The sequence below is a fragment of the Lactuca virosa genome, chromosome 2, assembly GCF_052849685.1.
Source record: "Lactuca virosa cultivar CGN04683 chromosome 2, Lactuca_virosa_CGN04683_v6, whole genome shotgun sequence".
In the NCBI taxonomy this organism is placed as follows: Eukaryota; Viridiplantae; Streptophyta; class Magnoliopsida; order Asterales; family Asteraceae; genus Lactuca; species Lactuca virosa.
In genome coordinates, this window is record NC_136427.1 from 152,273,008 (window position 1) to 152,345,096 (window position 72,089).

General features: G+C 38.7%; 3 protein-coding genes, 1 long non-coding RNA gene and 1 pseudogene across 5 annotated transcripts in view; 3 read left to right on the top strand and 2 right to left on the bottom strand.

Moving 5' to 3' along the window:
* The first annotated feature begins 8,799 nt into the window (after positions 1-8,799).
* LOC145159616 (uncharacterized) lies at positions 8,800-10,628 on the top strand. Its single transcript, XR_013737807.1, has 4 exons — positions 8,800-9,325; positions 9,497-9,582; positions 9,911-10,050; positions 10,279-10,628. It is a non-coding gene; the product is annotated as an uncharacterized LOC145159616 (long non-coding RNA).
* Positions 10,629-13,849: 3,221 nt separating this feature from the next.
* Positions 13,850-15,804, top strand: LOC145159617 (UDP-glycosyltransferase 74G1-like). Its single transcript, XM_079078637.1, has 2 exons — positions 13,850-14,529; positions 14,971-15,804. Exons 1-2 carry the CDS (start codon positions 13,873-13,875, stop codon positions 15,679-15,681), a joined length of 1,368 nt encoding a protein of 455 aa, XP_078934763.1. The 5' UTR covers positions 13,850-13,872; the 3' UTR covers positions 15,682-15,804.
* A 29,554-nt stretch (positions 15,805-45,358) lies between these two features.
* Positions 45,359-48,217, top strand: LOC145159618 (uncharacterized). The gene is made up of 5 exons (XM_079078638.1): positions 45,359-45,756; positions 45,991-46,184; positions 46,260-46,584; positions 46,663-46,752; positions 47,865-48,217. Exons 1-5 carry the CDS (start codon positions 45,661-45,663, stop codon positions 47,898-47,900), a joined length of 741 nt encoding a protein of 246 aa, XP_078934764.1. The 5' UTR covers positions 45,359-45,660; the 3' UTR covers positions 47,901-48,217.
* A 21,495-nt stretch (positions 48,218-69,712) lies between these two features.
* The window catches only part of LOC145159619 (disease resistance protein RPS5-like), an 8,761-nt pseudogene continuing 6,384 nt past the window's right edge, over positions 69,713-72,089 (bottom strand). Inside the window, exons 5-7 of the transcript XR_013737808.1 lie at positions 71,485-72,089; positions 70,121-70,879; positions 69,713-70,016 (exon numbers count right to left, since the gene is read on the bottom strand). The exon at positions 71,485-72,089 is cut by the window's right edge and continues 49 nt beyond it. The product of XR_013737808.1 is annotated as a disease resistance protein RPS5-like (transcript). The remainder of the gene's footprint in view (positions 70,017-70,120; positions 70,880-71,484) is intronic.
* The window catches only part of LOC145157888 (uncharacterized), a 2,439-nt gene continuing 311 nt past the window's right edge, over positions 69,962-72,089 (bottom strand). The window contains exons 3-4 of the mRNA XM_079076866.1: positions 71,485-72,089; positions 69,962-70,879 (exon numbers count right to left, since the gene is read on the bottom strand). The exon at positions 71,485-72,089 is cut by the window's right edge and continues 49 nt beyond it. Coding sequence (XP_078932992.1) covers positions 69,962-70,879; positions 71,485-72,089 — 1,523 coding nt within the window. The remainder of the gene's footprint in view (positions 70,880-71,484) is intronic.

The window sequence follows — 72,089 nt, forward strand, 5'->3', positions numbered from 1 at the left end:
GGGCGGTGTTCACGCGTAAATACCCCCTCCACGTCACCTCTTACGCGTAAAAAACCATGCCATACCCTATGGCCTAAGGCGCGCATTCATCCAACTAAACTACTCTAAATTTAAACAAAATCTCAAATAACATATTATATAATATACTTATTTTGAACTCCTTGGTGAAAAGTATCAGTCTCTCATTGGTGTTTTTTTTAATTTTCTGTTTTGGTTTTGTTATTTATCCATTTTTATATTCTATATTGGATTACATGTGTAAGCAACTGTGGCGATGCTACGTCTTATGTTGTATGCTACAGATCTTGGTACGTGTTATGGCGATGCTACATGTTATGTTGTATGTGTAACATCCCAAATTTCAATTGTTCAATGAAGGGTCAAAAGTGTAAATTTGGGAAAGGGACTCGACGAGTAGGTCCTCTTACTCGTCGAGTCGGAGCGGGAATCTGTCGAGGGTTAAGTGGCCAACTCGCCGAGTCGGCGGCTTGGACTCGACGAGTTGGTGCTGGAATGAGAAAACCCTAATCCCGAGGGTTGCACCCTATTTAAAGGACTTTATGTCCTCTTCCCAGCCTCCTAATCCCCCAGAGAGTTCCAGAAAACCCTAAGTTCGTGTGAGACTTCATTGTTGAAGAGATTGGAGCTTGGAAGAGGAATTTGGTGGAAGGAGCTTGAGAAATTAGAGGCTAGCATCAAGGGGCTTGTGAAGATTTGGAATCCACATCAGTTTGGGCACATCTCAGAGGTAAGGAGCCATTATCTTAAGCTATTTCCTTTTTGGGTTCATCTTTGGTGGTTGATTTGGAGTTCCTTAGCTTGTTTGAGACCTATTTCGGGTTTGGAGTTTAGATCTGAGGTTGCTACTCCAGATCTAAGCTTGTGATGGTCCTTAATGTCATAAAGCTCCTGTTTAAGAGTTAGTTGTGAAGCCCCTTTGTCATAAACCCTAGCCCTATAGTGTTTTGGGCTTATATCTCCTTGGTTTCACGTAAAGTTTGCAACTTTATGTGAGGGTTAGGCTGTAGAAGAGTGGATCTATGGATTGGAGCCCCTGCATGGCTCGAAAAGCCTCTGAATGGATTGAGAACTGAAGGGACTCGGCGAGTCACATGGGTGTACTCGACGAGTTGTATGAACATGTGCATGGACTCGGCGAGTTGAAGAACAACTCGGCGAGTCTGTTGAAGATTGCCTTGGACTCGGCGAGTCAGGTCGCAGAACCCCTAACCTCTTATGGTTAAGACGCAGATCGGTGAGTCGAGGGGTGACTCAGTGAGTTGGTCAGGATGGGACTCGGAGATCGTTGGACTCGACGAGTCTTGGGGCGACTCGGCGAGTTGAGTCGGTTATGGGAGTTTTCTATGTATGAGGACTCGACGAGTCGACGGGTTGACTCGGGGAGTAGAGTCAACCAGGAGGGTTGACTTTGACTGAGGACTTTGACTTTGACCAAGAGTTGACCAGTTTGACTTCCAAGGGTATTTTGGTAATTTTGGTATTTATGGAATTGGTTCTTTGGTAGTGTTCTGTGGTGAAGTTCGTGTCGGTGGTCGGAGCAGCTTGGTCTTATCTCTTCAGTCGGCAATTGGAGATGAGTTATCCTCACTATATCGACAGGGTCTACGGCACCAAGGCCGGCCCTTTATCGGATGGAAATCCGGGTATTGTTTGTTATGTTATTGCTTTGCTAGATCTGCATCCTGGTATTTAGGATGGTGTTATGTTAGTGACCTGGTTAAGGTCGGTACCCGGTATATAGGGTAATGTTATGCTAGTGACTGGTTAGGTCAGAATCCTGGTTAGGATGTTGATATGCTATGTGATCTGTTAGACGGTTTGTCTGGTTAAGGATTGTTATGTGATTAATTGTTATGTGCACATGGTTGTTTGACGGGGGTTGGGTTGAGGCGGGTCCTGCTTTGTGCTGTAGGCCAACATACCCAGGGCGGACCGGATATTCCGAAGGCCCAGCGAGCGGTCCGGATAGGCTGAAGGCCCCAAGAGGGCGGACCAGACGTACCGAGGCTCGGAGAGTGGACCAGACCGACTGAAGGCCCGGTGTGGGCGGACCAGTCATACTGTAGACTCAGAGAGTGGACCAGGTGGATTGAAGGCCCGGTGCGGGCGGACCAATCACATTGTAGACTCGATGTACATGGCTAGACTCGGAGGGTGGACCAGGTGGACTGAAGGCCCGGGGCGAGCGGACCAGTCACATAGTAGACCCGATGTGCATGGTTGTTCTGTATTATGATATGTTATGAGTATGTTTATGTGTGGTTGGTATTTTGGGGGTAACTCACTAAGCTTTCGGGCTTACAGTTTCAGTGTATTGTTTCAGGTACTTCAGGAGATCGTGGCAAGGCGAAGACGTGATCGTACCGCTCCTCATGTTTTATGATTTATGTGATATGGTTCTGGGGGATACTCTGATATTTAAACTATTTTGAAAACGAAATGTATGAACGTAATGGTTTTTGAATGAATTAAAATGTTTTAAATTGGCTCAAATTTTATGGGTGTTACAAGTTGGTATCAAAGCCTGGTTTGAGTGAATTGGAGGAACATTCGTGTGAATCCAGTCTCAAATCAAGGAGGGATTTTCAAAATGGTTTTCAAAAGGTTTTCGAAATAAGTAATGGAGGATGCAAAGGGTACGATGAGCCAGAGCCAGTAAGTAGACCCCAAAATACCATGCAAGTTATTTGATTATGTGATATGTTAGAACAACATGCTAGTACTAGGCTAGGGATCTTCAGGAATTGCATGATAGAATTGCCTGATTTATGATGCCTGCTAGCCTAGGGTTTTCCTTATATGAGATATTCAGTATTCCTCTAGGGGTGAGGATGGAGTGCTTTTTATGTATGTTTGTGCTTAGGGCGTTGTGGTGATACTTGAGACAAATATGGGTAGGTGTGGAAGGTAGTATGGGCCCGTACTACCGAAAGCACAGGACCCATACGCGTATCAAGGAAGTCACAACTCTCTAGGGTATAGGTTATGAGATAGTTCCCCGGGTGGATATGTGATGTGTCTAAGGGTCTCGTTGGTGTATTGCAGTATGGCGATTACGAGACGTGTCGGGGCAGGATCCGGTTCGGGATCGGGATCAGGAGAGGGTGGTCAGGATGGACCAGTACCACCCGAGGTCATTGGTCAGATGAGTACGGACGAGTTGGACGCCAGGATTCGTGAGATCCTGCATGATGAGGTTGCTGCCATGTTCTGGGCTGAGTTGCCAGAGATGTTTGGGTTGATCAAGACTGCCATGGTTGAGTACTTTGATGAGCGCTATGCAGCTCTTGCGGAGACGGCTGCCGCGGCAGCTACAACGGCTGTAGCAGCGGCAGGGAGAGGAACCGGTCGAGGTTTTCAATATCGGGACTTTGATAATACGAAGCCCCCTACCTTTGATGGAGTTCAGGATCCTATCATTGCTATGAGATGGTTGTTAGACGTGGAGGGTTGCTTCTTCACGTGTTCATGCCCTGCGGATCAGAGGGTGAGGTGTGCTCTGAACCTTTTGAGGCTCGGGGCGAAGGATTGGTGGAGGTTGACTACGGGATCTTATTCTGATGCGCAGCGGGCTGCGGTTACTTGGGATCAGTTCCGGGAGATGTTCAGTACTCGTTACGTTCTGCAGGTTGAGAGAGAGGTTGGCTCAGGAGTTCCTGGAGCTGAAGCAGGATTCAGAGTCGGTGACGGAGATCACCGGGATGTTTACTGAGAGGGTGATGTTTTGCCCGGAGTTTGCTTCGGAGCAGGCTCAGATGTCCCGATATCTGAGTATGCTCAAGAGGGATATCTGACAGTTTGTGTCCACGCAGAGATGTGATACCTTGTTAGAGTTGCAGGAGGCCGCCAGGCGGCGGGAGTTAGAGATGGAGTTGCAGTTGCGAGAGCAGAGGCAGGCCCCGGTGCAGTCGCAGCCGGCGCCGAAACGGTCCAAAACCGTTGACTTTTGGGTTGGAGGTCAGAGTAACCACACTTGTGAGAAGTGTGGGAAGGGTCATGCCGGAGTTTGTAGGTCCGGTGGTACGTGTCGCAAGTGTGGGAAAGAGGGGCATTATGCGAGGGACTGCCGTCAGTCGGTCCCGGCTCAGGATATGAGGATCTGTTATCATTGTCATCAGGTGGGACACTTGAGGGTCAACTGTCCACAGCTTGCTACAAGACCGGTGCAGGCTCCAGCACCGGCCACTTTGAGGATTATGGGTGGAGGTCAGGGTGGAGCGGAGCCTCCGAGGGCTCAGGAACGCACTTTCCAGCTTACAGCAGAGGAGGTCAGGGCAGAGCCGGATGCAGCTGCGGGTATGTTTCTTTTTTTGATATCTTGTTATTTGCTGATTATGTGGTATCGTAAATTTGTTCGCCTTTTTCGCATGTTTCGTAGTATGATTGAGGATCTTAGTAGTTAGGAGTTGTAGTTGGTTAGCGTTCAGGAGGATTCTTGGTCGAAAGATAAGGCATATGATCTCGTTGCTTGGAATAGCAACTGCGTTGCGAGAAGTGTTCAGTTGGGATTTGAACTTCCTTGGAGTTCGGGATGTGCGATGTCGGGAGAGTGACCTGTGGAGGTTGCTCACTCCGGAGAGAATTAGTTCCTGGTGAAGGGGGAACTTTATCAAGTAAAGTCGATCGAGTTATGCCGGTTTGTCAGCGGAAGTTAGTAGTTGGTACACTGAGTGGGGGAGAATTGGAAAATTCTCCGGTGAAAGCAACAAGTATTCAGGGTTGGTTAGCTGTTTAGATTCATCAGTGTTGTTAGCTGAGAGTGTGGCATGATTGGAGCAAGTGATAGACAAGTGGGGCAGGGAACAGACCATGATTTCAGGTAAGATAGTTGGTCGATGTGAGGCCTGGGTTTAGGCCATGGAAAGGATTCCGGGAACGGAACTGGAGTTCAGAACCCCTAAGAGGGCTAGAACAGATTGCATGGGAGAGATTCCCGGAAAGGATGGTTCAGGATGGCGTACGACAGTTTTGGGCGGTCCGGATAGACTGAAGGCCGGAAGGCGTACCAGTCAGACCGAAGGCTCGGGGAATGGTCCAGACAGGCTGAAGGCCCAGGAGGGCGGTCCATACATGCTGAAGGTTCTGAGAGTGGTCTAGATAGGCTGAAGGCCTGGTAAGGCGGTCCAGTCATGCTGAAGACTCTGGATGTGTTAGTAGATCTGTATGCGGAGAATGAGTGAATATGTCGCCATGAAATAGTAATCGATATGGTCTAGCCCCAAGTATTGATCATGACGATGGAGTTGGCTGGAGGCCGTGCGTGGGCCTTGTTAGTTAGGTGATCGGATTCGGAGTATATGGGAGTTCGAGAATAGCGGTTGCTCTACATGGATAGTGTAGAGTGGAGTTTAGCTCAGTGACACGTATAGGTGCAGTAAGGGTTGTTGAGTAGACTTCCTGGAAAGGAAATGTATGTAACTCCGGAAGGAGTGTGGGTCCTCTGAGAGGGAGGCAGCAGAGTAAAAGGATGATCGAAAGTGCTTCGGTTATTGGTAGTAAGCACTGGGATTGTACCAGATATATGGAAGCACATACGGGTTGGATGCCCGTTGAGGTTATGGCAATGTTGGATGATGCGCAGGCATGTTTTCAGTCTCCTTGGAAGAGGAGGAGGAAAGTAGTTCCAGATTGGAGATTGGGACAGAGGAAGGTGAGACAGCAGGTTAACAGATTCGGGAGTAGTCTGGACCGGTGCTGAGGACTGTATAAGGATATTACAGTCGGAGGTCAGGACCTAGAGATCGTGATAGGGAGGTGTGAGTGGGTTGCACTCCGTTGTGTAGAACCAAAGGGTTCGAGGGTGACGCAAGGACAAGGTCCTTAGTTCCGAGTATGGTTGTAGGCTTTAGTTATGTATGTGGAGGTATTCCAATCTGGGGTATTCCATCATGAGGATTCGTTCCAGGTTGCAAATTATCAGGGTTATCGCCAATTTTGGGCGAAGGAAGATGGATTAGTGTTTTGGCAGAGCGCAGTGGGTGTTTGTGGAATCTAGCGTTGCAGGGCGCGGAAGCGTGTCCCTGATATGAAGGGTTAGTATTATCGGGTGATTCGTGGTTAATTCGTGGTGCTATTGAGTTGAAAGGCCGATGATCGGTTTGGAGTAGTGGCAAGGATGCCACGTGAGAATAAGCCATTTTAAGAGAGATGCAGAAGTAGGGTTTGTAAGAGTATGAGTTGATTGGGAAGTCGGAGTCTGCAGTGCAAGGGGTTCGTTCTGAGGCGTATACTGCAGTAGGCTTCGAGGACGAAGCCTAAATTAAGTGGGGGAGAGTTGTAACATCCCAAATTTCAATTGTTCAATGAAGGGCCAAAAGTGTAAATTTGGGAAAGGGACTCGACGAGTAGGTCCGCTTACTCGCCGAGTCGGAGCGGGAATCTGTCGAGGGTTAAGTGGCCAACTCGCCGAGTCGGCGGCTTGGACTCGATGAGTTGGTGCTGGAATGAGAAAACCCTAATCCCGAGGGTTGCACCCTATTTAAAGGACTTTATGCCCTCTTCCCAGCCTCCTAATCCCCCAGAGAGTTCCAGAAAACCCTAAGTTCGTGTGAGACTTCATTGTTGAAGAGATTGAAGCTTGGAAGAGGAATTTGGTGGAAGTAGCTTGAGAAATTAGAGGCTAGCATCAAGGGGCTTGTGAAGATTTGGAATCGACATCAGTTTGGGCACTTCTCAGAGGTAAAGAGCCATTATCTTAAGCTATTTCCTTTTTGGGTTCATCTTTGGTGGTTGATTTGGAGTTCCTTAGCTTGTTTGAGACTTATTTCGGGTTTGGAGTTTAGATCTAAGGTTGCTACTACAGATCTAAGCTTGTGATGGTCCTTAATGTCATAAAGCTCCTGTTTAAGAGTTAGTGGTGAAGCCTCTTTGTCATAAGCCCTAACCCTAGAGTGTTTTGGGCTTATATCTCCTTGGTTTCACGTAAAGTTTGCAACTTTATGTGAAGGTTAGGCTGTAGAAGAGTGGATCTATGGATTGGAGCCCCTGCATGGCTCGAAAAGCCTCTGAATGGATTGAGAACTGAAGGGACTCGGCGAGTCACATGGGTGTACTCGACGAGTTGTATGAACATGTGCATGGACTCGGCGAGTTGAAGAACAACTCGGCGAGTCTGTTGAAGATTGCCTTGGACTCGGCGAGTCTGTTGAAGATTGCCTTTGACTCGGCGAGTCTGTTCTTAGACTCGGCGAGTCAGATCGCAGAACCCCTAACCTCTTCTGTTCTTGGACTCGGCGAGTCAGATCGCAAAACCCCTAACCTTCTTTGACTCGGCGAGTAGAGTCAACCAGGAGGGTTGACTTTGACTGAGGACTTTGACTTTGACCAAGAGTTGACCAGTTTGACTTCCAAGGGTATTTTGGTAATTTTGGTATTTATGGAATTGGTTCTTTGGTAGTGTTCTGTGGTGAAGTTCGTGTCGGTGGTCGGAGCAGCTTGGTCTTATCTCTTCAGTCGGCAATTGGAGATGAGTTATCCTCACTATATCGACAGGGTCTACGACACCAAGGCCGGCCCTTTATCGGATGGAAATCCGGGTATTGTTTGTTATGTTATTGCTTTGCTAGATCTGCATCCTGGTATTTAGGATGGTGTTATGTTAGTGACCTGGTTAAGGTCGGTACCCGGTATATAGGGTAATGTTATGCTAGTGACCGGTTAGGTCGGAATCCTGGTTAGGATGTTGATATGCTATGTGATCTGTTAGACGGTTTGTCTGGTTAAGGATTGTTATGTGATTAATTGTTATGTGCACATGGTTGTTTGACGGGGGTTGGGTTGAGGCGGGTCCTGCTTTGTGCTGTAGGCCAACATACCCAGGGCGGACCGGATATTCCGAAGGCCCAGCGAGCGGTCCGGATAGGCTGAAGGCCCCAAGAGGGCGGACCAGACGTGCCGAGGCTCGGAGAGTGGACCAGACCGACTGAAGGCCCGGTGTGGGCGGACCAGTCATACTGTAGACTCAGAGAGTGGACCAGGTGGATTGAAGGCCCGGTGCGGGCGGACCAATCACACTGTAGACTCGATGTACATGGCTAGACTCGGAGGGTGGACCAGGTGGACTGAAGGCCCGGGGCGGGCGGACCAGTCACATAGTAGACCCGATGTGCATGGTTGTTCTGTATTGTGATATGTTATGAGTATGTTTATGTGTGGTTGGTATTTTGGGGGTAACTCACTAAGCTTTCGGGCTTACAGTTTCAGTGTATTGTTTCAGGTACTTCAGGAGATCGTGGCAAGGCGAAGGCGTGATCGTACCGCTCCTCATGTTTTATGATTTATGTGATATGGTTCTGGGGGATACTATGATGTTTAAACTATTTTGAAAACGAAATGTATGAACGTAATGGTTTTTGAATGAATTAAAATGTTTTAAATTGACTCAAATTTTATGGGTGTTACAGTATGATACAGATCTTGGTACGTGTTAGGCTGTGGGGAGTGGTGCGGTTCTTTACCGCACTTTTTGCCACATAGGCATGGGAACACCGCCCCCTGACTGCGGTTAGGTGCGGTAGATTTTTGCTGCACTTTCACTCTATTTCTCCTCTTTTATTTGTTCTCTCTTTCATCTTTCAACCAATCACCTTCTTCTATTTTTTTTCTTTTCTCTCTCTTTTCCATAATCCCACTCCTTTGGTGTGGCATGAAACCGACGTGGCGCATATGTGGCGGTGAAGGAAGTGCGGTTTCGGTGGCGCATATGTGGCGGTGAAGGAAGTGCGGTTTCGGTGGCACCTCTCCCTCGAGCCTTATGTTCTTATGTTCTGCTTTCGACCTCCTATTGCTTCCAATTACAAACTGACAACATATACCACCCCTGATTACGCTTCTTTCCTCCACCGGCTCATCTAGATTAATCCTTACCCTACGGAAGCTCCCTTCATACCAGAAGCCGATTCTCCACCTCAAAGCGAAGCTGAAGATTAGGGCTTTCTCTCACTAATTCCGAAGTCTCTTACACTGATTTGCCCCAAAGCTAGCACTACTCAGTCGCCTCCATTTCTTCATGTTCTTGAGTAGGGGTGCTCCAGATTCGAATCGACCTTCTACTTCTTCTCTGTTTGGTCTTCTCTGCTCGGTGGGTGGATTGTATTAGCAATATCCGCTATTGCTTTTCTTTTCCACAAAAATCGTCTTCCCCCCTTCGCATACAACGTCGACTGATAATAGCAGACCAATGGAGTTTTGGTTTTTAGAAAGTTGTTCCATTTCTTGTCTCACCTTCATTTTGTGTTTGTGGTTGGTATATCCACAGAAGAGAATAAATGGAGTTTCTAAGTTTCTTGACTTTAGTACCCACCAGGTATTTGATGAAATTTCACAGCCAAATCTACCTTTTCTTGCTTAGTTTGCTTTCTTAATCCAATTTTTGTGTTTCAAAAATATGTGGATCCATGAAAAAGTGATGATGGTGGTTGTAATATTGAATATGGTGGTGCTAGAACTGATGATGATTCTTGGTTGTAACTTTCAGGTGTGGAGCCATAGACATTTGAACAATACGTTTATGAAGTTGTTTTCATCTCTGCAGGTTGTCCACATGAAGTTAGAAATAGACAGGTTAGATTAGATCACGCTCGATTCTTTTTTTTTTTTTTTTTACTTAATTTAGAAAGCTATACAGTTATATTATTGGTTCATATATGAATTATGGTATACAGTCATGCATTAAAGTGGCTCTTGACATTGTGTCTACGGATAATGTTCAAGAGTGCATATGTTTAACATAATAGTTTTCTTTTATTTGTTGATTTATTTATCATTTTTCTTATCATTAAACTACAATTGCTTTCTTATTCTACAAAATTCTCATTAAAGTTTCTTACTGCGTTATTTATGGGATATTATTATATTAATATCTCTTTCTTCTTTTATTATGATTTTGCAGCTACCGTTTGAAGGTCAAAGACCAAATATCAACTGTGTAAGTAATGCTTGGACGCAACTTATTCTATCAACCTCAAAACTAAAAAAATGGAGGAAAATCTCGGGCATGTATAGATGCTGCAATGAAGGCTGCAGAGTTAGGTATATATTTTAATTTTAATTTAAATTATGATATAATCTTATGGTTCTAAATTGAGCCCATATGTTTGTATTTCCCTTTTATTATTATTTGTTGATAAGTGAATAGAAACCTGATTGGAACGGTCATCATGTCAACTGACCAAAAGAAGAAGTTGTTATTTCTTTTTCCGTTTTTAGGTTTACAATTACAACTAACTTCACATCATTCCATAATTGGAATTGGTGCAGGTTTTTCTTCAAAATCAGGAACTGTTTATGCTATTAAAGGGCAATTTAGTCAATCTTAAAGATTGCAAGTTATTACATAGTTTTTTGATCATGAAAGGGCGAGATTGGAATACAAAAAGGAAAAAGGGAAAGAACTAAAGAAGTAAAAGCTTTTTACACAGTTTTAGGCAGGTTTGGTTAAGGCTGTAAGGGCATTTTTCTTTCTTTTTTACCATTCTGTTGACTGTGAAATTGATCTGCGTAATAAGGAGACTCCTCAAGTTTTTTCTGAGTTTATCATTGGTCTGTTTCATTTCTCTCAATTATCATTTAATGGATCAGGGGCATTTTGGTCAAAGTGCTATTTTTCAGCTTACTGTTGTTTATCACTTTTGGCTAGCTAGCAATTGGTTTGAAGTTAATTTTTTTTAAAGCCCGGCTTAATGCATTCAGACGCAAACCATCTGATAGACGTATCCAAATAATTTACAAAATCTTAGAACTTTTTTTTAAAAGAACCCTTAGAAAGGGAACGTTCTTTTTATAAAAAAATTAGTTTAACTTTAGTTTTAGTAAGGAAGTGGGACTCTAAAGAAGTCGTACCATCAATTATTTTAATATTCATTTATTAAAAGATAATATTAAAATATCTTTATATTGATACATATCTTTCATAAATATCTTTATCATTAATTATTTTAACATTAAAATATCTTTATAAACTATATATATATATATATATATATATATATATATATATATATATATATATATATATATACACGACTCGTCTATTAAGCTATAGGGTATCCTCACATGGAACGCAATCCACCTCATCATCAAACCATTTTACAAGGTAATTGAAATGGAAGATGTGTGTGTATATCTGTTTTGGTTAATTTTTTTGCTGATAAAAGAGTGATAAAATGTTTGGTTGTTTCTTAAATGTGTCCGAAGTAGAAGGTCTTTGGTTCAAAAATTCAAAGACATATGGGTTGAACCCGGTTATATTGTATGATGGTTATGTTGTCATGGATTGAAATAATTGAATTCGGAAGAGTTTATGTTTAATTTGATTATATTGTATGATGTTATGTTTCAATGGATTGAAAGAAGTGAATTTGAATGAATTTATGTTTCAATTGGTTATTGTATGATCACTTGTAATTTTTATGTTATGTATTTATCATTTAGCATAACACATAACTATAGAAAAGTAAAATAGTCATTTTTATCTTTCAGATTACAATTTAGAGGTTCCAACCAAACGACATGTTAAAAGTTCAGATCTTAAAAATTCAGACTCTCTTAAAAATTAAGATTTTAAAATTCAGATCCTGCTAAATAGCGTTTCTAACCAAACTTGATTTAATAATAACAATCCACATGTTTTTCGAATGGTTGTAATTACAAAAAATAATTAAATAATCACAACGGTCAATTTCTCCATAGGTTGGAAAGAAATCATAAGAAAAAAAAGCATATAAGAAAAAAAAAACATCTGATTCAATAGAACTATTGAATCAGATTCATAGGTTGGAAAGAAATCATAAGAAAAAAATGAGGGCTGATAGACATCGATTGAGAAGAATAGAATCAGAAAAAATATAAGAAGAAGAAGAAGAACCTAGTCGGAGCTGTGGGGGTGGAGACGATGATGAAGTAGATTTATCAAGAACGATTCTTGATCTTTGGTGAATGGAAGAGAGAATGACGATCTTCAAACAAAAAAAAAAGAACAATGTTGGAGGCGAGATGGAGACGATGGCAAGACGTTTTTTTTGTTAGGGCAAAATTGTCTCACGCGTGTTTCTTTTCCGTCCAGACTTGGGCTTGTAGCTTTTTGGAAGGACCCATCTTATCTGGAAAGATGAAATTTTTTATGCAAATCAAACATCTTTTCGGGCCATTCAGCTGGAAAGATCTTTATGGGCTTGAAAAGATGTTTATCAAACAGGACCTTACATTGTCATATATATATATATATATATATATATATATATATATATATATATATATATATATATATATATATATATATATATATATATATAAAATTTATTTTTTATACGTGATTTTAGGAAGTCATATCATATAATTTAGTTTTAAAGGATTCCACTATTTTTTATGTTTTATGGTATGTACAAGTTTTTTTAATTTAATAATACATAGTAAATCTTAAATCATGAAAACATATTATAATTAAAGAATAGTAAATTATTTAGTTTTAATTTAATAATACATAGTAAATCGTAAATCATGAAAACAGATTATAATTAAAGAATAGTAATTGTAAATTGTGTACTGTTACTTGTACCATCTAATACCTTTATATTAAGTAAATTCTAAGTGAAAGAAATTGTACATGTTGACGGTGGACTTGTAATACACTTATACCAAATGAGTTAGGGGCAAACCACTCACTAGCCCCCCTACTCCATCCGTCCCCTGGCTATATCTTATTTAAAAACTTACTATTTAGGGGTGTTTGGCAAAAGAGTTTATTATCTTATTATCGGTTCCACACCGTTATAAGTTAAAAACATATTTCGATAAAAAACAACTTATATCGGTGACAACCCGCTAATAAGTCATTTTTTCATAAATTAACTACCTTTAAATTATTAGCTTATAAGCTAATAAACAATAATTTTTTTTGCGAAACACCCTTTGTTATATTTAGCATCTCCAAACACCTAAAAATATTTATTATCATTATTAAACCCCATTAAACAAATAAACATTTTAAATAATCAACTATCAAGCACTTATACACATGATTTGGAAAATCAGTAGGTAGAAAGCTCATTTGAGCCAAGACACCAATTCAACACCGATCATAGTTACAAATTAAAGTCGGAAGGTTTATTTATCTACCAGAAGGGCAAATACCCGGTGAGTTTTGTGGGTTAACTTTAAACCACCATTTGCCAATGTGAGACTAGCCCACGTGATACAAGTTTTGCCTCTTAAATTGAAGATCTCAAGTTCTAGTCCGAACTTTAACGAATTCTACTAACTTTATAAAGCTATAGAGAGTGGGAGGTGTTAAAGGAGGTGCTAAGTATGCTACACCATCCCCTACCTTATGCTAAGGAGGGTGTTAAGAAGATGTTGTTATGGGTGTAACATGAGGAAAGAGGAGAGAGAAAGTATGAAGGGTGTTGTGATTAGCTAATTTGTATTTCTTTATATATGTTAATTTTTTTCTCCAAAATTAAACCTATTAAATTGTCACACTTCTACTTCTTACCTTTTTTGTGCTAGACATTCTAAACTTATGTGTTATAAAAAAACAAAAAAATCCTATACTAACTTTATAATACTAATTTCTAAAAATAACTACTCATTCAAAAATAACTTTAAACCATCACCTAATGGCCAGTAGCTCCACATAAGGAAGGTCCCAAATTCAAGAATACTCACAATGTCGACAACTCTTTTCGAAATTTTCACATAATGATTAATATCTTAGCATCCCCGAAATAAATGAAATACCTTTTTTTTTTCTTTAAAATTATACGTTGGTTAACTTTACTTTTAGCAGTGACGTTAGCACTGACGTCATTATCGACCCATTTATACCTCAAATTAACCAGAATAACAAGAACAGCAATGGCGGAACAACATAAATCATCCAATTCCAAGCCACCTCATGTTCTCCTTTTCCCCTTCCCATCGCAAGGCCACATTAACCCCCTCATCCAATTTGCTAAACGCCTACTCTCCAAAGGTGTCAAAACAACGCTCGTAACCACCATCTACATCTCAAAAACATCCCCCTCTTCAAACACCTCCATACCAATCGAACCCATTTCCGATGGATTTGACGAGGGTGGATACTTGAGCGCCGACAGCTCCGAAGCCTACGTCCAGAAGTTCCGGGAAGTGGGGTCGAAATCACTAGCTAATCTGATCAAGAAGCTCGAGAGTGAGGGAAACCCCATTGATGCTATCGTTTATGATTCCTTCTTCGTTTGGGCTTTGGATGTGGCAATGCAGTTTGGAATCAATGGTGGTTGTTTCTTTACTCAAGCTTGTGCTGTATACAACATCTATTATCATGTTCATAAACAGCTTCTTTCGATCCCACCTGTTGCTACTGTTTCGCTTCCTGGATTGCCCCTTCAGCTTCAACCATGGGAGACGCCGTCTTTTGTTCAAGATCCAGGATCATACCCTGGTTGGGCTCATGGTGTGTTCAACCAGTTCTCCAATATTCACCTCGCCCGTTGGGTCTTCTCAACTACGTTCTACAAACTCGAGGAACAGGTTAGTTTTCTTTTTATTCTTTGGCTTAATCGCTGGTGAACATATATTTGTGACAACACTCAGGATCAGATTCTTTCTTTGATTGAATAGTGTCAACAATGGCTTTCAATCTCTTCTTTAAGCCCTATGAAATTATCTATTATTTGTTTCGAATATGTAGTACAATGGAACTAGAAAGAAGTAAGAAATTATCTCATGTTAAATTGGCGTTTTTAAGTTTTCATTTTTGGTTTTAAAACAAAAACGAACCAATCATTAAATTTTGTTTTTTCATAGATAGAAAACCAATGTATTAATTAATTCCGGGTATAATTTTCTAATATCTTTAGTTTTTGGTTCGGTTTTGTTTTTCCAGCATGTCCCAACTTTTGATCATTTTTTTTTACATGTACAATTGTTGTAACGTGTCGCGTGATCTTCATTCTTGTGTGTTTGATTTAGGTGATAGATTGGATGAGAAAGATGTGGGCATTGAAGGCAATAGGGCCAACGATTCCATCAATGTACCTTGACAAACAGCTGGAAGACGACTTTGATTACGGGATGAGTCTCTTTAAACCAAACCATATTGAATGCATGAAATGGCTAAACGACAAACCAAAGGGATCAGTAGTTTACGTGTCATTTGGGAGTGGTGGCAAACTTGAACCCAAACAAATGGAAGAAGTTGCATGGGGTTTAAATGAGAGTGACACAAATTTCTTATGGGTTGTAAGGGAAACCGAAAAGGAAAAACTACCAAAAGGATATGTGGCAAGTAAGGGTTTGGTTGTAACATGGTGTAGACAAGTGGAGGTGTTAGCACATGAGTCAATAGGATGTTTTGTAACACATTGTGGGTTTAATTCAACTCTTGAAACATTAAGTTTGGGAGTACCTGTTGTGGGTATGCCTCAATGGACAGATCAACCAACAAATGCAAAATGCCTAGAGGAGATATGGGGTGTTGGAGTACAAGTTAAGCCCGATGAAAAGGGGATAGTGACACGAGAAAATTTAGTGTCGTGTATAAAGGAGATTATGGAGGGTGAGAGAGGAGTGGTAGCTAGAAGAAATGCAACGAAATGGAGGGATTTGGCTATACAAGCCGTAGGTAAAGGAGGGAGCTCGGACAAGGACATCGATGAATTTGTGTCTCAACTAAAAACATAATGTTTATTTGTGTTTTTGATTGTTCCATGCTATAGCTAGTTTGAAGGGATTATTCAATGAGTAGTTTAGTGGTGTTATGGATGCATTAAAGATTAATCAATAAATCCAATTTTTTTTTTTGCATTTTATACCCAAAATAATTGTCCTCTTGCCCATGCTTAGTTTGGTGTGTCCAAGTGATACCAATGGACTCGATGTAGGAGAATATCCTAAGATTTGTTAAATTAAAACTAAGATTTGTTAAATTAAAACTAGATGAATATTTGTATGTTGTACAAAATATTTGTTAAATTTGTTAAATTAAGATTTGTTAAATACATTTGAAGTATTTATAAATATATGTTGTTAAAAATAATACAATCGTTGTAATTAACTTTGAAATAATAATTAATATGTCAAATTGATATAAAATATTGATTATTTTGAAAATTTATAAGGTAGACATCTATTACTCGTGAATAAATTAAATATAATATATGTTTTAATGTTAATTTTAGTTATTTTTATGATTAAATAATTTTTAAAAAAAATTATTTTCTTATCTTTTTAATTCTAGTCATTATAATTATTTAATATACCCAACATTGTTTTTTAAGATACAAGTATAATTTTTAATTTAATATCACTTTTAACTATTGTTAGTGTTACTTAATTTTAAGCTACTTCTATAAAATCGCTTAATGATTATAAAAAAATTAAGATATTTTTTTTTATTTAATTTAGGGTTACAATTTGGGTTTTATATTTTAGACTATAATTTATAACTTTCAACTATTTATAAAATGGTCTTTGAATGTTCTCTTAAATTTAATTGGTATTTCGATTTAATTTAACCCTTGAACGTTATAATTAAATTAACAATTTAAGTATTATATCGATTATTCAAAAGTTATGACATTAAAATGACAATGGTCTACATACAACAACATATACAAACTAATATGCTAAGTAAAATTTGTTAAAAGTTAAAAACATAATTTTGTAAATAGAATTAAAAGATGGTATTAGAATTAATATTGAATTTTAGTTAATTTGATATTAAAATTTAGATTTTAAATTTAATATTTTATTTTATAACTTTTAACAATTTAAAATTAATCTTTAAATTTTCTTTTAAATTTAATTGATGATTTCACTTTAATATTATATTTAAATTATCAATTGAAATATTTTACATCAATAATTCAAAAGTTATTCGAGAATGGTTCACACAAATATGCCATTAATTTAATACATATGAATTGTAAAGTTATATGAGATTGGTTCACACGGATATGCCATTAATTTAATACATATGAATTGTAGTTTAGGTTTCAAAGATAGTTACAATAGTACAATATATGTATATATTAGAGTATTATAAAACAAACTAAAAAATATCATTAACTAGGTAAAAGCCCATGGATACCATGGGTTAGAAAGACAAGTATTCATAATTTTAAATGTAATGAAAAATAAAAGATTTTTAAAAAATTAAAAATTTACATTGGCATAAGTTTTTTGTGTGTAAGCTTGTAATTATTAATTCAATTTAATATATAAATTGTTGTGGATATCCCACATACATTTCATATGTGTAACGTCTGGTTCCTGGTACGCATTTAATCATAAATTATTCACTTTTATAGAGCAACTCGTCGAGTAGGAATCAGATTTGACGTGGGGTTTTAAGTCACCTACTCGACGAGTTGAGAGCCTCGACTCGATGAGTAGGGCTGCCAGAGTGAAACCCTAATTTCGGGGTTTTGCACCTTATTTAAGCATCCTAATCCCCACTTGCTGACCTCATTTCCAGCCTCCAAGTCCCAAACCCTAGTTTCAGAAACCCTAATGCATTTGTGAGCTTGTGAGCCATTTTTGAGTGAACCTTATGTGTTTTGAAGCATGTGAAGAAGAGGAGAGCTTGAGGATTCAAGGAGAAGATAGTAGAGCCAGATACTTCCTTTCATACTCATCATTTTCTGGTAATCAAGTCTCTAACTTGCTTAGTAGTTTCTTAGATCTCCTTAGTTTCATTTTAGTGGGTTTTTGGTTAAAGAAGCTTGATCTTTGGGATATTGACGTCCCAAGTGAGTATACCTTCAGATCTGGGATTATAGAGGGCTCTCATGGCATAAATGTGCAAACTTTATGACCATAGAAGCCCCATGCAAGCCATAGGGTGTCTTTTTGGCCTTTTAAGCTCCAAAAGGCCATGCATGCAGAGAAAGGTGGAAGCTTTACGTGTTCATGTAGTGTTTAGGGTCTAGATCTCTGTTTGTAGGCTTTAGTTTGGAGTATGGATGGCTTGTGGACCAAGATCTAGGTCCTAAGGAGTTAGGGTTTGAGCTAAACCCATTAAGTAAAGGTATTAACGGGTAAAGTTGGAAACTTTACCCTTAATAGAACATTTTCAGTGTATATGAGAAGTATGAAGCTTAGATCTGAAGAGTTGGGGCTTAATCTATTAAGATGGCCCAAACAGACTGAGGAACTCGGCGAGTCCAGAGAGGGACTCGACGAGTTGAGTTGATTTGTCCCAATTTTGTACAAGCTAGAACTCGACGAGTCTGCAAAGGGACTCGACGAGTTGGCTCGTGTTTTCACGACTATGAGTAGCAAGGGAACTCGGCGAGTTAGGGGGATAACTCGACGAGTTGAGTCAACTCAGATTGTTGACTTTGACTTTGACTGAGACATTAACTTTGACCAAGGTTGACCCGTGAAGGATTATTGGCATAAGGAATGGTATCTAAGGGTTTTTTTTGTATAGGGAGTGAGTAGAGCCGGTTGCAGTAGCAGAGACGTTCAACTACTTCACTCGACATTTGAGGTGAGTTTCATTCAGTAGGAACGGGTCTACGGCACCAAGGTCGGCCCGTATATGTGATCTGATTAGTAGTTGAGTGTGGGCGTGGCCCGTATCTCATAGATAGCTGATTTGGTACAGATTTATATGCTTAGTTATACTTGTTGTCTGTGTGATACATGTATGCATTTTCATAGTAGCCGAGTGTGGGTGGGGGCCGTATCTCATAGTAGCTGAGTGTGGGTGGGGCCCGTATCTTATAGTAGCTAAGTGTGGGCGGGGCCCGTATCTTATAGTAGTCGAGTGTGGGCGGGGCCCGTATCTCATTGAGTGTGGGCGGGGCCCGTATCTCCTAGCTGCATGTTATGTGTATGGTATGTGGTAGTTTGGGGAGACTCGCTAAGCTTCGTGCTTACAGTTTTCAGTTTTGGTTTTAGGTACTTCCGGTAGCAAAGGGAAGAGCTCGGGATGACTGCATTGCACACACCACAACATTTTAGCCTGGGATGATTTACTCTGATAGTTGGACATGTGATTTTGATACAGTGTTTTGATATGACGTTTTGAGATATTATCATTTACGTTTTTATGAGATGATTTAGATCACTATGGTTTATTTATAAATTAAAACGAAATTTTTGGACCGTGTTTTTGGGATGTTTCAAGTTGGTATCAGAGCCTTGGTTTGAGGGAATCGGGCACACTCTTGGGTGTGTCTGAACTCAAACTAAGGAATCAGTATGAAAATTTTCTAAAGAAAATCATTTTTATAAAAAGAACTTTGAAAAGAGAAAAGAATTTTGAAAAGAGAAAAGAGTGTGGTGCATGCAATCAGCCGAGCTCAAGTAAGTACTCCCAAATTACCCATACAAGTTTATGCTATGATACATTTATGAGAATTGCATGCTAGATTAGGGCTAAGGATCGAGGAAGGATGCCATATGTGCCTGTTATATGTGTATCAACTTTATGAATTGAATGCTAGTATAGATTAGTCAGTGATATGATGGCCTGATTAGGATATGCTTGATTATGTTTACTCAATGCTCGAATGCTGCTTGCTCTGTGCTTTTAGGAGTTCTAGTTATCTTCAACTAACTAGTAAACGAATATATTAAGTTACATATTGCGAGGGCTAAATAATTTCATAAGGTTAGGTTTAGCCTTATTTCGCAGCTCTCGTTTGAGTCTAACCGTTGTAGGGTAGGACCTCTCATTCGAAGAATTATCTGGTCTTAGTGATATGTAATGGTATTCGCGAGCTAGTTAGGGGGAGATAGCAGGAACTTCTTATGCAGCTGATGATGAGAGTGGGTTGGTGATTACCCTAGGGAAAGCCTAGGATGAGATTAGCATGAGAACAACAATAGAAGTAGAAGGGACTTGGTGGAGTCAATGCAGTTCTTGAGGAAAGTACGGATAGATGTGGAAGGTAGTATGGACTCGTACTACTGAAAGCAGAGGATTCGTACTCGAATCAAGGAAGGCTGAGATGAATCCAGGGAACTTGTAGTATATGTGATCCCTCGAGATATGATGAGTATTCAGATGTTTGTTATGGCGTATTTTCAGTATGGTGACGCTACGCACTAGACCAGTCGGCACTTCGGGAGCCGGAGAGGGATCAGGCTTGGGCTTTGGAGCCGGGCAGCTCGATGAGCAGACGAGAGAGTTCATTTCTTCGGAGGTCACGCGTAGTATTTTAGACCAGACTCCTGTAATCTTCGGTACGATCAAGGAGGGCATCCTGGAGCTTTTGGATGAAAGACTGAGTGCATTCCGCACCGAGGTGGCAGCCATGATAGGGTCGCGCACGCTTACGTTCAGGGAGTTCCGAGCTTGCGGAGCTCCAGACTACCATGGGGCTCGGGACCCTATTGCTAGCAGTAGATGGTTGGCTGATGTTGCCAACGCTTTCCGTATGAGCCGATGTCCCGAGGGGGACAAGATTCGACTTGCTTCCTGTCTTCTGAAGGACATGACACTTGACTGGTGGGAGGAGGTCGGACGAGCCATCAGAGATGATACAATTTTAGATGCGATGACCTGGAGTGATTTTTTGGCCAGGTTCAGGGCCGAATTTGCACCCATGATTGAGGTGCAACATCTTGCTAGGGAGTTCCAAGATCTCGAGCAAACGACTGAGACAGTGGCAGAGATCAACGCCAAGTTTAGGGAGAGGGCCCTTCTCGTTCCGCATTACGTGGTGGACGAGGAGATGAAAAAGGCCCGATATCATGAGATGTTGCGGAGTGATATCCGCCAGTTTGTGAGCCGATCTACCTACAAGACGCTGGAGATATGTGTGACATCCCCATTTTCACGGCCAGAAAAGACCGATTTGTTTATGCTTTGTTTTATAAAATCAGAGTAATCCTTTTATTAAAAGAGTTGCAGAATTTGTTCCCAAAACAAAATATGATAAGAATTTATCAAAGCATTTCTTTAAAGAAATGTATTTTCATTAAATAATAAAATCTCGGGATGTCCTGTTCCGATACAGACCAAAAGCATAAACAGTATAAAATAGACCTTACAACAGTTATTTACAACTACTGGTCTATAATCCAGAATCTCTCGTCAAGTCAACCAACTTATACTCTTGTGCCTTTACCTGTAATGCAAAGAAAACTGAGTGGGTCAGGCTTGGGAGCCTGGTGAGCGTATAGGGTTTTCAACCCACAATAATATAATTATTATATTTAATCATCAAACAATCAATCCAATTACCTATTCCCATTATCTTCCTTACTCTTAAGGTTCTACCCTAAGAGTCATCTATTCGTTCATTCCGAAGTCCCTTGCTTCCAGGGTTATAAGACAGGCACTAAGTCCATAGCTGCCAATGCTCGTTCGTAAAGCACTAATTCCATAGCTGCTATTATTCATTCATCGGGTACTAAATCCATAGCTACCAGTGTAGGTACTAAGTCCATAACTACCAACATTTATCTAACACGTAATAAGTCCATAGCTACCATCGTCTATCTAACAGTACTAAATCCATAACTACCAAGGTTCATCTATACAGTACTAAATCCATAGCTACCAAGGTTCATCTATACAGTACTAAATCCATAGCTACCAAGGTTCATCTTTCGTCTCATCCTCAAACTCATCCTTCATCACACACCGACTATTTCGTCTACCCATGTTCTACCCAACATATTTGTAGATAAAATTACATATACAGTTTAAACCATTTAAAGACCAGTTTAAAACATTTATTCAACATCCATCTCAAGTAAACAACATTATATAAACACATAGCACGTATTTCATGGTAAATACTTCATATTTATGTGTTGGAAGAAAGTAACTACACGCTCACACAAATCATATACTTAATAAATTCAAACAATACTTGTATTGAAATCGTGTTTATGAAAGAGACTATACACTCACTTGATAATACGATTATCGGACAGCACTACGGCTCTAAATGAAGTATTCTTCGGTGAATCCGGGATAACTTCACACACCGGGACTTCTCGCGGGAAGAGCTTCGGCTCGGAAACTCTTTTCTTCTCGGGATCTTCGGGCTTCGGGACTTGCTTCGGGTCTCGGGATGATACCGGGGCTTCGGGGGTACTTCAAGATGGCTAGAGAGAGTATCGGGAGTGAGAGAGAAGAGATAGAGCAACCTAAATCGGCTGACCCTCGATTTCTATTTATAGGGCCAACTTTATGGACTCACGTCGTGAGTTTCCAATGCTCACGTCGTGAGCCTCGTAGGTCACTGCGTTCGTCATCGCCAGTTGCGTGTGCAGGCTTCTGAAGGGTCAAATCAGACTGCTCACGTCATGAACACTGTGTTCACGTCGTGAGTTCTGACACAGCCTCGAATATTGTGTTCCGAACTTCAAAAATTCATATCTCTCGCATACGAACTTCGTTTTCGACGTTATTTATATGCACGCGTAGGTCAGACTATGCTCTACAACTTTCGTTTAGACTCCGTTGGCTAATTTTGAATTTATTTTTATTATATTTTTATTATATTATTTTTAGTAGGCAGGGACAGGAAAACTCCGTTAGAAATTCATAACTCCTTCATCTGACGTCTGTTTTCGTCTGTCTTTTTACCGTTGGACTACTATCAACGAGATCTTCGATTCTCGTTTAGATTGTTTCGGCTAAATATCGCTCGATCTCATATTCGAACTTCGGGCTGTACACTGCTAAGCCGAAACTTCGAAAAATCATAACTTCCTCATACGAAGTCAGATTTATGCGTTCTTTTCATGCACGCTCTCGGTTTAATGTATTCTACGACTTTTGTTTAGATCGCTAAATCCAAATATCGCTCTATCGTAAATTTACTATTTACGTCGCGCTGTGTCGTGCCGGTTCTGTCGCGAAACCTCGACAAGTCATAACTTTTTCGTTATAACTCGGATTTCGGCGTTCTTTATATGTACGGAATCCTTGTAACATATAATACAACTTAGTTAAGATTAATCCTTCTAAATAATCTTCCATCAAAAAGTCATTTTTGATGCTTATCGTCTCTAAATTGACTAGCCCGGATCTACGGGCGTTACAATATGATTGCTAGGGCTCGTGAGAGAGAACGATTGATTTAGAGATGGAGAGGAAGAGGAAGCCAGAGGCGGTGTCTGGCGTGGAGGACTCGGAAAAAATCACTAGGTAGATTCCCGAGGGAAGGGCCATCAGGGCCGAGGCCGCTGCGGCAAGTGTGGTAGGATGCACGAGGGCACATGCAGGGTGGGTAGTCCGGGCTGCTTCAAGTGCGGCCGAAATGGACATATGAGCAGGGACTGTACTGCTACCACCACCACCACCACAATATCTGATCTGATTTTCTTTCAGTGCAATCAGAGGGGCCACAAGAGGTCCCAATGTCCGAGTTTAGCAACAGGGAAGGTGGCGGCACCCGCTCCTACTACGTTGAGGATTATAGACGGCCGTCTGGGGCGGACTGAGGCACCTGTGGCGAAGAGCAGGGCCTTTCAGTTGACAGCAGAGGAGGCACATGCAGCTCCCGACGTGGTGACGGGTATGTATCTTCTCCTTATCTCTTTATGTATATTGAGTATTGCTTATGTTTATGTGTTTCATTATAGGATCATTCCTTGCGAACGGTATATCTGCTCTAGTATTGTTTGATTCAGGGGCTACCCGATCTTTTGTGTTGCTCGCACTCAACAAGCGATTCGTAGGGGTTCCAGGGGAGCTGGATTGCCCACTTGATGTGGAGATAGCAAATGATAGGATCGTTCGGGTCGCGAGGGTTCACCGAGGATGTACACTGCAGTTGTTCGAGTAGCAGTTTTCTGTGGATCTAGTCCCTATTCCCCTGCGAGGGAATAAGGTTATAGTTGGTATGGTCTGGTTGAGCCCTAATGTGGCAGAGATCGACTGTGAGCAGCAACTAGTGAAAATTCGGACTCCTAGTGGGGGAGGGTTAGTGATTCAGGGTGAAAGGCCACAGGGTGGACCGACTCTATGTTCAGCTGCGAGAGCGAGGTGCTACATTCAGCAGGGTTGCGCAGGTTATGTGGCTTATGTCATGGATACGCGGGATAAGGGTAAGGCGACATTGGATGACGTACCGATCGTGCGAGATTACCCGGACATATTCCCGGAGGATTTTCCTGGGATACCCCGGAGAGGCAGGTTGAGTTCAGGATTGACCTAGTCCCTGGTGCGGCTCCGATAGCCAAGGCACCATATCGGTTGGCTCCTCCCGAGATGCAGGAGTTGTCTACACAGTTGCAAGAGCTTCTAGACAAGGGATTTATCAGGCTGAGTAGTTTGCCCTGGGGAGCCCCGATCATGTTTGTGAAAAAGAAGGACGGGTCACATCGGATGTGCATAGACTACTGGGAGCTGAATAAGGTAACAGTGAAGAACCGTTATCCCTTCCCGAGGATTGATGATTTGTTTGACCAGCTACAGGGTGCATCTTGGTTCTCCAATATTGATCTGCGATCGGGTTATCACCAGATACGAGTCAGAGACGAGGATGTGCAGAAGGCATCTTTTAGGACTCGCTATGGTCACTATGAGTTTGTATGCCGTTTGGGCTCACCAACGCTCCAGCCGTGTTCATGGACCTCATGAACTGTGTGCGCAGACCGATGTTGGACCGGTCTGTGATAGTCTTCATTGATGACATCTTGGTTTATTCCAAGACTCAGGAGCAACATGCAGAGCACCTGAGGGAGGTGCTGGAGACTCTGAGGAGGGAGAGACTTTTCACAAAGTTCTCCAAGTGTGATTTCTGGTTACGCGAGGTGCAGTTTCTGGGGAACCTAGTCAACCAGAAGGGTATTCTGCTCGATCCGGCCAAGATAGAGGCCGTGATGCAGTGGGAAGTTCCGAGGTCTCCATCTGAGATTCAGAGTTTTCTTGGTCTAGCGGGTTACTATCGGAGATTAATCCAGAATTTCTCCAAGATTGTTGTTCCCTTGACCCGACTGACCAAGAAGTCGGTGACATTCCGCTGGGGGCCTGAGCAGCAGGCAACCTTCGAGACTCTCAGACAACGGTTATGCGAGGCACCGATTCTGACGTTGCCGGAGGGCGTCGATGATTTTGTGGTTTATTGTGACGCCTCGATCACAAGTATGGGTGCGGTATTGATGCAGCGGGGTCACGTAATAGCTTACGCTTCGAGGCAGCTGAAGCCTCACGAGGCTAACTATCCAACACATGATTTAGAGCTGGGGGCTATGGTTTTTGCCCTTAATATTTGGTGGCATTACCTCTATGGGGTTCGTTGTACCATTTACATGGACCACAAGAGTTTGAGGTACCTCATAGATCAACCGAATCTGAACATGAGGCAGCGTGGGTGGTTAGATGTGGTGAAGGATTACGATTGTGAGATCCTTTATCACCCAGGGAAGGCCAACGTGGTGGTCGATGCTCTTAGTCGCAATGCAGTGGCTGCACCGATATGAGACATATGTGTGAGGATGACAGTGGTTACCCCGTTGCTGGAGCAGATCCGGGAGGCATAGGTTGAGGGTATGAAAGAAGAGCACTGGAAGTGTGAGCAGATCGTAGGCCAGGTGGCCTCATTTGATTATGATAGCCGTGGATTGTTGACCCTGCATCGGAGGGTCTGGGTTCCTTACTATGGCGGGGTACACCAAGTTCTGATGGATGAGGCTCACAAGTCGATATTGTCCATCCATCCCGGGGCGAAGAAGATGTATCGTGATCTTCGCCATGATTATTGGTGGTCATGGATGAAGCGGGACATAGCATGGTACGTAGAGCGGTGTTTAACCTGCAGGAAGGTCAAGGCCAAGCACCAGCGACCTCTCGGCAAGATGCAGCCGCTAGACATTCTCGTGTGGAAATGGGAAGATATCACTATGGATTTCATCACGAAGCTTCCCAGGACCGCACATGAAGTAGATTCGATATGGGTCATAGTGGATCAATTGACCAAGAGTGCTCACTTTATTCCGATCCAAGAGAGTATATCGGCTGAGAAGCTAGCCGAGATCTACGTTCGAGAGGTGGTGGCACGTCATCGAGTGCCGGTTTCAGTTGTGTCGGACCGAGACGTCTGTTTTACTTCCAGATTTTGGAAGCGGTTTCACGACGAGATGGGTACTCGTCTCCACTTCAGCACCGCTTTCCACCCTCATACGGATGGGCAGAGCGAGAGAACGATTCAGACTCTCGAGGACATGCCGCGCGCATGTGTTTTGGATTTCGGTGGCAGTTGGGATACATATCTTCCGTTAGCAGAATTTTCGTATAACAATAGTTACCACGCCAACATAGATCAACCTCCCTTCGAGATGCTCTACGAGAGGAGGTGTAGGACCCCAATCTGTTGGGGCGAGGTCGGTCAGAGGGTCATGGGGAGTATTGAAGTAGTCTTCAAGACTACCGAGAGGATCCCGCAGGTCCGGAGCAGGCTCCAGACTGCTCAAAGTCGGCAGAAAAGCTATGCCAACAAGCGTCGTTCCGACTTGGAGTTTCAGGTGGGCGACATGGTTCTCCTGAAGGTATCACCTTGGAAGGGTGTCATCTGGTTCAGGAAGCGGGGAAAGCTGGTCCCCAGGTACATCGGTCCTTTCAGGGTTATAGCCCGGGTGGGCAAGGTGGCGTATCAATTGGATCTTCCAGCAGAGCTCAGCCAAATCCACAACACTTTTCATGTTTCCCAGTTACGGAAGTGCTTAGTGGATGATTCAGAGATTGTGTCTTTAGAGGATATTCAGGTTAATGACGGCCTGAACTACATTGAGAGGCATGTGACGATTCTGGATCGCAAGACGAAAACCTTGAGGAACAAGGTTGTTCAGATGGTGAAGGTGCAGTAGAAGCACTGCAAGGGCTCAGAGTGGACTTGGGAGCCCGAGGAGGAGATGAGGGAGCACTACCCAGAGTTGTTTCCCGCCGCAACAGACTTCAAGGACGAAGTCTAAGACAAGTGGGGAAGAATTTTAACACTTGGTTCCTGGTACGCATTTAATCAAAAATTATTCACTTTTATAGAGCAACTCAACGAGTTGGGAGCCCCAAACTCGTCGAGAAGAACCAGATTTGACGCAGGGTTTTAAGTCACCTACTCGACGAGTTGAGAGCCTCGACTCGACGGGTAGGGAAGCCAGAGTAAAATCCTAATTTCAGGGTTTTGCACCCTATTTAAGCATCATAGTCCCCACTTGTTGGCCTTATTTCCATCCTCCAAGTCCCAAACCCTAGTTTCAGAAACCCTAATGCATTTGTGAGCTTGTGAGCCATTTTTGAGTGAACCTTGTGTGTTTTGAAGCTTGTGAAGAAGAGGAGAGCTTGAGGATTCAAGGAGAAGATAGTAGATCCAAAGACTTCCTTTAATCCTCATCATTTTCTGGTAATCAAGTCTCTAACTTGCTTAATAGTTTCTTAGATCTCCTTAGTTTCATTTTAGTGGGTTTTTGGTCCAAGAAGCTTGATCTTTGGGATATGGACGTCCCATGTGAGTATACCTTCAGATCTGGGATTATAGAGGGCTCTCGTGGGCGGGGCCCGTATCTCCTAGCTGCATGTTATGTGTATGGTATGTGGTAGTTTTGGGAGACTCAGTAAGCTTCATGCTTACAGTTTTCAATTTTGGTTTCACGTACTTCTGGTAGCAAAGGGAAGAGCTCGGGATGAATGCATCGCACACACCACAACATTTTAGCCTGGGATGATTTACTATGATATTTGGACATGTGATTTTGATACAGTGTTTTGATATGACGTTTTGAGATATTATCACTTACGTTTTTATGGGATGATTTGGATCACTATGGTTTATTTATAAATTAAAACGAAATTTTTGGATCGTGTTTTTGGGATGTTTCAATATGTGTAGAGATTTGTTAAGTTTATGAATTTATACAATGCATTAAAAATTTTAATGAAATGAAAAAAAATGACTAATGTACATGATATTGTTATACGACAAAGCCGCAAACTAACAGTAATGTAATAAACATAAATACAAAGTATTTACATATTTGAAAAATAAAATGATGAATTAAGTGTAAACTGCTAGTTCAAAAAAAAATATCGTTATTGATAATTCGAAATCGTATTGACTTCTCAAAGATTTTCTATAATCGACATTAAAATAAAAATTGAATCCTGTGAATTACACTAATATGAAAGTAACAAAAATCACCAAAGTGGTATGATCCATTAACACAGACCACCTTTTTGTCTTTGAAATATGTATTTTTTTTCTATAAAAAGATAAAAAAAAAAAGTGGTCAATTTGTTGAATTTGGCCACCGTTTGGGGATCTTTGTGATCATTTCTTAAATGAGACCCCAAGCCCTAATATTTACTAATTAATATACGACAGAAAAATATCGAAAAATGTTGGGTATACATCCTCTGTTTTGGGAAATACGTAAATTCTAGAGTTTAGAATATTCTATGCACTCAACTAAGTTCATTTATTCCATGGTATGCCTCAATCACGTTAATGATTGTTTGCCACCAAAATAAAATTCTAAGCACAAGAAATAACAAGGTTGTATAAGGATGACTTTGCTATAATTTAGTATATTTGTTAGATACAAGGTTGTAAAAGCAAAAAGTGGAAGTAGGATGGTATAATAAATAAATCTATGAAAGTATATTGTTATTTCTTGTATTTAACTCAATAATAGCTATTGCTTTGTATACTTTGGCTTTTTTAGCATCATAAGCAATGTATTTTGATGTAACAATAACTCAACAAGTCGAAAGAAGGTGGTTATCATTGTTGAACAACTTTCTTTTGTACCTTATTGAAATAACCAAAATTGTCAATTTGACCAAAATGACCAAAATAGACTTGAATAGCCACAATCACCAAAATGGTCGAATGCATATCATTTTGACAAAAATGACAAAAATAGACATAAATGGTCTCAATGACCAAAAATGATGAAAATGAATTTTTTTTTTACATGTTACCACATGGTCAAAGTTATTAGACGAGATATTAATCCCTTAAATAAAGGAATGTTTGTTTGTCATATAAAATATTATATATTCAATGTATATCCATAAATAGTGAGGGCCAGGTCTTGTATATATATTTTGCTGATTATCATAATAAGAGACACGGGAGATTGCATACCATTAACATGGTATCAGAGCTACCAAATCTTTGATTTCTTATTAAGCTCCGCTTCTTCAACCTTCTATTCGATACCTCACCTTCTATATTCCAATGGATCCTAAAACCCATCCCGCCATCATAGTCACCAACATCAGAAATTTCATACCCTTTACCCTAGAGATGGAGAGTGGCCAATACAACTCCCGGGCATAATTGTTCCGTGTTTACTGTCGGGCCTTTCAGGTCGGAAACCACATTGACCGTAACTCAAAACCTCCTTCCTCACCCGCTTCCACAGCAACTAAAGCCAATAAGACCAAGGCTGCCTCTGAATTGGAATCACGGTCTCGTCTTGATGCTATTTGTCTTCAATGGATATACATCACCATCTGGAATGACCTTCTTCATACTATTCTTAAACCCAACGCAACCGCCTTACAAGCCTGGACCGCCCTTGAAAATAGTTTTCAAGATAATCAAAGTACCAGGGCTGTTTACCTTGACAGCAAGTTTGTTACCACTCGCCTCGATCACCACCCCAACATATCTTCTTATTTCTAAGCCAAAACAACATTTCAACCTTCACACCACAATATCTATCTCTCCTTTACCTCGTACCCTTCACAATGCTCTTCAAAACCCGGATTGGCATAAGGCCATGGCAGACGAGTTCCGGACCCTTATTGACAATAATATGTGGGAGTTAATCCCACGAAACAACAACAAGAATGTTGTGCGTAGTATGTGGATTTATCGTCATAAAACTAAATCTGACGGTTCTTTAGAGTGATACAAAGCTCGTTTGGTATGTGATGGCAGGTCCCAAAAAGAAGGCATTGATTGTGGTGAAACTTTCAGTCCCGTTGTGAAACCGGCAACAATATGTACGGTTCTTTCCATAGCTTTATCGCATGCATGGTAAATTCATCAGCTCGACGTAAAGAATGCCTTTTTACATGAGTATCTCAATGAAACAGTATACATGCATCAACCACCCGGGTTTCGTGATAGTCACTATCCTAACCATGTTTTCTTGCTGAAGAAATCATTATATGGCCTCAAACAAGCGCCACGGGCTTGGTATCAATGCTTTGCTGACTACGTGTCTACATTGGGTTTTAAGCATAGAAAATGTGACCACTCTCTTTTTGTGTACAAACAAGGTACTCAAACGGCTTTTATACTACTTTATGTGGACGACATTTTGCTCGTTACCTCGTCGGATCATCTATGCCACGACTTTATGAAATTGTTGGCTCAAGAATTTGCAATGAAAGATCTTGGCCCACTTAGCTATTTTCTTGGGATTTCGGTGACGCGCTACAATGATTCATTTTTCCTATCACAACAGCAGTATGCTACCGAAATTTTAGAAAAGGCTGGGATGAGCCCGTGCCACCCATCTTCCATGCCGGTCGATACCAAGTCCAAATTAAGTTCCACCGATGGCACTTTACTACCCGACGGGGGTACACAATACCGTCAACTTGCGGGTGCTCTCCAATACTTAACGTTTACTTGACCATATATTAGTTATGTGGTTCAACAAGTATGTATGCATATGCATACTCCGCGCACGACACACTTTAGTGCCTTGAAACGAATTTTGCGTTATATCCATGGTACCATACATCATGGCTTGCATCTCTCCAAGTCGCCCCTCACATCACTTCTAGCTTATACAGATGCCGATTGGGCAGGGTGTCCGGATACACAGCGGTCAACTTCTAGTTACTGCGTCTACTTGGGAGACAATCTCATTTCATGGTTATCCAAACGACAACCGACTATATCTCGTTCGAGCGACGAAGCAGAATATCACGGAGTTGCCAATGTAGTTTCAGAAATTTTTTGGATCCGGAAACTTCTATTGGAACTCCATTTCTATCGTCCAAAGCTACGTTTGTATACAGTGACAATGTAAGCGTCATCTACTTGTCGTGCAACCCGGTTCAACATCAGAGAACCAAACATATTGAAATTAATATTCATTTTGTTCGAGAGAAAGTTGCTCGTGGTCAAGTTCGTGTATTTCATATTCCATCACGTTACCAAGTAGCTGATATCTTCACTAAAGGGTTACCTCTCGTACTTTTCGACGACTTCAAGAACAGTCTCAACGTCTGTCACCCTCCCGATTCGACTGCGGAGGTATATTAGACGAGATATTAATCCCTTAGATAAAGGAATGTTTGTTTGTCATATAAAATATTATATATTCAATATATATCCATAAATAGTGAGGGTCAGGTCATGTATATATATTTTGGTGACTATCATAATAAGAGACATGAGAGATTGCATACCATTAACAGAAGTAACCACCTCTAACTGTTAAATAAGAATGAGCTTACAAGAAAAAAAACAATAGAAAATAGCATGCAAGAATCCTGTTAATGCTTTTGGATTCCCAAGTTATATCCCAATGACAGATTAATAACTCTAATAAAATGATTATATGATTATTCATATTGAAATTTCATAGACACATGTAAAAGGTTTACAGTCAATAGCGCATACACAATTTTTTTTAGAGAAACATCAACACTTACATGCCAACTACAACATATTATTGCAGATTGAAGTTACAAAAAACTAATAATTTACGAAAATCCACATCAGTTTGAAGTATTTCAAGATGTTTAGAAGGCAATAAAGTAACAATGATCTAAGTTTCAACATCATTATGTACCTGACGCCCATATAGATAAAAGAATTTCGTCGGAGGTGTTGAATAAGAATACCTCAGTGATTTATGATTAGAAAAAGAAGGTTTTTCTGTCAGTTTAATCCCAACTCCACCAACAAAATATTGATCAACATTGGAAAATGGATCGAAAGCAAATGCAATCTATACTTCCATATCAACCATAAGCTTTGTTTGAATGAAGATAATTTATTGTTCGAAATATCAAAATATGTAAAATTCAAAATCATATCAAGAGATCAAGATTAAAATAACATGCATAATAATCAAATGACAAAGACCCTATAAATTGACCAGAAATCACAATTAATCATTAGGAAATCAATTTTGGTACAAAAGTTTTGACCTACAATCCAGACCAAAACTAGTTTTATTGAATAGTCGATAAATTATACTTTAGCCCTTATCTGCAAGTTATGTGTAGTTAGATGACTATTCCATTTGCATGAACTTGATATTTAACTATTTATGATCACTAAATTATTAGATCTAGAGATTGAACAAATCCTAGGGTTAGGTGGTAATAATTAGTAGTTGTGAGCATGTTAGAGAGAATTAGATATCCATGATATGTGCTTGATTTATTTTCTTGATCACAGATAAGAAATCATTAGATCTTGTCATTCATAGTCTGAATATATTAAACTCAATTTAGTGTTCACTTTTTGCATAATCATTGGAATAGTCGTTCGTGAATTGTTAAATGCTAGGAATCCAAACAAAATAACTAGTAACATTAAAATTCGGTAACCAACTAAATAATCAATTGCATAAGAAATAAACCATAAAGGAAATGTGATTCGAAGCTAAACGAAATTGCTCTTTAATCTTGATTTAAAATCGTTTCTACTTCATTTGCTTTATTCTAAGTAATTTTGCTAGTTTTATTGTTTCAAACTGATAATTTAAGTTGTTGATCTTGGAAAATCAGAAAACCCTCAAATTTATAGTATTTTCTTAGTTTAATTAATTGCATTAGTTTTTCATTAAAATCATACCCATTCCTTTAGCATTCGAAACCATTTCTTACCTTAACTATATTATTTCACGACTAGGTACACTGCTATAAGTACACACAACTATGAAAAGAGAAAATACACACATACACACACACACTTGAAGAGGAAAGAAAGATATTAAATTTAACAGATAATGGCTCTTGGATGAGGGGAAATTACAGGTGACATCAAGATCGCATAACAGTAAGGAAAATAATTGACTGAAAAAATGAAGCAAATCAAAGTATAAATGTTGTCTTCATCAACAAATACGGTAACATGATAATCATAATTCAAAAAAACTATGGACAATTTCCCAAAGTAATGCAAAATTATTACTGAATGGAAAACGATTGACTTACTAGAACTCAATTTGATGTGTGTGTGTGTGTTCGATTTCCGAAATTGGAACTAAAATCGATCTCAATCGCTGCCAGATGGGTTGCGAAGGATGTGTCGATAATCGATATACCTGATGGACTTGATTTTCTATTTATGGCATTCCTCCTCCGTCAAATTAGCAAAAGAACGATGTACAGAGTCGACCTGTAACATCCCGATGTTCATGTACTTCTAAATTCATCCCTATAATCTTATTATATCGCATTTTGGTCCCTAAAGTAGAAGTAAGTATCCATTGAAAGCCCTAATGGAAAAACCATAATTTGGGAGGATGAGAGTACCCCATGCGTACGTGTATACGTTGGGCGCACATCAACGTACGCGGGGTGTACTCATCAGATGTAGAAAACCTAAATTTTAGGGTTAAGCCCTATATAATCATCCTTATAGCCTCATTTCCCTCACTTTTTCAGCCTCCACTCTCCTTGAGACGTTTTTGCAAAACCTAACCCTAGAGTGTGTGTTTGAAATTGAGTGTGTGTGTTCTTGGTGTTGAAGGAAGAAGAAGATTCATTGAGGAGCTTTGGTGTGGAAGCAAGCTTGTAGATATGAGATCTTTATCTCTTTGGGAGGATCGAGAAGGTATAAAGCTTTGATCTTGACTTGTATTTCCTAAAGATCTAGCCATATGAAGTTTTATAAGTTTAGTCCCTTTTTCTTGGAATTAATGAGTAAATGCTACTCTAAGACCAAATGAGTTGTCCTTTTAGAAGATTTGAGTTGTGCTAAGTCATAAAAGTGCTTTATTTACTCATTTAGTGCTTGCATGCAAGGTATAAAGGTCTTAAGTGGTTAAGACAAACTAGGGATTTGGTTTTGGGACTTAATAATGCATGCATAACCATAAAGTTGGAAACTTTATGGTTAAGAGCACCTTTTTAGACTTGGATCTAGATTTTAACGTATGGACTTGTTGAATTAAGCACTTAATGGAGGGTTTGCATGGCCACTGCGTATGGTGGGCGTACCATGCCGTACGCTGGGCGTAGGTGGTCAACAGCCCGTTTTTGGTCAAAGGTGGAGCACGCAGGGAGTAGAGGTTGGGTACGCTGGGCGTACTCAGCTGGGTTGACTTTTCGTTGACCATTGACTTTCCAATGACTTTTGACGTAGTTTGACCCTGGGGTCGTTTTGGGAAATTGTTATGAAGTCTAAGGCTGGATCTTTCCCAGTGTATAGGTGATCTGTAGAGTAGACTCGCTGAGTAATATTCTTTTCTGCTATCTTTTTAGATTTCGCGAGGTGAGTTTTCCTCACTGTACCTTCGGGTCGAGTGCACCAAGGCCGGTCCTTTGGATTGTTATCCTGGTTTATCGTACGATTGTATGTTGTATTGATTTGTTAGATCAGTATCTTGATATATAGGATGATGTTATGCTTAGTGATACGTAGATCTGTTTGACTGGCTGTAGAGTGTTATATGATAATCTATTATATGTGCACATGTTTGCTTGGTGGCTGAGGCTTCACTGCTTTGTGCATAAGCTAACAGGCCGGGGCATACCAACCCTATGGTTGAATGGGCCCGAGGGTATTCCATCCAGAGGATGGTTGGAACCATAGTATGTTGGCATTCCAACCCGATGGTTGAGGGGCCTGGGGTATTCTAACCCGATGGTTGATTGGACCCATAGTATGTTGTTACTTGTATTTTCTATATGCTTATGTGTTTGTATCTTGGGGAAACTCACTAAGCTTTGGGCTTACAGTTTTGGGTTATGTTTCAGGTACCTCAGTTGATCGCAGAAAGGTGAAGGCATGATCGTGCACCTCCTCGTGTTTTGATTTATGATTTTGGGAAAAACCCTGATATTAAACATGTTTTGAAAACTATATTGTAAACAATTATGATTTTGGGTTTGTTTTAAAAGTTTAAATTTTTCATGATTTTTATGGATGTTACATGTTGGTATCCGAGCCTTGGTTTGAGTGAATTTGAGTAACACTTGTGTGAATCCAGTCTCAAACTAAGGAAAAAGAATTTAAAAAATATTTTCAAAGTGTTTTCAAACTAATTAAGGAGGATGTGACGTGTACGATCAGCCGGAGCCAGTAAGTAGACCCCAAACTACCACACTGTTATTTAATATTATGACATGTTTAAACAACATGCTAGTGATAGGCTAGGGATCTTCAGGAATTTGCATGATAGAATTGCCTGATTATATGATGCCTGATAGCCTAAGGTTCTTCTTCATATGAAATTGACATCATTACTGCAGTTGTTTAGTGTATGCATCATGGATATACATAACTAAGATTCTATAGCCTGAGAATGTTTGGTTTGGCCTTATTTCCTGTTCTTGTTTGATGAAGGGCTTAGGGTAGGATCAAATATTTGACTGTCTATAAGATCCAGTGTTATGTATGATTAGCATACACGAGTGCTGCAGGGTTGGTGGAAGTTTCATGGACGAGTTGTGTGGGGTCATCCGGCCAATTTCGAGATGTTTAGCCCTCCTATAGGGCGTGAGGATTTCATGTATTCGTATGCTAGTATGTATTGTTAGGGTTGTTGTGATGATCCCTAAGACACATATGGGTAGGTGTGGAAGGTAGTATGGTCTTGTACTACTTAAAGCACATGACCCGTACACGTAACAAGGAAGTCACAACCCATAGGGATTTGTTGGGAGTTGGTTCCCATGATATAATATACGTATTATCTGATATCTCCGTGGTTTATTTTCATTATGGGATCCGGGTCCGGATCAGGAGCTGTCAGCCAGGGTGGGCCATCAGTGGCAGGGAACCGTATTAGGGAGATTATCCACAAGGAGGTGGTTACCATTGTCTGGGGACAGATTTCAGAGTTATTTGGGTCTATTAAGACCGTGATGATGAAGTTCTTTGATGACAGATATGTTGCTTTGTCTGAGGCTGCTGCTGCAGCAGCCACAGTAGCCGTCACGACTGCAAGGATTGGTGTTGGACGGGTTTTTCAGTATCGGGACTTCGGCAATACGAAACCCCCAACTTTTGATGGACTTCAGGTGCCGATCATATCCATGAGGTGGCTGTCTGATGTTGATGGATGCTTTTTCACCTGCTCTTGCCCAGCTGACCAGAAGCTCAGGTGCGACCTGAACCTTCTGAGGTCCGGAGCAAAGGATTGGTGGAGACTTGCTACTAGTTCGTTTTCTTTTGAGCTGAGAGTTGTCGTGTCTTGGGAGCAGTTCTCGGAGATGTTCCGCTCTAGATATGTGTCGCTGGTGGAGCGTGAGAGGTTGGCCCAAGAGTACCTGGAATTGAGACAGTGGACAGAGTTGGTGACGGAGATCACCAAGATGTTCACAGAAATGGCCATGTTTTTTCATGAGTTTGCCGCTTCTGAGCAGGAGCAGATGACGCGTTACTTGAGAATGCTCAAGACGGAGATCCAACAGTTTTTATCCACCCATCGCTATGGTTCTTTGTTGGAGATGCAGGAGTCTGCTCGGCGGCGTGAGATTGAGATGGAGCTGCAGACAAGGGAGCAGAGACCGGCCCCAGTGTAGTCACAGCCAGCACCGATACGGTTCAAGGCCACTGATTCTAGGTCTGGAGGGTAGAGGGTCCGCACTTGTGGGAAGTGCGGTAAGGTGCATGATGGAGCTTGGTTATTTTCTTTGACATGCCACAAATGTGGCAAGCAAGGTCACATTGCGAGGGATTGCCGGTAGCAGGCTCCAGCTTCAGGCATCAGACTTTGTTATCATTGTGATCAGGTGGGCTATATGAAGGCCCAGTGTCCCTTGCTTGCTGCCTGGCCGACACACACTCCGGCACCGGCCACTTTGATGATCACTGATGGGATTCAGGGTAGGGTGGAGCCCCCGAGGGCTCGAGGTCGCGCTTTTCAGCTCACTGCCGAGGAGGCCAGAGCAGCTCCAGATGTTGTGACCGATATGTTTCCATCCATTAATTTGTTGATCATGTTTTGTGTTATGCTTATATTAATGTGCCTCTATTAGGTAAGTTCCTAGTGAACTCTTTGCCTGCTCTTGTGTTGTTTGAATCGGGTGCGAGTCGGTCTTTTTTATCGCGATCTTTCAGTAGGGAGTTTGATATGCCTATTGGGGAGTTAGATTGTCCGCTGTGGGTTTCCATCGCCAACGAACACAAGGTTTATGCGTCATCAGTGTATCAGGGTTGTGTATTGGAGATCTTCAAGGTGCCTTATCTGATCAATCTGATCCCTATTCCCATGGGGGATGTTTGTGTGATTGTGGGTATGGACTGGTTGAGCCGATTTGGTATCATGATTGATTGTGAGTGCCAACGAGTGGTAGTTCGAACCCTAAGTGGGGGAGAACTGGTTATTTATGAAAAGGACACCAGGGTCAGTTTTAGGGTTTTGTTCGACAGCTAGGGCTCGTCAGTATATCTAGCACGGGTGTGCAGGTTATTTGGCTTATGTGGTTGATAATCTGGTCGGGGACCAAATTTCAGTTTCAAAGGCCCTAGTGGTTACCCGGAGGAGTTACCCGGTGTGCCTCCCGAGAGGCAGGTCGAGTTCAGGATCAATCTTATGCCAGGTGCAGCCTCGATTGCCAAGGCGTCGTACCGCTTGGCACCGCCTGAGATGAAGGAGTTGTCATCTCAGCTGTAGGAGCTGCTAGGCAAGCAGTTCATCAGGCCAAGCAGTTCCCCGTGGGGAGCGCCGATTTTGTTCGTCAAGAAGAAGTATGGTTCACACCGGATGTGCATTGATTACCGGGAGTTGAACAAGTTAACGGTGATGAACTGTTATCCCCTTCCACGGATTGATGACCTCTTCGATCAGCTGCAAGGTGCATCTTGGTTCTCCAAGATAGATCTGATGTCTGGGTATCATCAGGTGAGAGTAAGAGAGGAGGACATGGAGAAGACCATGTTTCAGACTCGTTATGGGCATTAGGAGTTTGTGGTGATGCCATTTGGGCTCATCAATACGCCTGCAATGTTTATGGATTTGATGAATCGGGTTTGCAGGCCGATGCTCGATCGTTCCATTATAGTGTTTATTAATGAGATCTTGGTGTAGTCCAAGACCAGAGAGCAACATGAGGAGCATCTTCGCGGGCTTTTAGGGGTTTTGAGGCGAGAACGGCTTTATGCCAAGTTCTCGAAGTGCGAGTTCTGGTTACGAGAGGTCCAGTTCCTTGGGCACCTCGTTAACTAGGATGAGATTTTGGTCGATCCGGCCAAGATAAAGGTTGAGATGCACTGGGTGGTTCCGAGATCTCCCTCAGATATCAGGAGTTTCTTGGGTTTGGCAGGGTACTATCGGAGATTCATTTAGGATTTCTCCAAGATTACGCTTCCCCTCACTCGTCTGACGAGGAAGGGGGTGGATTTTCGGTGGGGCCCCGAGCAACAATCGACGTTTGAGATTCTTCGACAGAGGTTATGTGAGGCCTTAGTATTGACCCACCCAAAGGAAGTTGAGGATTTCATGGTATTCTGTGATGCTTCTATCACTGGTTTGGGGGCGGTCCTCATGTAGAGAGGACGGGTGATTGCTTATGCTTCGCGGCAGTTGAAGCCGCACGAGACACGATATCCCACTCATGATCTGGAGTTGGGGGCAGTGGTTTTTTCCCTCAAGATTTGGAGGCACTATCTTTATGGGGTCCGTTGTACTATCTACACGAATCACAAGAGTATGAGGCATATTATGGATCAGCCGAACCTAAACATGAGGCAGCGCAGGTGGCTGGACATAGTCAAGGATTATGACTACGAGATCCTTTACCATCCGGGTAAAGCGAATGTAGTGGCGGATGGTTTGAGCCGCAATTCGGCGGGGTCTTTAGTTAGGGTGTCATGTATGAGGATATCAGTTGATTCTCCGCTATTAGGAGTGATCAGGGAGGCTTAAGCCGAGGGAGTTCGGAAAGAGAACTGGAAGAACGAGAGGATCAGAGGGGAGATTGAAAAATTTGTTACAGATAGTCGTGGGTTGTTGACTCGATGTGGTCGGTTCTGGGTCCCGATGTCTGATAGGGTTAGATAGATTGTGTTAGAGGAGGCTCATAAGTCTAGTTTTTCTATTCATCCGGGGGCCACCAAGATGTATCAGGATCTTAGATTGAGCTACTGGTGGCCGTGTATAAAGAGAGAGATAGTCTGGTATGTTGAGATATGCATGACCTGCAGAATGGTCAAGGCTGAACATCAGAGGCCTCATGGCAAGCTGCAGCCTCTGGAGGTCCCCATGTGAAATGGGAGCAGATTTCGATGGATTTTATCACCAAATTGCCGAAGACGGAAAAGGTTTTTGATGCTATATGGGTCATCATGGATCGATTGACCAAGAGTTCCCACTTTTTGGCATTTCAGGAGAGTTCTTCGGCCGAGAAGTTGGCCGACGTGTATGTTAGCGAGATCATTGCTCGCCATGGGGTTCCAGTCTCCATTGTTTCCGACCGTGATGTTCGGTTCACCTTTCGTTTCTGGTAGAAGTTCCATGAGGAACTGGGCACGAGGCTGCACTTCAACACTGCTTATCATCCGCAGAACGACGACCAGAGTGAGCGTACAATACAGACCATTGAGGATATGTTACGAGCCTATGTTATCGACTTCGGTAGGAGCTGGGACTCCTACCTGCCTCTTGCGGAGTTTTCCTACAACAACAGTTATTACTCCAGCATTGGTGCTCCACCTTTCGAGCTCTTGTATGGGCGGAGATGTCATACCCCGGTTTGTTGGGGTGAGGTTGGTCACAGGGTTATGGGATGGATTGAGGTGGTCCTTCAGACCACAAAGCTCATTCATCAGATCAGACAGAGACTATAGACCGCTCAGAGTCGGTAGAAAAGCTATGCCGACCGACGTCGATCAGTGTTGGAATTTCAGGTCGGCGACATGGTATTACTGAAGGTCTCACCTTGGAAAGGTGTAATACGCTTCAGGAAGAGGGGGAAATTGGGTCCCCGGTATATTGGGCCTTTTCGGGTGATTTCCAGGGTTGGCAAGGTTGCTTACAGATTGGATCTCCCTGAGCAGCTCAGTCAGATTCACAGCACTTTCCATGTTTCCCAGCTGCGAAAGTATGTACTGAATGAGGATGCAGTGGTTTCCTTGGATGATATTCAAGTTGATGAGCGCCTGAACTATGTTGAGAAGCCGGTGGCCACCCTGGAAAGGAAGATGAAGGTTTTGCGTAACAAGGAAATACCTTTGGTAAAGGTATGGTGTCAACACCAGAGAGGTCCCGAGTGGACCTGGGAGCCGGAGGCCGAGATGCGGGAGCAGTATCCCGGGTTGTTCACCACAACAGACTTCGAGGACAAGTCTAGTTCAAGTGGGGGAGAATTGTAACATCCTGATGTTCAGGTACTTCTAAATTCATCCCTATAATCTTATTATATCGCATTTTGGTCCTTAAAGTAGAAGGAAGTATCCATTGAAAGCCCTAATGGAAAAAACGTTATTTGGGAGGATAAGAGTACGTCATGCGTATGTGTATACGCTTAGCGTACTATGGCGCGCCCTAGTACGCTAGGCGTACATCAACGTACGCGGGGCGTACTCATTTGATGTAGAAACCCTAAATTTTAGGGTTAAGACCTATATAATCATCCTTATAGCCTCATTTCCCTTACCTTTTCAGCCTCTACTCTCCTTGAGACGTTTTTGCAAACCCTAATCCTTAAGTGTGTGTGTGTTCTTGGTGTTGAAGGAAGAAGAAGATTCATTGAGGAGCTTTGGTGTGGAAACAAGCTTGTAGATCTGAGATCTTTATCTCTTTGGGAGGCCCCAGAAGGTATAAAGCTTTGATTTTGACTTGTATTTCCTAAAGATCTAGGCATATGAAGTTTTATGAGTTTAGTCCCTTTTTCTTGGACTTAATGAGTAAATGCTACTCTAGGAGCAAATGAGCTATCCTTTCAGAAGATTTGAGTTGTGCTAAGTCATAAAAATGCTTTCTTTACTCATTTAGTGCTTGCATGCAAGGTATAGAGGTCTTAAGTGGTTAAGACAAACTAGGGATTTGGTTTTGGGACTTAACAATGCATGCATAACCATATAGTTGGAAACTTTATGGTTAAGAGCACCTTTTTAGACTTGGATATGGATTTGGACATATGGACTTGTTGAATTAAGCACTTAATTGAGGGTTTGTATGGCCACTGCGTACACTGGGCGTACCAGGGCGTACGCTAGGCGTAGGTGGTCAACAACCCGTTATTGGTCAAAGGCGGAGTATACAGGGCATAGAGGCTAGGTACGCTGGGAGTACTCAATTGGGTTGACTTTTCGTTGATCGTTGACCTTCCATTGACTTTTGACCTAGTTTGACTCTGGGGTATTTTGGGAAATTGTTATGAAGTCTAAGGCTGGATCTTTCCCTGTGTATAGGTGATCTGTAGAGTGGACTCGTTGAGCGATATTCTTTTCTGCTATCTTTTCAGGATTAGAGAGGTGAGTTTTCCTCACTGTGCCTTCCGGCCGAGGGCACCAATGCCAACCCTTTGGATTGTTATCATGGTTTATCGTACGATTGTATGTTGTAGTGACTTATTAGATTGGTATCCTGGTATATAGGATGATGCTATGCTTAGTGATCTGTAGATCTGTTTGACTGGCTATAGAGTGTTATATAATAATCGGTTATATGTGCACATGTTTGGTCGGTGGCTGAGGCTTCACTGCTTTGTGCGTAAGCCAACAGGCTGGGGCATACCAACCCGATGGTTGAATGGGCCCGAGGGTATTCCATCCCGAGGATGATTGGACCCATAGTATTTTGACATTCCAACCCGATGGTTGATTGGACCCATAGTATGTCGGTATTACAACCTGATGGTAGAAGGGCCTGGGGTATCCAACCCGATGGTTGGTTTGACCCATAGTATTTTGTTACTTGTATTTGCTATCTGCTTATGTGTTGGTATCTTGGGGGAAACTCACTAAGCTTTCGGCTTACAATTTTGGGTTATGTTTCAGGTACCTCTGATGATCGCGGAAAGGCGAAGGCATGATCGTGCACCTCCTCGTGTTTTAATTTATGATTTTTGGAAAAACTCTGATATTAAACATGTTTTGAAAACTATATTGTAAACAATTATGATTTTGGGTTTGTTTTAAAAGTTTAAAATTTTCATGATTTTTATGGATGTTACACGACTGGCGTTGTCGATGTCGGCTTCTTCCGCTGAAGAGAATGCAGCTCATCGATGGTTAATTTGGAGGTTATTGTGATTGTTTTGGGTGTCGATTTGTTGGTGAAGCAGATAAGTTCCCACAATACGACTCAGTTTGGGAGAGGAAAATGGAAGTTGTGGAAGGAACTACATGTAGAAGGAAATGGAAGGTAGAAAGAGGCATTGGAACGCAAATTGGAGGAATAGCAACGGTGTTAGTATTTTGATGGGTGGAGAAAAATGGCGGTGATGAGGGGAGAATATCAAAATGGAAACACGTAGATGGTGGAATTGAGGCATTCGTGTTGCTGACGATGAGGAAGATAATGGGTGCGATGAAGGGATCTAGAAGAAAAATGAAGTGGTGGAAGCTGCGATGTGATTGGAGGCAATGGCGGTGGACGACCGACTGAAAGAAAAAAGAATTGGTTTTGGTCCAATAGGAACAAAGTATTGTTTACAGAGGAACAAACTTTTAATATATATATATATATATATATATATATATATATATATATATATATATAATTATTTACTATTTCTAAATAATATATGAATCATATGATATATTAATAAATCATTTATCTCACTTTTAATATCAATCCAAGCTATTTCTTGGTTATGACCACAACCCAAAAATGGTTTTACTATTATTCAACCAATTATATCAATTTAGTTAAGATCTAAGACACTTTAATCCAAAAATTATGAACATATCAAACAAGTTTAGTGGTCAAACATGTATAATAAAATATGGTTAGCTATATATGGACAAAAACTAAAGTTTGTTACCCATTTTAGTAATTTTGGTTCTTTATTCCAAGTGCAAGTAGTCATAAGACCCATTGATGTGACATGGAATCGAGTCATTAGGTCTTGGTGTCATATATGGATCTTAGATCTGGAGTATGTGTCGTTAGCGAGTTTTCGACTTATTCATAGCTATCATAAGAGAAAAAATGATTAGAATCTCCCCAGGGACTGTGCCCCAGCGCAGGCTCAAACGATCAAGTTAGATTGATGTGTATGGCGAGATGGTTTCTCCTTGATTGAGAGAACCATCTTTGTGGAAAGAGTGTATGTATACAGTGGATGATCACGTTTGAGAATGAGAGATATTCCTCATGGAGGAATATGTGTTCCATTTATAGAGCTAGGTCAAGGGATAATTAGGTTAGGCGTTGAGCCAGCACAGTTCATGCCTAACTAGTAAGAGTCTAGGTTGTGTTGTCAGGCCTCTCAAGCGCGTACATTCCATAATAGTTCGCTATGATTTTGCATATTTGATTACGAATTGTATAGCAAAATACGTAAAAGTAACATGGTTCACGATATGCTCAACCAAGAGCAAATACATTCTTTGTCTCATCAAATTTCTTTAGTTTTTTTTTCTTTTTCAAACTCCGGTTTATACACGGGGGATCCGAGAAAAATCATGTCCAAAATGGGTGACTTGGAAGAGAAGTCTCATTTTTATAGGGTTAATTATCTAAATGTAACATCCTAAAATTTCAGTTTAGAATGTTGATGTAAGTTAACATAATGAATGGTACGTTTTTGTGCTAATGGAGAGACCAAGGCCTTGTGTCCGGTATAATGGGGACAAATGTGACAAATGATGTCAAGTATGCAATGTGTCCGGTATAATGGGGACAAATGTGACAAATAATGTCAAGTATGCAATATGTGTTGCGTTACGGTGGAATATAATGTTATATGTTATAATATCCATTATAAGTGAAATGGTGTAAATAAGTTTATTACTTGAATATGAATGCAAAGAAATAACAAGTAGATTGCCATAATTGATAAAAGAAACAAGTTGCAATGGTGTGCAAAACATGATAAATTTGAAATAAATTTGTAAATGGGTCATGATTTATGAATTACATCATAAAATATTATTTGTTGACGGTTCAATACAAATAAAGGTGTTAATAACACAAAACCAAAACACGTATACTTGTATTCAAATTTTATAATATTCTTGTATTCGGCTTTTATAGTAAGATGTGTGAGTGCGATTAGTGAAAATATGATTCCAATGTATATAATTAATGTTTTATTGGCCATATTATGAAGTTAATACAAAAAGTAAGGATTAGAAAAAAGGATTCAACTCATTTGGAGTCAAAATGAAGAGTTTATGACAATTAAAAAATGGTATATCATTTAGTCATGAAAGGAAGTTGTACCACCTTATGTTCATGGAATTGTAAGTTGAGATATATAACTTTGAGTAGAAAGAATTCAATGTAAAGTTGTAGTTGGCTCAAATACAAATTCATGGATATAAAGATCACTGAAGTCCGAATTCGTATGGAAAAATTACAAATGTTAGAAGTTAGATAAAAATGTTATGGGAAAGTTACACGATCATGTAAAGATTTACACGTGCGTGTAAAGTAGGCGTTTGTCAAAAACTTGTTTTTTCTTGGTTTTTAATGAAGTATAATGCTATTTTGGGATAGTTTAGCAAAAACAGATAGTGTAATACATTACATGGTCCCGCAAAGGTCTGAAACTTAAATGATGCCTAAGTCGGTTCTAAACACTCATGTGCACATACCATCTGATTTTAGGAGCTTCTTCAAGGTTTCTTAAAGGTTCTTGGCAATATATTAAAGGGAAATCAAGGAAGAACAAGGATTAAGCTATCAAGAACAAGAAGATGGAGATAGAAATGGAAATGGTGTAAAGGTGTGAGGTTTTTGTTGGGAAGATGAACCATTTAGATATAAATATGGGAAGACGAAGATATGATACGGAGACATGATATGAAGACATAGGTTTAAGATGTGTATGGACAGGGGTTAGAGAAGACACATATTAGGAGGACTCGGGGGAAGTCATATGAATGAAGATGTTGAAAATGTCGTCGAAGATGATCCGGAGATGAAAAGTCACCGGAAACTAGCTAAACCGCCTATTATCGTTCAAAATGATGTTTGTTTTTGGATAGTTGACGGACCAAAAAAGAGTAAAAGTTAGGGGACTTGTAAGTCATTTGTTGATATAATGAGGGTGGTAAATGTACTTTAGCCTAACAAAACAAAACAAATGAACCGTAAAGTAATTTTTCAATTGAGTTCATTCCAGACTTCCAGTGATGGGTCTCTCATTTTCCCTTGTTCCTTTTTCCCTTCCAAAATCCATACTCCTACTAACTAATTTTCACACATATGCATCAAACACACAGTGATTCCTAGAAGCGATTTCCCACAGGAAGAACCTTCTATTCTCTCCGTCAATTATCGATTCAATAGTATGTTTCTTTCAATGTAGTTGTTCCCTTGAAATCGATGTGTCTCTCAATCTTGATTGGTTAATCGAAGCGTGTGCGTGGATTCGAATTTCTGGGGTTTTCTGGGGACGCAGGTGTGGTGTGGGGGGTTTGTTATATGATGCTTTGTCCTGAATTGAACACTCAGATACAGACATGGCTCCGTGATTACGACAAGATTCAATCTGTCGCCGTGATTCTCATCTACATTCAAGTACGCTCTCTCTTTCTCTCTCGCTCGATATTTATATCTATACAAGTTTATATATCTATCTGTGTGTGTCTCGATATGTACATATAGATGGATCTCTGTATACAAGATTCCGAAATGAATTAGAGCATGAATTGTGTACACAAAGTATAAATACACATATACAATATTTATGTATTTTCAATTTCATATTTCATGTTGATTGATGGAATTGTATATTTGTATCGATGCTTGAAGATTGGTTGTGCTTTGATTGGATCATTGGGAGCATTATACACCGGAGTTTGTCTGGTTGATCTTGGGATTTCATTATTCGCTTTAGTCGCCATTGAGAGTAGCAGCCAAAGTCTCGGTCGAACTTATGCTGTTCTTTTGTTTTCCTCAATTTTGTTAGACATTTTGTGGTTCATCCTTTTCACTCATGAAATCTGGTTAGTTTTTCTCACTTTCTGTTTGTCGATGTACCAAATCTCCCTCCTAACCCTAATCTTCTCCACTTAATTCAGGTACATGTCTTCTGAGATTCATGGAAAATTCGCTATCATTTCTATTAAAGTCACTCTAATAATGCAAGCAATTGGGTTCTCAGTGAGGTCATCATCATCACTGTTATGGATACAGATGTATAGATTAGGGTCTTCACTGGTAGATAATACATATCCCCAAGATGGTGATCAGGATTTGGGGAACAGTTTTATAAATCCTGCAACTCCTTTGTTTAATAGACATAATACTTCTGGTTCTAGTGATGTGTTAGGGGGTTCTATCTATGATCCAGTCTACTACTCTTCTCTTTTCTCAGATAATCAAGATGATGGATCTTTACGTGAGGTATGTATGTATGTATGTATGTATGCATGTAATGTATGTATGTATGTATGATTTGTATGAATTTGATGTGTTTTTTAGGGTGAAAATCGTTTTAGTAGCTCGGGTAGGTCTATATCTGATGTTCCTCAGTTGAAGCCTTCTGTGAGTGGATCTTTCCAAGCTATACATGTAAGTGTTTATTCGTTTTTTTTTTTTTTTTTTTTGACTTAATGCATAAAGCATGTCTTATTGGGTTAAGTGAGCTGACCTGGCCCACACTGTCCTGTTCCAAAAACATCATGTCAGATGTAAATTAGGTTACCTGCTTAGCTGGCATAAGAATGTTGTTTCATGGTTCTACTTTTTGCTTAAAAGAGATAATGATTTGATGGGTTTAACCTTATTAAAATGATACAATGGCTAAATAAATCCTTGGGAAAATTACACTTTTCATCCCTTTACTTTATTGATATCTGCAGATTTGGTCCCTGAAATGAATTTTAACCTTTTTGTGCCTAAAAAGTAAATTTTTTCATGTTTTTTGTCCCTCTAGTAGACAGATGTATTTATTGGGTGGAGCGACAAAAAATATTTGTTTGAGTAAATTACAGAAATGGTCCCTGTGGTTTGGTCAAATTCGCAGGTTTGGTCCAACCTTTAAAAAGTAGATATGTTAGATCCCTATGGTTTTGAATAATTACACTGTTGGTCCCTTTTGGTGGATGCTGTTAAACATCAGATGTTAAGTATTACGAATTGACTATTTTGCCCTTAGACCAGATTAATTAAAACTAGAGTAAACGGCACAGAAATGGTCCCTATGGTTTGGTCAAATTTGCATGTTTGGTCCATCCTTTGAAAAGTTGATAGATCACGTCCTTGTGGTTTGCAAATCTTGTAAAAATGGTCCTTCCGTCTAACTCCGTTAAAATATCACCGTTAAATCCATATAAAATGACCTTTTTACCCTCATCTTTTGTATTCTTGTTATTTTGTCTTTTTGTTATTTATCTTTTAGCATTTGCTTGTGATGATGCATTGAGACTCTTAATAAAGCTAAAAGTAGTAAATATAATTAACAAAATAACAAGAATACAAAAGATCAGGGTAAAAATGTCATTTTATATGGATTTAATGGTGATATTCTAACGGAGTTAGATGGAAGGACCATTTTTACAAGATTTGCAAACCACAGGGACGTGATCTATCAACTCTAGTTTTTATTAATTTGGTCTAAGGGGTAAAATTAAATGAGGGAAAATTTGACTTTTTCTATTAAGTCGTTCGTTCTGTATTTGCAGGAAAGGAAAACAGCTGGCAGAGTTGGAAGTTTTTGAAGTGGAATGAATTAACAACATTATACACGAAAAAAAGCTATGGGCATAAAAGACCATTTTGCCACTTGTGAAAAGGAGGATTATTCGTTTATTCAAATTTTGCAAGCTTTGTATAGTTGCCCATGCTTGTGGTATTTTTTGCAAAAAAAAAAAAAAAAGTGTAGATGGTGTTTTACTTACTCTCTTAGGTTTATGAGCTTTTGTACTGTGTAAGAATGAGATGAAGTACTCTCAAAGGTGTATTGTCAATGGGCATAAAGACCATTTTACCTTCTCTTAACCATTAAGAGGTTGGAACCAATCAGTTCAGCATTCAACGTGATTTGCCAAACAACCTCTTAATTTAAGAAAATGTAGCCGAAATGAAATTATATCCAACAAGTAGCCAAATTGCACACCAACTAAAAGTGAAAGGGGTTATGATAAAAGTTCCTTAGGAATGTCAATTATAATCTCTGAATATTATTAAAAGAAAAACATTATGAGATCATCTTAAACAATCTGGGCCTTTGATTGTATTTCAATCATATGTTTTCTACATTTAGATCAAATTGCTTACATCATCCTCCCCAAATGGAATGTATTTAATTTCAATAAAAGCTTTTCAATTGTCAAACAAAATTAACTTACATCCGTTGAAATGGAATGTATATAATTCCAAAAAAATCTTCCCATATTTTAAATCTTGAATTTCCGGTTATAAAGGTTTTAATATGGTCAACTTTAAAAACATATTAGTAACAAATCATTTCAATTAATGCATTAATATCAGCCATTAATATAAATATGTTTATATTAGTAAATCATTAATGAAAAATCCATTTTTATTTGGAAACCATTAATACCAAAAAATCAGATTCAAATTAATATAAAATCCATTTTTATTAGGAATCCACAACTCACACTTATTTTTAATCGTTGTTTTTCTTCAAACCTTCTCCTACAACATCATTCTTATTGTTTATAACATTCATCATCATTCTCTACTTCAAACATTTGTTGTTGTGCAGTAGAAGATCAGTACCTTCTTTCGCTTTTTATATTTTTTTCGATTATCTTTTTGTTCCTATATCAAATATATGTATTCATATATTTCGATTTTCTTTGCTACAAATTACATGAAATCGGTTAACTATTTTTCTGAAACTTTTCAAATAAACAAGAAAATATATTACGTACCTTTAACAAAACAGAAATTAACTATATTTGGAATTGACATTAATTAGGAAAATGTTATTTTTATATATTAGAGATGATTATGATTTTTTTTAATTATTATGTCATAAGAATCCGTTTAATTTTGATATGATTTTAAAATATTATGGTATGATCCTATTACACTTTTAGGTTGATTTAATAGGAAATAACATATAATCTATTTATGCACCCTTCGAAATTAAGTATGGAAACAATTTTGTTGACAACTATAATAGTTTTCATACCTCTTTATAATTCATATCTCTTTATAGATAAATACATTGTATACGTCCATTCTATTTCATATAAAAGTTATTTATAATTCTAATTGTTTTTTCTTTCATTTTACACCCATGACACAAAACAATCGTGATGAGATCGTCTTTGATAAGGCTGTTGACATCGATGCATCCAAGGAAACCTGAAACATTCGTGTTCAAGTACTCTTGCTTTGGAAGCAAACTTAAAAAACAAACCAAACATGTTCAACAGCTTGGACATGATTTTAATTGACGAGTAGGTACAATTTTTTCTTTTTATTATTATGTTGCTTTTAATTTGTAAAATTTTAAACTTAACCAATTTTTTTTCACTTACATGGCACTAAAATACAAGCAACAACAAAAAAATCTCATTAGTTCGTTTGAAGCCCTCTTTGTTGAAGGATCTATAAGAGAAATTAGTAGTTTTGGTATGGCTAGAAATGAAGGAGATTACATGCTGGTTGATCATAAGCATAAGAATAATTTTTACAAAACAACCAAAGTTCGTGTATCAAATGATTTTACTGTTATGGTGGATCCTTATAATTTTCTGACTTTCCAAGATTTTATAGCGAGGAATATCGACACTCGTGTTGCATTTGATAAGATTTTATTTTAACATTCTACCTTATCTACACGTAAGTATTTATTGTATTACACATCTATAATACAAAAACCGTTTATTTTTTTGTTCCAGATTTTCTTGGTCAGGTTGTGTCGACTAATCCTATGAAAGTGATTATTGAAAATTCAAGGGAGAAACGGTTGATGAACTTGGTTGATCAGAATCTAAGTTAAGTATATGTGTTTAAAACATTTTAGTTTCTAAAGTATTTTTCTACATGATACAATTAAACATGTCGTTTGCATGAAAATGACATGTTCATCTGCACTTCAATATACATGTTTATTTTAGTATTACTTAAAACATTTCGAATCCGCTAATTATAGAATTTACCTTTTGTCATACAGGAAATAACTCGTTGATCATTATCAAAGGGTCCATTTATGATCTTCTCACTAACAAATTGGTCAAATGTGGTTAGAACTCTTTCACACATTTTTATCACATGTCTTCATACTTTTAAGTTTTAAATTTTCATATTCAAATTCCATTTTTTAGTTATATACGTTCATTGAATTTTTTTTTGTTTAACATACCAACCTACTTTGTTTTATCTTTATATAGTAACAATAAAATTTATAAATTTACACAACAATATACATATTTCGAATTTTATCGTAGTATCATACTTTACAAAATACATTTCCCTCCAAATAATTTTCGTCAATAATTTCATCCAATTTAAATTTGTATTTTCTTTATATAAATTTTTTTAATGATCCCGATTTTTTCCCTCCAAAAGTATATCAAATATTTATGTCTTAGATAATGTTGCCCCATTATAATTATTACTTTCCAAAATATATTCGTTTAATGAGGAATTTAATTTAGTGAAGGAAGTAAATGTTAATTCAAACAATGTATATATTCCATAATTATTACACGAGTTTATTAAAAAAAATATCAAGACGTAAACATTAAGCATTTTTAAAATGAAATTTTAGAATACATACAAACGATGATGTTAAGATTGAATAGACTGAAAAAAAAACTATTAAGACAGTCAATATTGAAAATAGTATAATTATGAAAAATTATGAAGTAAGATAAAATTATAAGATATCAGGAGAGTTGTAAGTACAATTCGTAAAAACGTTACGGTTATTAGAAAAAAAAAAGATTGTTAAGATCAGTAAAAATGCAATATATAAACTAAATTATCACAATAATGAAATGTCATTATTTGATATTTCATATAATTGAAAGATATACCAAATTACATTGATGATATACTAAAATTATTCAAAGTTGCGCCAAGACTAATGCAACGTTATTGCGAACACCAAATAAATAAGAACAAATATAAAAGCTAGCACTTGTATCCATAATTAATTTAAAATAAACCAATCATGATTTAGAAAAGAATTTCCATTGATGATATATTAAAATTAAATCCATATAATATTTAACATTCCATAAATTATACTCTATGACTTTATTTGAATAAATGAAATAGTTGTAAATATTTAATGCAGTGAAAAAAATGGTATATTGGTTGTCAATATAGGCTTAAATTAAGTAACCTTATTATGGAATGAACGTCTAATTAGAATATGTATGCTTATATAACAATATCATAACCATATGTGACGAGGAAGATCATTCAACTAATAAAACAAAAAATGTTGTATATAAAAAGGTCCTTCAACGATTATAGATATTTATCGATTTCAATGTATCTTCTACACATTTCAATAAAACCAATATCCATAATTTTTTTATATAATTATTATGCAATATCTGTAGACATTTGTATGTTTTTTATGCATTCCCCGCATTTAACGCGGGCTATAATCTAGTATTATTTATAACTGAAGTATCATTCAATCTACACATGATTAAATATTAGATATTCATTAATTATTTACATGTTCTTTTTTCATTAATAAAATGAATGAGATCCATATGTTTGGTTTCTTTAAGTATTAATTCATTTATATGAACTAGTTGTGAGACCTATGTATTACATGAGTTAATTTTTTTTGTTAAAAAAAGTTAAATATAAAGATCAAAATATTTGAAAACTTTAAATTTATAAGAAAATAAGAAAAATAATGAATTATTATAATGAAAATGTTTTTTATCTTTTAAATTTAAATAAATAAACAAAAATAAACTAATGATCTTTAATTTTGGGAATTTTGAAATTAAAAGGTAAGTTGATTAACGAAATTGATATTCATTTATTATTATATTTATTGCAATTATTATATTAAAATAATATATACAATTTAATAAAATAGAAAAACTCATAAAATTACATATAGAAAAAAAAATTAATTCAAAATAACTACAAAATGACATTTGACAAATTGAATGAGAGTGTGACAAGTGACAAAAAACATTCATTTATTAGAGTGGATATGTAGAGGAGTCGTTGTTTGCTAGCGAAGCGTGTCTATTTTGATAATTTGGAAAGTCATAGTTTATAAGGTTTTATGTAGAAAAGTTCTATAATTTTGGGGAAATTTTTTATAAAGTCTTAATTTTTTTTTGAACAAAAAGGTCTCAAATACTTAACATTTTGCCCAAATTAACGAAAAAATATTTTTTTTATTTTATTTTAACAGAGTATGACAGATTATATAATTTTCTCAAAATAATAGGATTTTTCTGTTAATAAAAAATAAAATTTAGGACTTTATCGAAAATTTTCCCAAAATAATGAGATTTTTTTTTTTTGCATAAAACCTTTTATAAGGATATGTAACATGTAAAACTTTTTTTATTTGAAATTACAAAAACGTTTTATTGGTCGTTTTAAAATAAATACAAGAATTGATTTAATATTTAAGTTTTATAACATTATTTATGGCAGTATTTAGAGTATATTTCAATAAATATAAAATAGTTTTTATATCCATTTAAGATAAAACTTAAACAAAAGCTAACAAAACCTTAATGCAAGGGAGTTCTAACTATCATTTATTTGTAAACCGCTACAACATCCAATGGTGGAACAAAATATAGCGCATATAATTTTTGTGATAGAACGTTTGAAAATTTATACTGCACAAATTTCTTAATTCATACTATGCTGGAAAATTTAAAAGCTAGCACATGCTACCATTTGCAACCAATTGGGTCTACCTCGCCGTGACAACATCTATATCTATAGTTTATAATTATAATAGAGAAAAATGACAAATATAACTATTTTTCTTAATTGTTTTACAAGAAATAGTAAAAAATTAACGAAATTCCATAAATAACCAGACATTTCACAATCACTGCAAAATGTTACTTAACTTGACATTGCAAAATGAAGGATTAGCCCATAAACAATGTGCCCTTTGCAAAATAGGCACTACATTTTTTAGCGGGCCGTGAATGCAATGATATTTCTCTATGGCTATTTCCCAATGCCATTTAACAATGATATTTTTAATGGTATTTTTCAGTGGTCAATTCTCAGTATCATTTTACAATGCCATTTATCTCGGTGGCTTTTCTAGGTGACATTCCCATAGTCCAGTCCGTTTCGTGTTGTGGGGCCTATTATGCAAGGATGTATTGTAAAATGTAAAAGTGGGGCCTATTATGCAAAGATGTATTGTAAAATGTAAAAGTTTGTGAAAATTTTCTAGTTTTTTATGAAAATTTTCAAATGAAAATGAAAATTTTGAAAATTAAATTTTCTAGTTTTTTATGAAAATTTTCAAATGAAAATGAAAATTTTGAAAATGAATTTGGTCGATTCAGTTTTCAAAAGTTTTTCAAAAAAATGAAAATTTTATGTTTTTCAATTATATGTAAATTGAAAAAATGATTTTTACAGTTTTCCAAAATTTTCTAAATTTCTAAGATGAAAATTGAAAACTCCACCGGTTCCAACCAAATGTGTTTTTTTTTTAAATTTCATTGAAAATCGAAAATGAAAACTCAACTCTAGTTTTTGAAAACATTTTCTTGGAAAATAAAAATAGTTTTCTACAACAGACGCACCCTAAGGCTTGACGGAGTGGCTTCAACCTCACTCAGCGAAAACCGACGTGTGCTCGGTGAACATTAGGCCACATACTCAGCAAACAGAGCTCGGCGTGGCAATTCGGTGCATAGTAGTAGCCAATGAGAGAGAGAGAGAGAGAGATTTGAATTTTGTTGCCATTTTTTGGGCTTTTTTTTGACCTTTTTCATTTTTTTTCAAATTTAACCCTCCATATATACTACTCACTACCACTTCTCATACCCCATTACTTTCTTTAATTTTTCACTCAAAAGCTCATATTTTTGTGAAAAATAGTTTCCTCTTCCAATCCAAAAACTCCAAAAAATACCAAAAGAACACCCAAAATACAAACTCAATCTCACATTCACCACTTATTTTCATCCAAAGTCAAAGCGATCGGGCTATTTATTCACTTCCTAATTTACACTATGGTGGTGCTTACTACCCACATCATGTCCAAAACCAACCAAAGTTTCAAAACTAGCCACAAATCCAAAACCAACCACAATTTCAAAACCATCCATAATTCCAAAATCAACCTCAAATAAACTTCTCATCTCAAATCCAATCACAAATGAAAAATGACTTCAACCCATTTGACCATCTTCACGACTCTCCAATCCAAACTCACACCCAATTCCAAACTCAATCATAACCGAAGTCGTACCCGAAACGAATTCGGAGTCAAAAGCGATTTGACCACAACCCAAGCAAACATGAATGACAACTCCACAATCATGGACCATGGAGAAAGAAACTGCATTGGCTCGTGGATGGGTAAATGTTTATGAAGATCCGAAGGTCAGAAAAAACCAAGACTCGCCCATTTTTTTCGAGAAAATTACTAGACATTTTCTCACGGAAATGAATTGTGGAGACTACAGGATAAATGACCAAATTTAATTGAAGTGGAGAAACGTCAACAAAGTTATGTTGAAGTTTAATGTGGTGCTTTCGACTGTCAAATAACAATGACAAAGTGGTGCAAATGACGAATCAATTTTGCAAAAAGCTCTAACACTTTTCCGGAGTAAAAAAGAGACAGATTTCAAATTTCTTCATGTGTGGAATAACGTGAAGATGTCAGAAAAGTGGAAAGATAACAAAAATTCGGAAACCTTCATGGGTGGTTCTTCTAAAAGAACCAAAACTTTCGAAACAACTCATAGTCAATCGTCCGATGTGTATGTTGGGATTGACTTTAATGAAGACGAGTCTTTTAAGGTTCTAAGAGCCACTCGTCAAGTGATAGGTGACATCGATCATATGACAACCAAAATGGACAATTTGAAGTCGACGTTGGAGCAATACTTGGTGGTCGCACAAGAGAAAAAAAAATCGTGTCATGTTGATCTTAACAGAAAACACTAACAATCTTACCGAACGCGAAAAAAAATTACATTAAAGGCCAAAGAGGAGATTGCGAAAAAAAAATATAATATCTAGGTTTCGTTATTTAAATTTCTATGTTTCGTGTTTTAAATTTCTAGGTTTTGTAATTTTAAATTTATGTTGTTTTTTTTGCTGTAGTTTTATTTTATAGTTTAATGAAATTTTAGGTTTTATAAAAATAATTTGTTTGAAATTTTAATTTTTAATATTTATTAACTTTAGAAAAAAACTAGCATGACAAACGTGACAACTCGCACCCTGTAAATGGCAAAAATATGAAGCAGTGTGGCAAATTCTAGGTGGCGCCTACGTGGAATGTGACAACCTTGACACCACTCCTCCATCCTAAGGCCGGTCAGTATACATCTAACCGCACAATGAAGTTGCTGAGGTGGCACCGCAGTGTGCGGTGAACAGTGCAGCGACCCCTTAATTGCCACTAGGGTATAGCCACCGCACCAGAAGCCCTTACCACACTTTTTTTTTACCGTTGGAGTGTGTGTTTTGTATGTATGTGTGTGTGCCAGCTTCATGGGGTTAAGGTAAAAATAATATGACGATGACGTGACACTGTAATACTGTTGTCAGTATGGTATGATACCCTATAGTCTGAGTAAAAATATCAAAACAACATGAGAAATTAAATATTCTCCTACATTTTCTTCATACCTATCTTTCTGCCTATTTAAATGGTGACAAATATTATATTTTGATAAAAATTAATAATATTTTAACACATGTGTCATCATTTCACATTAACATAAGAATAAATAGGAATAAAAGTGGAGGATATTTAATTTCTCAAACAATATTATTTAGGAGAAAATTCCTCGTTTCATATAACCCGCTAACATTTCGTAGTGATCCCAATCAAAATACGCGATTATTTATTTTTTCCACTTGTCACATTCTCATTCAATTTGTCAAATGTCATTTTTTGGTTATTTTGAATTAATTATTTTTCCACATGTCATTTTATAAATTTTTCTATTTTATTAAATTTCACATAATATTTTAATGTAATAATTGTAATAAATGTAATAATAAATTAATATAAATTTCATTAATAAACTTACTTTTAATTTCAAAATTCCCAAAATTAAAACTCATTAGTTTCTTTTATTTGTTTAAATTTAAAAGATAAAAAACATTTCCATTACAATATTTCATTATTTTTTTTATTTTTTTATAAATTCAAAGTTCTCAAATATTTTAACATTTATATTTAACATTTTTTTTAAAATTAACCGATGTAATAATTGGATCTCACAACTAATATTTATCATTTTCTATCTACAATGCTCTATCTACGAGTATTTTCTTACAACTAGTTATTATTTGATTGATTATTTATCACAGCTCAACATTATTAAAATAATTCTTTTTGAACAACGGACGGATTATATAAATATAAAAAGCTAGTAATAAGATAACAATAGTACAAACCAGGACGGATTATATAAATATAAAAACCAAAATAATTCTTTTCATAATTTTTTATATATTGTTTGTGTTACCTCAGTAAAAAACAATATGGGCTATTCTATATTAAAAATCAAAAATATTTAAAATCCAAATTTAATAGTTTATTTTTTTAAAATAGACCAAAATATGTTAGTCTAATCTTTTAATGATAAAAAAATAACCTAATCCAAATCTTTATACTCATTTAATTAAAAAAAATAATGTGTGAATTGTGAAACAAAATAGAAGGCTCGATCTGTCAAGTCGACGCCCCTTCCTTCGTCTTTCTTCCATCCTCGATCGCTTCTCTAAGACCAACTATCATCTCCATTTTCCAGCCAACGACTTTGAGAGGCTAACATAGACACATAGTCACATTGCACAATAAGGAAGTTAACTCAATCATATTCCATTATCATTATTTGACATTATGTTGATTGTTGAAACTTGAAATTTTGAAAATAAGCGATTATATTTGTTTAATTAGGGATTTAGGGTTAATATTTAATAGTTAGTGATTATTTGTTGTTGAAACTTGAAATTAAGTTTATAGTTGAAATATTTTGATTATAGGTTTCTGTTATCAAAATTTTCAAAAGACAATTAGATGACAATGGTAAAAGAACTTCCAAAAGAAATAAGCCTAATGAAAGTCCACAAGTTCCACAACCTAATGAACCTAATCAAAAATCACAAGTTCCACAAGAACCACAACCTAATGAACCAACTCAAAGACCACAAGTTCCACAAGGACTACAACCAAATGAACCTACTCAAATACTACAAGTGCTATAAACTTTTGATCTGAATGATCTTCCTTTGGACCCGGTGGATAGGCCAAAAATTACATTTTATCATCCTAATCAAAGACATGAAATAAGGAGGTAATATTTGATTAAAGAACCTTGTCAACCAAATAGGTATAATTTTGAATCAAAGTTAGCCGGTAAGAAGCTAAGAAGTTTTGTTGTGGAAAGGTTTGATGAATTTCCATGGTTAGAGTATAGCATTAAAAAGAAGAAGGCATACTGTTTGTGCTGCTACTTGTTTGGAGACATATTTAGGGATAAGGTGGAAGAGATGCATTTGTAACCAAAGGCTTTGACACTTGGAGTAAAAAAAATTAAGCAGAAGTATATGAGTAATGTTCAAAGTTATAGTAATGTCCAATTTCAGGATGTTTCAAATGTCGGATAGAGGACCATAATTTGATCAAGTAAGGATCTTGGGCTTTAAAGGTGATAAACTTTAGACCTTATCGGGTTTTGATTATGTTGGTTAAGTGATTTAAGCCCTTGAATTATGCCTTTGAGCCAAAGGGTAGAATGGGAAAAAGTAACATATTGATTTATTTGCATGTATTAATGGATTAAGTTTGGTATTAATTAAGTCAAAACTAATTTTATAAGATTATGACGTTTGTTAATACCTTTGCGTGGATATAAAAATCACTGAAAATGGATTTGAAACGAAGAATTTATGATTGTTGAAGCTGGAATGAAATCTAGGAAAGCTTGTAACCACAACGTGGTGATCTGTGTAGCCCAAGCCCACAAATTTAGTATTTCCCCATATTTAAAGGATTGGTTTCGTGTTTCAGGTCATTTTTTCAGCCTCCAACACATCAAGAGTGCATTAGGAACAAACCCTAGCCTCCCTTTCACTACTTTGAGCCTCCACTCTCTTCTCTCTTCCATTTTGTGAGATTTTGGTGACTTTTAGAAGGAAGTTTCTTGCAAGATTGAGTTTTGGAGCTTTGCATAAGAAGATCTCAACTTTCATCTACCTTATGGACCTTGGGTATGATGCAAGTTTCCATCTTTGTTCTTATAAGTTGCTAGATCTACATTCTAAGCTTGTTTTTGGTCCATTGGATGAAGTTGTGTTGTTGGATGTGTTAAAGTTTGCAACTGTAACGTCCCGAAAATCCAAGGTAAAATTTTCATTTTTAAAACAATAATTCATATAACGACTTGTTCTCAAAACCATTCAGGATAAAAATAGTATATAAACACCAGAGTAAAATTTATCAATGCGGAATAAACTTTAGGGGATGTTGTGCAGTCACGCTGGGCCCTTCCCTTTCGAACCGGAAGTACCTGAAACCATAAACATAAACACTAAGTACAAAGCTTAGTGGTTCCCCAAAGTACCACATACAACATATATACATATAACAACATGTGGCTGTGTCAGGTCCATATCAACGCCATATGACAACAAATGGTTGTGTTGGGTCCGTATCAAACCCGTATGACAACAAATAGTTGTGTCGGGTCCGTATCAACCCCGTATGACAGCAAATAATTGTGTCGGTCCGTATCAATCCAATATGACAAAAAATAGTTGTGTCAGGTTCATATCAACCCCATATGATAGAAAATAATCTTTTAAGTCTCAAAGGGACCAGAGGTGCATCTTTTTCAACTTAATCCATTAAGTCCAAGCCTCCAACCTTTAGATCTGAATCAATATGATGTTTAGATAGATAAAGTTTCCAAATTTATCCATAAAAAGGTCATAAATTGTCAAGATCTAAACTTTATGCACTAAAGTGACCAAAAGCTCATAACACCCAAAACTAACTAGATCTAACAAATGCATCATCAAGATTCAAGCTTTATACCTCTAGAAGAAAGATCAAGGTGAACAAAGTTTGGATCTACAAGCTCCAATGCAACCAACACTTCTCCAATGAACTCCTTCTTCTCCGAGATGCACCAAGAACACTCCAAAGCACTCAAGAACACCTTCTTTTTCTCACAAGGCTCAAACTAGGGTTATGGTTTCAAAGGAGGGTGTTGGAGAGGTGGAGGCTAAGAATGGAATGGGTTTGGGGAAGTTAAGGAGCTTAAATAGGGCTCAAACCATGAAAATAGGGTTTGGGTTATGATCACATACACCCAACTTACTCCTGGTACGCCCAACGTACTAGGGATGCCTAGTACGCCCAACGTACTAGACTAAGTCCAAAACCTTCCTAACTTTTAACAGTCATTACTTCTTCGTTCCAACTTCGTTTTTGGTGATTTTATATCCACGTAAAGGTATCGAGGAGCTCTACAACCCTATCTAATTACTTTTGACTTAAAACACATCAAACTAAAATCCTTAATTCATAAAAGAAGTCTGAAACACCACTTTTCCCATTTTACCCTTTGACTCCAAAGCACAAACTGAACTCTTGGATCACATAATCTACATTACCCACAGCCAAATGGGTCTAAACTACCCTTTCCCCAAAGCCCGAAGCCTTATGATACTTGATCTTCGGTTCACGGCCCCAAATTATGAAACGAATCGAAACAAGGTGTTACAACTCTGCCCCGCTTAAATTAGATTTCATCCTCGAAATCACTCCTTGCTACTTTCCAGGAAATCAGATGATCCGACCATATCTTCTAGATACCTGATAAAAGTCGACCCTCACATACGATGGCCTTCCAAAAATCGAACCCATTTTTAGCAGAACTCACATAGTGACGACGAACGAATCCTTGCTCCCGCTGACCTTAACCAATAAAGGACAACCATCACTACTTATCCTAAATCTAGGAATCCAATACCTTATCTAACTTCCCGGCATACAAAACCATTCTGAATCACAGCCAACATGGCTCCACTTCGCAATCTAATCCGAACGAAATTATTACGACCCTAAATTATCATGCTGACCAAACATTCACATTTTTGATCTATCCAAGATCTTTTGAGCTCCGAGCTGATCTACCAATTATTTGAAGCGCCGGATTCCCGACCGGTCGCTGAAACCGACATCCTTTCAAATGACTGTACCACGAGACTCTATCCAAGACTCTGTCTGGAAAAGCTACTCTAACCTACTCATATATGACGCTTCAAAAGCCCTCGTATTCCAACAGGGATAACTTAACCAACACCGATGCAACATAACCTACTTTTCTGTAAATGAATGTTACACGCCCAGCTGTAGTCTTACATCATGACCAGCCCTAAACGACCCACAACCTTCCTCAACCCCATAAATGTTTGTGGCCTTCCCATAATCTCGTGACCCGTCCTACCATGGTCTAATTCCACCTAGAGGAAAATACAAGCCTATGCATAGCTCCTCAACATCCTTGCAACTGCTCATGGACCAGGTGAATGCTACGGTCACCCCCGTAGTCTTACAACACTACTATCGCTACCTATTGTAACACTCAGTTTCGGATTTGCTTCTTTATTCGGGGCTGCGGCCTAATCTTCGGTGGTCATGAGGCTTAGGGCCTTGGGAAAGAAAGAAGTTGGCCCTTCTCGGGTGTGAGTGTTATGGTTTAAGTGACCTAAGTGTTCGATTGTGTCTTCGGAGGCCAAGGGTATAATCGTAATTTGATGAATCGATTTTTTATGGATTTTGGGTTTTATTCGGAAGATTTTAAAGCTTAGGCGTGTTGTTAGAAGCGTAGGGCTTCTCGCCACCTTTCCGTGGATATAAGGTTTGTTGGAAACGGACCTAAGATGAGGAAGTTATGGCATTTTGAAGATTTTTGCAGAAATAACCCTTATTGGAAAAGGCTTGTGTTTCAGTACCATGTGTGCATGGTTGAAGGCACGTGCCTGGGTGAGTATGCCCAGCGTAAGCTGGGGGTATGCCCAACGTAATGGTCAGAGTGCCAAACCCTAATTTTTAGGGTTTGGACACTATTTAAACCTCTTTATAAGCTCAAGGCTCTTTCCTTTCTCAGCCTCCATTGCATTCTAGCCTCATTTCGGAAACCCTAATCTCATCTTGAGTGTTTGAGAGATATAAGTGTGCTTTTTGGTGTGTTCTTGCTCATTTTCAAGGAATGGTGTTTGGTGCTAGCTTGTGGTTCAAAGAAGGACGTTTAGATCCAAACTTTTGGCTTCTTTTCCAGTTCATTCAAGGTATAAAGTTCTCATCTTGACTTCTTATTGTGGAAGTTTGAGTTTAGGGCAAGATTAAGGGTTTTATGGTGCATTAAGTTCTCCTTGTGAGTTTGAGCCACTCTAGGAGCTTGGAGTGATATATCTTGCCTCTCCTGATGTTGTTAGTCCATAAAAATGCTTGCTTGATGTTTAGAAATGGTTCATGCATGCTCTAGTTGGATTATGTTGGGTCTTAATGGATTAAGTTGGTTTTTGGGCCCCTTTGAGTCATGTAAATGCATAAAGGTGCCGACTTTATGCATTAAGAGCTTAGTTGGAAGGTTTTCTGAGGTTTGGGTGCAAGGACTTAAAGGATTAAGTTATAAACGAGTTTTGGAAAAATTTCCTGTACGCCCCACGTAAATGTAAGTACGCCCCGATTACTGATTTGAGGGCCCCGATCAGTATCTTCGAGTACGCTGAGTGTACCTAGGGGGTACACCCGGATACGTTCAGCTGTGGACTTTTGGGCTTGTTCACATTTGGGCTTCGGACTTGGGTTTGGGCTTACTGGTAAGAGGAAGTTTTGGGCATTTCTAGTTCGGCCTAGGTTTCTGTATTGGGCCTTTGTGGGCCTAATGGTTTTGGGATTTGGTGGGCCCAATGGGCTTGGGCCTTTGGGCCATTTGAGATCAACTATTGGACTAAGGGAAGTTTTGGGCTTTAGGATAAGGCCCATATGGGGGTTGGGCCAAATTTGGAAAATTAGGCCATTAGTGGGCTTTTATGGATCTTGTAGTCAGGCCTTTTGATTTTGGGCTTGGGCCTCGGTTTTGGTTCATGTGGGATCAGGGGTAAAATGGTTATTTTACCCCAAGTATGGATTATGGATCATAGTTGGAATCCAATTGCTAATTGGGTGTTATTTTGGTATTGATAGTCGAAGGTGTCGTCAGAGCAGCAACTAGGGATTTCTTTCGGTGAGCTTCTACATTCGAGGTGAGTCTCCTCACTTTTCTATGAGTCGAATGCACCAATGCCAACACATTTGGTTTATGTATTGTAGGAAGACCCGGGGATAACCCTTGGCAGTTTGTATGAAAGACCAGGAGGCAACTCTTGGCAATCTGTATGCAAGACCAGGGTCTCAACTCTGGCAGATAATTGGTTAAGTAGTTGTAGATTGTATGCTAGTTGTCTTTGTGATGCTTGCATGGAATACTAGGAGGTGGTTCCTGGAACTTGTTTGTAAGACCCATGGTTTCGGTCCCCGGCCTGGCAAGGAAGACTACGGGGCGGCTCGTGGCATAATGACAAGACTACGGTCGGCACATAGCAATTTTATTGATTCATTTGATATGTATGATATGTATGGCTCGTTTGATATATTGGTATGTGGTATTTGGGGAACTCACTAAGCTTTGTGCTTACAGTTTGTGGTTTTTGGTTTTAGGTACTTCTGATTTGAAAGGAAAGGGCCCGGCTTGATCGCATCGCACACACCTATGTTTTTCCGCAACTGATGATTTTGGGAGTTACTCTGATAATTGTTTTAATTTGGAATACCTCAATGTTCGGATAAATGTAATTGGATGCTTGAATTTATATATTAAAAATGAAATTTTTAACCTTGATTTTCGGGATGTTACACCTGCCAACCAAGTAAATCATGGGTCGAAGCCTCATTCGACTATACCCCAATCATGTATTCAGGTCATGCTTTAAGTCCCAAGCCTTTATCAAACAAGAACATGTAGAGAGGCTCTATCACAATCCTCAACCCGAACCTAATCACATACCCGCCATGCACCACCACTGATGCGCAAGGTATCCTGAAATCTCATTCCTTGTGCAATCCCTTAGTCCAAGCGGTTCTCCCCCACTTGGATCAATTGCGCTCTTCTAAACACAAAATTGATAGATTTCCAATCTATCTCGCAACCTGACTACTCGAAGCTGTCAACAACCTGAGCTCACAAGTACTAGTGTTCCATTACTAGCCAATCCTAGCGAACACACACCTGCCAATATTGAATGAATACGCCCCGAAATATCTACGAGCTCAATATTCCCAAGCATTTTCCACTGAATCTACTATAAGTCCTCGGTGACTTTATCAGATGACAAAGAACAAAATCTCAACTATCGAAACGGGTACCCAACCAATTCAACGATCTACTTTCACTAGAGTAATTCCCATGTGAACCTGCAACTGAACATACTTTGAAGGTATGAAATTGAAATCACCGATCTTACACCCCACGATCAAACCAATTCCTCATTTCCTCGTATCCCCGAAAGACCCCTACAAATCCTGCATTCAAACCCAACATACCCACCTTGTGGATTCCTTGAGTTCCTTGATGATACCACCAAAGATCAAACCAACTGCTGGTCTTCTCTCACTTAAAGCTTTCTCTGACGGTGGTCAATGCCTCCCACATCGAAATCCAAAACCGACTCACCCGAATATCCTCTAAGCACGACTCTCGGTATGCAAAATGGCATATGAAGATTCTCAAAATAAAATGTCTAGACCATCATGCGGAAAATTGTAATTTCTATGGAGACTTAGATAAACCATACATAGAGTCTCACACGCAACATACCATCACAAACGCAAATAATAAGAGCATGAAGGAAAGAAAACAACACATACCTACGACGTCAACCGGTGGATCTCGAATCTCCTCGACCAATGACTGCAATGCTCGGCTCCTCACCATGGGAACATCCACCCCGCCCTCGCGACCATCAGTAATCCTCAGAGTGGCTGGAGCATATGCCCTTACTACTCCCCTCATCAACTCCAGACAGTCGGCCTTCTTATGGCCCACTTGGTTGCAGTGAAAACACATCGGAACCGATCCTCGAGGGCAATCCCTACTGAAATGACCCATCTAAATGCAACTGAAACATCCCCTCCTATCTCCCGGCAGCCTCCCACATGGGTCCTCCTACACTTGGCACAACAGCCACGACCCTAATGGCCTCCCAAATGCGAATCTTAAGTCATGGGCCTCTTTGTCGGACCCACTGCGATCTGAATCTGCTCCATCTTCCTCTTCCCGAGGTGCTCCAAATCAATCTCCTAGTCTCGGGCTCTAGCAATCATATCATTCAGGGTCTTGCACACTGACAAGCTCAAGGGCTCACTGATGTCATCCCTCAACATATCATGATACATCGCCTTCTTCATTTCCTTGTCTGCCGCATACTGTGGAACCAACAAAGTTTTCTTCTTAAATGAGGAAGCCTGCGCATGTAACTGTCCTGCCGCGATCTCGGCCCGAAAGATCCTAAGTCTCTCATCCATCAACTCCATAATCCCAGTGCGGTACGCGTCTTGATGCTCCTGCATAATCCCCATGATCCCTTCTTTGATCGTACCAAAAATCACAGGAGTTTGCTCCACAATACCGCGGGTGATCTCCAATAAGATGAACTCCCGCTTCCGCTCATCCATCAGATTGGTGCCAGTACCAGAGCCTGTACCAGATCCTCCTCCATGAGTGCTCATCACCATACTGAATAGAAATCATACTATAATCAGAACATACTCAAGGAATCCTCATCCTACTAGCTTCCTAGATTCTCCGTGACTCCCCTTGATTCGAGTATGAATCCTGTGATTTTAGTAGTACAGGCCCAATACTACCTTCCACACATATCCATACTTTCCTCAAGATTATCCCGAATCCTCTAAGTCACCTTCTCAACTAGTACTCCAAGTACCGGCTAAAAATCGCAACCATTCCCACTAAAATGCTTCCTAAGCTCTCCTAGGTTCCCGACCTCACCCTGTCATCAGTTATTGAAAGACTCTCACTTATGTTAGTTAACCACTTCATGAATACAATTACGTGCAACCTAGTTCAAATAATCCTTAGACTAACAGCCTCGACCCTACAATGGTTAAACTCACACAAGAGTTGCGCAATAGGGGAAAATTCATCACTATGAGATTATCCAACCTTTGTAGCACGTAACTTAACGTGTTCACTTAACGGTTAACTCACATCCACAAAATTCCCACAAAGCACAAAGCAAGCAGCATTCATGCAGTAACACTCCAAACCACAAAACAAACACAGGACATGCCAAGCTGACTCACTACTACCATGCTAGGAACTTCTACTCTCACTGTCGGTTGCCTTATGCATGCAAATTATACACAATACAGGAAATATGATCCTAATCATATATAATTTTTAAAGCATAAACTTAGCAATTACTTCTACCAATATAGATTCCAAATCTAGCATATCATCCAATTCTCCTAGGCTTCAAGGCATCACCTTTCATGCCAATCTATCATGTAATTCCTAAAAGTATCCCTAGCCTCATCCTAGAATGCAAGCATTCATATCATATAACATATCAACATGTATAGGTATTCTGGGAAGCACTTACTTGAGCACGGTTGATTGCATGCATCAAACCCCCTTTTCTTTATAAAAATCTCTTTAGAAATTTGTTTTCTTTCGAAGATTACCAATTCCTCAGTTTGAGTTCGGTCACACCCAAGAGTGTGCCCGAATCCCTCAAACTAAGGCTCTGATACCAACTTGTAACGTCCTGAAAATCCAACGTAAAATTTTCATTTTTAAAACAATAATTCATATAACAACTTGTTCTCAAAACCATTCAGGATAAAAATAGGATATAAACACCATAGTAAAAATTATCAATGCGAAATAAATTCTGGGGGAAGCTGTGCAGTTGCGTCAGACCCTTCCCTTTAGAACCAGAAGTACCTAAAACCATAAACATAAACTGTAAGCACAAAGCTTAGTGAGTTCCCCAGAGTACCACATACAACATATATACATATAATAACATGTGGATGTGTCAGGTCCGTATCAACCCCATATGACAACAAATAGTTGTGTCGGGTTCGTATCAACCGTGTATGACAACAAATAGTTGTGTCAGGTCCGTATTAACCCCATATGAAAGCAAATAGTTGTGACATGTCCGTATCAACCCCATATGACAACAAGTAGTTGTTTCGGGTCCGTATCAACCCCCGGGTCCATAGCAATCAACATATATAAGCATACAAACATATAAGCATGAGTCACAAAGACAACAAGCACATACAAGCATATCGGTAAGTGTCACAAAGACCACTACTATCCTACAATATAATCCAGTGGGTCGGCATTGGTGCCTTCGACCTACAAGGACAGTGAGGAGACTTACCTGAACTATTCAACAGAAGCCCAACATCTACCTCAACAACAAAACATCCCAACCCAAGCTTCGTTAAGCCAAACCGAAACAATTCCTTAGCCAAATGTTCAATTCTACTCATGTTTGACCAAAAGTCAAACTGGTCAAAAAGTCAACGGTCAAAGGAAGTAAACAAAAGTCAAAGTCTATGGCAGCTGAGTATGCCCAGCGTACTCAACTTACGCCCATCGTACACGATCTCAACTTAGTACACTAAGCGTACTCCCAGGTATGCCCCACGTACACGAGCTGGTTCTAATATTCCAATTAAGCACTTTATCCTTTAAGGCCTTTTGTCCAGAGCTCAGATCTAGACTCAAAACATCGACTTAAGTCATAAAGTTTCCACATTTATGGCTTTCCATGGATAGAAAAGGTCCAAAAGATAAAACCCTAACTTATTTATCCATTAAGACACCTTAACTCTTGCATAGAAGGGATATAAGGACCAATATCACATTTTTATGGTTCCTAATAGCTCCATAATAGATAGAGTTTCCAACTTTATCCATTGAAATGGTACAAACAACCAAGATCTAGTATTTTAACTCTCAAAGGAACCAAAGGTGCATCTTTTTCAACTTAATCCATTAAGTCCAGGCCTCCAACCTTTAGATCTGAATCAATATGATGTTTAGATGGATAAAGTTTCCAACTTTATCTATAACAAGGTCACAAACTTTCAAGATCTAAACTTTATGAACTAAAGTGACCAAAAGCTCAAAACACCCAAACTAGCTAGATCTAACAAAACACATCATCAAGATTCAAGCTTTATACCTCTAAAAGAAAGATCAAGGTGAACAAAGTTTGGATCTACAAGCTCCAATGCAACCAACACTTCTCCAACGAGGTCCTTCTTCTCCAAGATGCACCAAGAACACTCCAAAGCACTCAAGAACACCTTCTTTTGCTCACAAGGCTCAAACTAGGGTTAGGGTTTCAAGGGAGGGTGTTGGAGAGGTGAAGGCTGAGAATAGAATGGGTTTGGGGAATTTAAGGAGCTTAAATAGGGCTCAAACCATGAAAACAGGGTTTAGGTTCTGATCGCGTAGGCCCGCCATACTTCCTATACACCCAACGTACTAGACTAAGCCCAAAACCTTCCTAACTTCTAATGGTCATAATTTATTCGTTCCAATTCCGTTTTCAATTATCTTTAGATCCACGGAAAGGTATTGTAGAGCTTTACAACGCTATCTAATTACTTTTGACTTAAAACACATCAAACTAAAATCCTTAATTCATAAAAGAAGTCTGAAACACCACTTTTCCCATTTTACCCTTTGACTCCAAAGCATAAACCGAACTCTTGGATCACATAATATATGTTACCCACATCCAAATGAGTCTAAACCTCTCTTTCCCCAAAGCCTGAAGCCTTATGAGGTTTGATCTTCGGGTCACGACCTCAAATTATGATAAGACTTGAAACATGGTGTTACAGTAACTTTATCATTCCACCTTGTCCCATAAGTATTTTGATCCATGAATTTGGTCTTTCATGGTCTTTAGGTATCATGCTTGGAGTTAGGATCTGATTCTGGTCACTTTTGATCTAGAAGGTTGTGAGACATGCATTGTACAAGCATGTCTATAATGTTACGATTTTTATAAGTCATGGGAGTGCATTAATGCCTTATGGAAAGTATGAGACTTGGACTTGTCAGATTAATCTCTTAATTATTCAAGTGGTTCATCAACGAGACCACAACACAACATAGGTCTGGCCGTTTGCGCGGTGGGAAGGAAGCCATTGTGATCTGACCTTGGGACCATGGCGCGGTCAAAGGGCTTGTTCGCGGTGTAGAGGGTTGTACGGTGAGCTACGTGGTGATTTCTCATGCATTACAATTTATTGCTACATTCAAAGTGCGCTATGCCTCACGAATGATTCGATGTTCCATGAAAGAACTAAGCACATTGACATATGATACCATTACATTAGAGATGTCATTGCCCAAGACAATGTCAATGTGAGAAAGATTAACACCAAGGAAAACCCGGTCGACATGATGACGAAGCCGATTCCGACCGCCAAATTTAAACTTTGTTCATATTTGGTTTGTATTTCAAATTAAGTCCTTAGTGACTTTTGAACACTGTATGTTTTTCATTTCACTCTGACTTTTGAACACCGTATGTATTTCATTTCACCCGATGGTTGCAGGTTACGTTGTTGAAGTTTGGTTTCGTCTCAAGGTGGAGATTGTTGAATATGATCTGAATCAAAGCATGCATGGGAGTTTTTTGTTTGGTGACACATTCTAAAAACTGTTGCTAGAGAGTTTGGTAAGCTGCATAGCTTCCTTGTTCAATAAGGCTGTCATTTTTTTTCTTTTATTTCTTACTCTCCAAGTAGAGTTCTATTAGGACTCTTATTTGATTCTTATATATAGGATATATTAGATACAATTTTAATTATCCTTCCATTCTCGTTTTTACACCAACACAAGCCATTATAAGTTATAACCCTTAAAAATTATAGAGATTAATATAGTGTTCTTTCAAGTGGTTTTTTTCCGATTTCGGGTTTTTCCACTATAAATCCGATGTTATTTTGATTGGTTTTTTACGTTCTTAATCTTACAAGAGGAGCCAAAAGCTTGTTTTCATTGAAGAATTTTATCAAACACTTGGTGCCCATAAAATATAAACAAACCATATCTGTTAAATTAAGGGTAGTTTTATGTACAAGCAAATTAGGTTTCTATTAGGTAGATACTTTTTCTTTTCTTTCTTGCCTGGCATGCAAGTTTCATTTATAGATTATCATTCTATGCACCTTCAACCCGTGAATTTTATGCACTATTTAAAATAATGGAATATAACAAACCACTCGAGAAAAGCTTGCGTATTTATTGCCAAGTTGGTCACAGCTTAATCAAATACAAGAAGTAGACACATCGTACATGAGATTACTTGAAACTAGAAGTTCAATAACCAAGATTGAAAGAGTAAGCAAGCAACTATGACAACAAGTCAATTCAATCAGACAATTAAGGTAGAAAAACATGTACATGAGAAGGACAAAAGAAAAAAAGTGTACAATGTAATCTTACCTATGGTTTATACTTTATAGCTAACTTCAAAATGCATCAAACTGCATGTGTGAATTTGTTGTTTCTCTAAAACTGCCATCCCTGTAGGAGATTACAAAAAGTGGTAAATTGGAGAGTAATGTAATCTTTTTCTTGGAGAAAACATTAATCTGATAATAATAATAACCAAAGAAGACACCACATACCTCTTGTTGTTTGGTCTTTATAAAAGTGTTTGGGTCTTCCATTACATGACACAGTCCGAAAGTTGTATCTATTAACTTCAGATCCGGAGTAGTTGATTGTCCATTTGTGAAAACCGCTATTTCTGGACAATTTTTGATTTCCAAAGCATCTAATGATGGCCATAGAAAATCTCCCTTTCCTAAGCAAAATCCCTTGAGATTTGGAAGCTTTTCAAGTGTTATGGATTTTAGACAAGGGAACACAACCTCAGTAATCGGTCTAGTTTCGGAATCTTCAACTTGCTTCACAATCACATCCATACTCTCACAGTCACTTATTTTTAGCACTTGGAGCTTCAATAGACTACCAACCATGCAACCACTGAACACGTGTCCAAGAAGTGGACAGTTATTAATTGACACCTTTGTAAGGTTTGGAAAGTTCAACACTATCCACCGATTGCTCTTCCACATATGTTTTAGTTTCTCTAGTCCATTCAGAGCCACCTCCTTTAGCTTTGGAACTACCACATACTTGTTTGTCTCATCTACTACTTCAAATACCTCCTCTATTGTGGATTCAACATACTTGGGTTTGATAATATAAACCTTTTCAAGATTCTTCAGATTAAGCAACTCCTTGCATGGAAAAATTATGCTGCTTTTCAACAATTTGTCACCATACTCATGTGCATCTACTTCAATTAAATTTGAAAAAGACCAAGGGAATTGAAGTAGCTTTATCATATCTGGAGTAGAGCACATAGGGAGTTGAGTATGCTACGAAAAAAAATCAAACATAGATCATCACAAACATGACAATTATAAAAGAAAATTACATTTAGTATACAAACGTATTAAATGATTGCACGTTCTATTATTCTTCAATGAGCCAACATGTATTTCCAATCAACAATTTAGATTTTATCGATTATTATTTATTTATTTATTTTATTTGTGGGGGGTCAAAACGAAAGTAAATATTTAGTCTAGTTGCATTCACATACTAAATATTTACATCCGATTTTCTTAGGAAAAAATATATAATTATGTTATTGTATTTTCAGCTCTTGACATGGAAAAAACTAGTCACGGTTAGTGGGTCAATTGGGCCTGTCTTTATTTCATCTAACTATTAAGTGGTTAACTGATGAATGAGTGAATATAACATCTTTCATAACAAAATCAACAACTTAATAACTTAGAGATGAAATATTAATTTACAATAAAAAAATAAAATTGCATATTTTTCGTAACTTTTTATAGATACAAAAAATGGGAAGTGGTTATGTATCTTCATTTGGTTTTGCTTTGTGTTTCCTTCCGGAATACACATAAAACGACATGTTGACCTGGTTAAATGATGAAGTAAAGTAACAACATACCTCATGTGTAACATTGGTCAAATGGAAGTTGAGGCTACATTCAAGACTATGTTTGCCTAATATTGTATGTATGTAGTTGAGCTTCGGAGCCTTGGAGTGACCAGATGTGAAAGTCATCATTTGTAGGCAGCCATAAATCTTAACCTTTTCCAATACTGGCCATCTGAACTCATTCATCCCCAAGAAGAAACCCTTGATATTTGGTAAGCCACCCAGTGTAAGAGACTTGAGACGTGGGAACACTATTATAGATTTAGATGTTTCTCTGTGCTCTCCATCTTCCTTCAGAATCACTTTCATTGCCTTGCATTCTTCTACAGTCAATTCTTTGAGATGCTTGAGGCTTTCAAGTGTGGAACTTGTGAATATATATTCCAAAACTTCACACTTTTTGATTGTCAACATCGTTAGGTTGGCCAATTGAAGCAAAGTCATATTTGCGGACCTTGGGATGGTGATTGCAGTACTACAAGTATCATCACTTCCATCACCAACATTAGTAGTACTATCAACTCCATCATTGTTGACTCTTTCACTTTCAAATAGATCCACTACATAAGATGGAAACACTCTTGACAAGGCATGACAATCACGTATAATAATCT

Bases quoted from the DNA above. Each gene is read 5' to 3' on its own strand.
- LOC145159617 (XM_079078637.1), top strand. From the start codon at position 13,873: ATGGCGGAACAACATAAATCATCCAATTCCAAGCCACCTCATGTTCTC. The intron at 14,530-14,970 runs GTTAGTTTTCTT...TGTTTGATTTAG, and splicing joins TCTACAAACTCGAGGAACAG to GTGATAGATTGGATGAGAAA.
- LOC145159618 (XM_079078638.1), top strand. From the start codon at position 45,661: ATGATGCTTTGTCCTGAATTGAACACTCAGATACAGACATGGCTCCGT. The intron at 45,757-45,990 runs GTACGCTCTCTC...CGATGCTTGAAG, and splicing joins TGATTCTCATCTACATTCAA to ATTGGTTGTGCTTTGATTGG. The intron at 46,753-47,864 runs GTAAGTGTTTAT...CTGTATTTGCAG, and splicing joins GATCTTTCCAAGCTATACAT to GAAAGGAAAACAGCTGGCAG.